The 72,089-nt window shown below is 38.9% G+C and overlaps 1 long non-coding RNA gene across 1 annotated transcript; it reads right to left on the bottom strand.

Annotated features, from left to right (window-relative positions):
* Nucleotides 1-13,518: 13,518 nt before the first annotated feature.
* LOC138920415 (uncharacterized) lies at nt 13,519-53,499 on the bottom strand. The gene is made up of 2 exons (XR_011431566.1): nt 53,362-53,499; nt 13,519-13,653 (listed from the first exon to the last, which is right to left on the bottom strand). It is a non-coding gene; the product is annotated as an uncharacterized lncRNA (long non-coding RNA).
* Nucleotides 53,500-72,089: the final 18,590 nt, after the last annotated feature.

Below are 72,089 nucleotides of genomic sequence, written 5' to 3'. Positions count from 1 at the left end.
CTTGGAGTCTCCTTTGACATCTCTCCTTACTCTTCTTTTCCTTTAAATGTTTCTGGAGCTCAGGAAGATACCCTCAGCCCTCTTCTTTTCTGATTGATCTCTTCTTTATACATTTTATTGAGTGATCTTGTCTAGTCTAATGGTTTCAACCACTAACTGTCTTTTGGTGACTCTCAAATCTGTAACTTCACCCCTGATCTTCCTCCTGAATTTCTATACAAATGAAAACTATCAATTAGACACTTTTGCCTGTTTTCCATAGTCACCTCAATATGTCCAAAGCCAAACTCAGTAATTTTCCTCATCAGACTTTCTACTCTTGCCACACTCCCAATCTTTACGAAGGACACCAATTATCCAATCATTTGTCCCGGTGGGAAAGGATCCTGAACTCCTCTCCCTCGCCCCACATTTAATCAGTCATTCAGTCCTGTTGAGTCTTTGTTTTAAGCATATAACCTATCTTCTCCTTCTCCGCTATCTTTGGCCATGGCAACATCTTCCTAACTACCCCCGCCAATTTCCAATCTATGTTTCACAATATTAACAAAGTGATCCTTCCAAAAATTATGTTCATGATGATGGACACATTTAAAATCCCTCACTGTCCCCCTATTAATTTTAGGACAAAATCTTAAGCCTTTAACATTATAGAAACTCTTGTCTACCTTTCCAAATCTGTCTCCCACTGTTCCCCAACACACCTTGCAAACTAAGCATACTTTATTTCCATAATTTATAGGGAAATAATAATTATATATAATCACTATATACTATATTATATAGTATAATTATGTAGTTATAATTATATTTGGCCTCACCTTTCTGTCTCTGTGCATGCTGATCCCGCTGCCTACAACTTTCTCCTTCAAATAGTAAAATTAAGAAAACCATTGTTTTACAACTCCTAATGAAATAACTGATCCAGGCAAGGTCATCAATGGATATTAAAACCACGAGGCATAAGGTTGACAGGGAGTAACACACTTTCACCGTCTCAATTTCCTGATATACAAAAGTGAGACAACCAGACATTTGATTACTGATGTGATGTAATTTGAGAGACTCAGGACTATCTATGAAAAATTTTAGACCTATTCCCCAAGAAACACTGAATCTAAAAAAACCTTTAGTTCTAACTTCCAGTCTATAGAAACAGACTAATAAATTAAATGACATCATGAGAACTATTTAACCGAATTTAGATAGTAGATGCCTTAGGTTGGGTTCCCCTAAAAGAAGACTTTGAGACAAGGTTTATGGTTTATTTGAGGGATACCATTGGCTGAGAAATAAAGAAACAAAATAAGCAAGGGGAAGGAAGGAAGCTGCTAACAGGAGTATTACTGAGCAGGTTGCTGCAGCAAGGAACTGGGATTCAATCCCACTAAGAAACTCTGAAAGGCAGAGTAGAACATATCTCAGAGTTATCCCAAAGGTTAGCAAGCTGAGTCATTTATCCACTCTCACCAGTCATTTATCCGCTCTCATGAGTCATTTATTCACTCTCACCAGTCATTTGTTTGAAGGCTGTGGTGGGTGGTGGAGAGGCATGGGGGTGTTATTAACTCATGCATGGCTGGTGGTGGGGAGAAGCAAGAAAGCCCAAAGGCAGAGTCACCGTTGCTTTCTTTGGGAAGCCATCGGGTCAGTGTGCATGAGAGCAGTGAGTGCCAATGGAACAGGAGCAGGGCACTAACAGCATCTTTTACAGTGAAACCCCTACAGGACAACTGACACTTCAACCAAACCGCGGAAAAGGGGGTGAACAAAAGGCACTATTCCAGATTAAAGAAGACTTTAAAAAGCCTTCAGTGAAATAACCAAATCAGCAAGTTGGCTTGTTTGGATCCTGATTTGAAAAATCCAAGATATTTGAAGACAATCAGGGAATTCACAGATGTTTTGCAGGACATATTCAGGAAATGTAAGTTCCACTTTGTGATGTGACAGTCGAGACTCACTACTTGAAGGGAATACAGCGCTATGGCAGAATTTTCTGCAAGGAGTTAAGTTTGATGATACAAGCAAGAACATTTCAGAATAAAATATCAACACAATGAGAGAAAGGAGGATGAACAATTCAGTTGTGGGAAGAGAGAGGAAAATTGTTACTTTCATCGTGACTATATTCCCCATGGCATGACCATACACCACGGTCAGGAGAAGCTTGGGTTTCATTAAGAATTGATGTTTCATAACAGTTATAATACTAGGAAGTGGAGTGAGCACATCTACTACAAGCGACTAAAGTTAGGGTCAGTGTGTTTGTTTTTAAAAATGGGCTAAGACAGACTCTGAAGCAATGTTCAACTCCTGTCTCAGGTTAATAACAAAGGAAATCATCTCTTTAGCAAAAATGCCAATGGGGACCATGTATAATTTTTGATACTCTATAGCCTCTCTGGCTACTACAGCACCTATGAGATCAAAGCTCTCAGACCAGTGCCCTTAGTAGGAGCACAGTCTAAGAAGTTTTGCCATTTCCTGACTGTAGGCATGGAGCTAAGCTGGGGACAACTGCTGCCTTTCAACTAAACATCACAAATGACCTCACCCTGTGGCCAGCTTTTCTGAACACAAATGATAGAGTCTCAAGGTTATTGGTTTATGTACACTGGCGACCAAGCCAGGCCCCAAATGACAAATTAGCATTACACATGGTAGGCAGCAGCATGGTTATTAAACACTATATCAAAACTTGTTACCTAGAAAAAGGTGCATCCTGCCATCTAGAAGGTTTCCTAATGAGAATCACTTGCTTGGCTACAAATAGATGAGAGCTGGTCAGATTATCACTCTACCTCACACTTCACAAAAGCCCTAATTAATGTGGAAAAACTACACATCTAGCCTCATCTCTCACCACACACACACCTCCTTCCCAACCTTACATTCTATCCATAGGTCATGCAGAATTTCCATCAGTTCTTTGCACATGGCTAACTCCCTGTCACATCACTTAAGTTGTTCCCCAGTCACCTCACCAAATGGGTAATGCTGATTAACCTTTAAGATCTCAACGTTAACGTCAGTTCCCCCATGAAAACTCCCATAAGCTCCCGACCCTAAGTTGGATGACTCCTGTCTTCTCTCGTCACTTCTCCTCTCATAGCACCCAGCATGCTTCTTGCTTATCTCTATAATTCTGAGGTCCACAAGGAGAGGAACCATATAACCCTTGTTCGACCCTGTATCTACAACAATTAGCACAGTGCCTAGAAAACAGTAGCCACTCAACTAACATTAATACGGGATGAGTAAGTAATTAATCTTAAATGTACGGAACAGAAGGCAAAATAGAATTTTGACCAAATAACAAAATATTATCTGGAAATCCTTGCCTTGATCATAGAAAGCCTAAGATTTCCCTATTTCTTGGAAATGTTACATCTTGGTGACAAGGATGTTGCGAAGACGTTGATGCCTCACCTCTCCAACACCACCTAAGCAGAGCATCGCGAGCATTAATTCCAGGCAATGCTCCAAGTGCTTTGTGCTTTGTGGACTCACTTACCTGATCCTCATAACAGCCTCGTAACATAGATACTATATCCTTTTACAGATGAGGAAAATGAGGCAAAGAGAGGTCAGTCAGCTTGCAAAAAGGCACACAGCAGTGAGTCAGCATTTCAACTCAAGACAGAGAGATTAGATGACAGTAGGAATCATTTCAGTTACATATAATTAAAAAGGTTTTCACATCAGGGAAATGAGAAACATGGGTAAATTTTATCACGGATTGGGTTCAGAATTGTGTGCCTTCCTCCGTCATGTTTAGAGTAGAAAATGGATCTACCTGGTCCACTGACGGTTGTCAAGAATTTGGGACAAGGAAATCTCCCTCAAAAGAGAAGAAGGTACAATTTCAAAGTACAATTTTCAACTATAATTTTATCTTTATTTACTACTAATTAAATAAAGTCAAAGAGTAGTTAAATTCTGAGTATTTTTTCTTGGTCCTCAGGTTAACTATTGACACTGGCTATTACAGGAAGTTAATATAAACACCTGCGAGAATAAGTGTAAGATATGTTCCATGATCCCAAGCTCCGCACAATATTATAGAAAGAAAAAGTCACAGAAATTTGACTCTCACAGAATGTGAGAGTCAAACAAGAGTGGGATCTTGTTTCCTGGGCTTCTCAGAGCCTTTAATATTATTCATTTTGAAACTCTACACATAACATGTAGTGTTCCCTAAGCTATTTAATAATCAAACTATTTTCGTAAGATGTTTTCTCAGGATTTGTGTGTCAGGGAACATATTGAGGGAATTACTGGTCTATCAGATAGCATCATTCTTATTTACAAACATCTACAAGGTTAGCCACTGGAGAATCATTATCTGGTTTTTACCAAGTAAGTATAGTACCATACAGAAATGGTATAAAAAAACCATCTATTAACTGCTATGAACACTGACATTTAGGAAAGCTAGTGGAACCTATTTGGCCCAACATCTCACCCAGAATGAATGATACAATGAAAAGTCGAGGTGTGGTTCAACTTTCCGTGTAATAATCATACTAATTATAAAGGGAAAAACCTAGGTTAACACTATAGTGAAACGTGAATTTCTATTATTGTATTTCTTTAATTGGACTAAATAAGCTTAACAGTAACCGTATCTTGTAAAGAACTTACTCCAGGAAAGTAACAGTAAGCCCGACACAATGGAGAGGGTGCATTTCAGGTCTCTAGGAGTCCAAAAGTAACGGACATCTAGTAAAAGTCCCTAATTGATCAACATCTAATAAAAGCCAAGAACACATGCTAGACAAAGACTGGAGAACCAGTCAATGACACCGAAAAGGAGAATTTGGAGCCAAAGTTATGAAAAATCAAAATAGAAATGGCCTTTCAAGTCGACACCCATTTCTGCCATTTTACAGACAAAAATAGTAAGGCCCAAGAATAGGCGACTTACAAGGTCAGAAGGCAAGTCAAAGACAGAGTCAGAACTATTAGGTTGAACCAATTGCAATTGCTGGTATTCACTGTTTTTGACCTCCAAAAATGTTAAAAGAAGGAGGAGGAGGAGAAGGAGGAAAGGGAAGGAGGGAGGGAGCGAAGGGGAGGGAGAGGAAGAAGAAGAAGAGGAGGAAGAAAAAGAAGAACTCCTCATTGCTAGTCTAGGCCTTTCTTTTCACAACAGACCAGACCTTTGGGGTCTGCAACCACAATGCACTAAAAAAAAAAAGAACTGGGAGGTTGAGGAGAAAGATCTGGGATGTTGAGTCTCAATTATCAAATAGAGCCTTCGCCTAAATATTGAAAATTGACTCAATATTGGGAAACTGGAAGACGCAAAGTATAAGACCTTTTCCATTTAAAAAATAATAAGATAACAAGTGTAGTAAAAAATTAATTGGAGAGTGAATGTAATTAAATAACTGACACAAATAATGCACCAGTTTTCAAATCTTAAAAAATAATAATCTTTTAAATTATTTAGAGCACAATCTGAGGGCTGGCAACAGTAGTGCATGCTTCTTTTGAGCTTCTCTGCAAGGCTCCTTGGCTCCACCTAGCGCCAACCAATCAAAAATTACACCCTAGACATGACTTGGAAGTCATCGCATCACACTGCTGGTTTCTTCTTTTCCTGAGAAAAGCAAGCCACCACCTGGGGAGTTATCAGCTCTTCTCCATCAATCGAAGCTATGAAGTGTTTTAGCTCATTGCAAACCTGAAGGTTTGACAACCATATATGGCTGGATATGTCTATGCACTCATATCCTGAGAGAAATTCAACCCAAGACACAATTCATTATTTTATTCCATAGACCTTATTGAGTGCTGCCTGTGTACCAGGCCCTGTATAATTGGCTAGGGATAGGAAACAAGACATAACAGTCTGGTGAGGTGAGGAGAGAAATAAGTAATCAAACATAAAAGAGTGAAAAAGGTGTTTATTGCCTGAGTTGGCTTTTAAGAGTAACAGGAGGTATCCAAGTGAAGAATCGAGGGGGAAAGCATGCCTTACAGAACTACCAGCTAGTGGTTGTGCTAGCGTGTAAGCACAGATGGGAGGGCCTTCAAAGAGGTGAGTATATGGGCTCTGAGAGGAACAATGGTTAAGACATAGGCTCTGAAGCCAGAATGGCCTGGTTTAATCTTGATTCTGCTCCTTCGTGCCTTTTTCGTGTTTGTCAAACTTGAGTAATAACAGTATCATTCACATAAGATAATTGTGAGGATGAAAGGATTTAATACGCAGAATGCACTAGAAGAGCATCTGGCACAGAGTGAGTGCTCAGCATGTACGGACTGTTAACCACTTTGCCTGGAGTGTAAGTGCTTATGGGCTGGCAAGGGAGGCAGTCACCAAATGATGCACAAATGGTTGCCTTGCGAATGACAGGAGCTGAGACTCCTCTCTCCCTCTGCACACGTGTTCTGCAGTGGAGCCAGCCCAAGGATGCTCCCAACCAGGTTGATTCCCTTTATCTAAGAGACAGTGGGAGCAGTCTAGAGAACCAGGTGCCTCAGAGGTGAGCACTTTCAACCATCGTATGAGGAGAAATACCACCAGAACCTCTCTTCAGCCCTTACAGTTACCAGGCGCTCCAAGGTTACATGAGGCTGAGGGTCTCAGAGTGGACAACTCTGTGGTCCCTGCAGCCTCTTCCATGTCAGGACAGAGGACAGGTGACAGGGTGGATGGAGAAGTATGAGAGAAAGACCGTGGCTCTTAGGAATTACCTCTTATATCTGTCTGCCTTGTTTTTCTGATGTGTTTGCATCTCCTGGTACGTTCTTGTCTTCTACCCACCAGAGGACTAAGGAGGCAAAGAAGGAAGAGGAGAAAAAGAAGGAGGAGAAAGAAGAGGAGGAGGAGGACAGAGACTAATAGTTATTGAGTGCTTATGTCTTAAGCATTTTATATGTATTAATCTCACTTTTTTAGCACAACAGTCCTATGAGTTGGTTCTTTTATTATGCATAGCTTACAAATGAGAAAACAAACTAAGGCCCAGGGAGATGAAACAATTCACCCAAAGTCACACAGCTGGTAAGTGGTGGAACTGGGATTCTATCACATCTTAACCACCATGCTTCCTTTCCATGGACTCTTAAGCTTTCCAAAGGCCCTCAGCGTGATGGGCCAGCCAGGTGTGCCTTCTTCATGAGGTGTTTCATTCTCAAAGTTCTCTCTAGCCAGGTCTCTGTCTAAATAGCCAGTCTTTCAAAATGGCTAGTGATAAAATATATATATGCACGCATGTAGATTTATTTGTGTTTGTGTTGGAGTAAACTGGTATTAAGATAAAGAAGAGTTATAATTCTCTCCCAGCAGTGTGAGTCACAACATGCTCGTACACGTTCGTGCACACACACCTCCGAACACCTAATCCTTCCAGGAATATTTGACTTTTGAAAGGATTGTTAATTTGACTTACTCCTGGACAAAACATAAAGAAATCTAATTTTTTCTTGAGAACCCCTCACCTTATTCATTTTTTATTTATTGGCTGTAACTATTTTGGCCGGAGTACACGTGTTTATCTTCACTATCCTCAAACAACTAATATCCTTAAGATCAGAGCCATTGCCACCATCAAATATACATATCAGTCATTTACAAAATCATGTGCAGTGATGTTCATGTGTTACTTCTGGGGATTGCTGCATAAGCCTCAACTTTACCACAGAATATAAAGTTGTGTGACCCCTGCCCATTAAAAGAATTCGAGACATCTCTAAGACATGCACAACTGTTGTCTCTATGAGGACCAAAAGTTCAGACTTATGTGAGACTAAAGACTCAAATTTGAAAGGAAAGAGAATGAGAATAGGTCAAAATTCAAGAGAGTGATCATTTTTACCCAAAGAATTTTGTGTTTGACCCTAAGAATCTCTGTATACTACTTCACATATACAACCTCTTGCACTCTGCTTTGACAGCCTGGGGTTCACAGATTCCAGTTCCAGGCACGGACCTAGCATCACCTGTCAAGCCACGCTGTGGCAGCGTCCCACATATAATAGAGGAAGATCGGCATAGATGTTACCTCAGGAACAACCTTCCTCAAGCAAAAAGAGGAAGATTGGGAACAGATGTTAGCTCAGGGCCAATCTTCCTCACACACACAAAAAAAAGGATTATGTGAAAACAATAAGCCTTACAAAAGTCATGGTAATGTAATCAGTTCAAAGCCTCCGTTTTGGAATATGCGAGGTCACTCTTTTAGGTCGATCAAACACACCTCAAGATATCTTTGTTTTGTGGGCACCACTACACACCGTGAGAGAAATTGCAGGCAGGAATGACTAGGCGGGCTTTCAAAATCAATTTCTCCTTCTAAATTTAATTTGACTCATCAAGTACATTATCTACATGTTTTCTCCTTTCTGGCTTCTGTTGAAACAGCCTGAGTCACTATTTTGATTTAAAATTTACAAAAGAAATGCTGTCTGCAGACATCTAGCAACTTGAGTCACGGGTGTTTTCATAGCTAGAGTGTCTTAAATAGACTTGCAATCTGTAGATGCACAACTTGAGTCAGAGATGTTTTTATAGCCTCATTTTCTTATGGAGACAAAAGGAGATTTTAGGGGTTTTCCCTTAGCCTTACACAAGTATTTTTAAAGCATGTACTATGAAAGACACTATGCTAGACTGTGAAATACAGGGTTGAATAAGATAATCTCTAACCTTGAGGAGTTTGATGTCTAGTTGAGGAAATAAACCTTTAATTTTGTTGAACATGTGTTGTGTTAAGGCAATAAATGCTAATGAAAAACAGGTTATGTTCCCTTGAGAAGCTCGGTGGGCAGGAGTGTGTGGAGGATAAATAACCTAATGTTACAGTACAGGGTAGTAAATGTTAAAATAGAGTCATACACAAGGTCACCCAGAAGTGTAATGAAGAAGGGAGTGTGGAGCAAGAGAGCTCATCTGGAGGGCTGCCTAAGCTAAATCTTAAACAAGGAGTGGGAGTTAGAAGTTCAGCGGGTAAAGTAACTAGGAATTAACCAGGTTAAAAAAAATGGATAAAGGCAATTCAGAAAGTGGAAACAGCACAGAAACGAGAGTTGAACAAAATTGCCAGATATCCAAAAGATAGATTCTGAAATATGCCGTTGAAAAGGTATCGCCAACAACTACTAGAGTTCAAAAGAGCAAAAAACTACTTCTGACTAGTAGGATCTGGGAAAGGTTTCCTTGAAATGTGATATTTGAGGATGGATAAGACCATGTAAGCATAAAGCAAGGGTGTGAGGGCCACACTAGGAAGAGAATTCCAGGAAGAGAGACTCCAGTTCATTTCAGTGTTAGGTTCTGCAAACTGCAACTCCATCTTAGGCAAAACTCCCAGGCTCATATGCTCACCTATTCCCACTTTCTAGTAACAACAATAATAATCAATAAAAATAACAACAATAAAATATTATTCTACATGCTAATTTGTGGGGTTGGTTATATATTTACTATATCAACAGAGGGGCGAATAGTTAGCAGCTGCCTTTGGTGCCCTGCAGCACAAGCCCTCAGACCACCTCTGATTTCAGCCAAGTAGCAGTGGACAGCTCCATACAAACTCAGATCCAACTCAGCAAAGCCCTGCGCATCTTCTTACTTTCTGCCCCAGAACCTTCACTGACTCTGTGCTGGGCAGCCCAGAACTGCCCTGAAGACCCAGGGGTCAACTCTCTAAAAAGACAGGGTCATATACAGGGTGCTCTAGGAATGCCAGGAGAGTAGGAAGGAATCCCTTGGAGGGTTGCCTAAGCTGAACCTTTAAGGTTTTCAAGAGGTTGTGGGGAAATCTAGGCCCCCACTGTCACAGCAGCACCGTCAATAACACGCCCTCATATTGGAATTCCCTCCTTCACTATTCCCTACTTCCCGTTCCCTCACTCTAACAGCACCTGCCAAATAAACTGCTTGAACAGGAGTCTTTGCTACAGGCTCTGCTTTCTGGGAAGCTAAACCAGGACAAAATGATTCATATTTTAATTATAATGTGTGCAAATTTTAAGGTCTAGTTCATTTTTGAAAAATTATAAGGTGAAAATGCTGGTGATCTAAATATATCTCTCTTAGTACTGTAGGGTTAAACAAACAATTTGCAAGTCAAATTGAAAATGATTAAGCTAAATGAACAGCAACTTCTAATTTTAAAAAAGTAATATTCATATGAAATGAAATGCAAAACCAGTTTCAAATTTCAAAACCAATTTCAAAACCATACTATCATAACTAGCAACACATTCTTTGGGAAATTTCAGTTACCTGGGAGCTTTGCAACTGCCAAGACAATGTGTCATCCAGATCTGTTGAAAGAAGGAGAAATTCAAATCCTTGATGAACTTCATTAATGCTCTGGTGCTTATGAATACCAAAGTCAAGAAATATCTTAATATCTCCCATAATAGTTCACTGGTAGGTAAGGCTTAGTCACAGGTGAAAAGTAAGGTCTATGGACTTGTGCCTTGTTCACTGACTAAGAAGAGGCTTGGATTTTTGGATTAATTCTCAAACCACAAACTGAGGGCATGAAAAATCTTTTCATTACACAAATCCATCTACTTTGATGGGAATTTGTTCCAATGAAATTTGAGCTATTTTAAGTTTTCACAAAAGATGTATAAGAAGTATTAATTGAATTGCTTGTTTTAAGGGGAAAAAGTATTTTCTGAACGGTGGCAAGATAAAGATTCTTCTTAAGAAATTTTCTTAAGAGCTAATTTCTGTTCATTTGAAACTAACAGCAACCAAAAATGATCTCTGAGGCAGAGGGGATTCCCCAGAAGGCTGCTGAAACGACGCAAAAAGCTTCGTCAACGGAAACGCAGGACATGTTCGTGTGGAAACGATCCATGGACTCTTCTCGTTAATAGGGTCAGTTTCATTCCTTCAATAATGAGCACCCTGCCTGAACCAGACATCTTGCTCCGGACAGGAAATACATAAACAAAGCAGGCGTGTCCTTGTTCCCACTGAGTATACATGTCAGTGGGGACACAGACCATAAACAAACAGATACAAACACAAACACATAGCTAGAAATTATGATAGGTGTTAGGAAGGAGAAGTACAAGGAGAGAGAATAAGGGAAGAGCCCAAATTTAGATTAGGGTCAGGAAAGAACTCTCTGGGGAAGAACATTTATGCTGAATTTTGAAGAATTAGCAGGAAGGAGTTAGCCAGATGAAGAGTGGGAGAAGGAGGGGTCCAAAAAAAAGAACACTCATGTGCTAATCTCACAGGGCAAAAAAACAGCTCAGTTGGTTCATGGAAGATTTTTAAAACTTAATGAGCAGGAACACAATAAGCAAGGCCAAGAGTAGCTCAAGATGAAGCTGGAGAGGTGGGTAGAGACTAGACGTGTGGCTCCTTGAAGGCCATCTTAAAATGTTTGGACATTATAGTGAACGCTTTGAGAATCACAGAAACCATCTTGTCTGAACTTAAGCCAAATGCCAAAAAACAGACATCAATAGCCTCTCTGGCAAAGAGCTGATCATGCCATCTCTTCGTGAACCACATCTGCCAGGGAATTTACCATTAAAAAAGCCAGCTTTGATGCTAAATGTCATAACTAACAGGAAACTCTGCCTATACAGATTTAACTTTGTGTAGTTTACCTTGATTCAATAGAACAGGGTTGTAAGATGGATCCAGGGCAAGCCAGTAGATCCGAATTGCAAGGGAGAACCACAACTGTGGGTGTGTTTAGCTCCCAGGACTCAGATGTGATGCCTCAGAGTGGCCTTGGCAGAGTTCTGTGCAGCGGTGAGCACTTCTGTCCAGACGACAGCTACAGCAAAGAACACATTCTAGGTATGGGGTAGGGGAAGGCAGTAGAGAGAGAAGTATCTTAACTGTTATTCGGTATCTACCAGATACCAGGCACCAAGCAGGTTGTCCTGGTTTTCATATAATCTTCACAATCACCTCCATTTTACAGAAGAGGAGAAGGAGAGTCAAAGAGATTAGGTCATTGGCTCTGAGGACACAGCTGTGAAGGAGACTTCATCACCAGAGGTAAAGGGAAAAAGATTCCCTTTCACTTAGAATCCATCTCATCTTTGTATCCCCTCAAAATGTCGGCCCACGGCACACTATCAATGTTTGTTTATTAATTGACGAATTGACCCGATTGTGGCCATTCTGTGGTCTTTAAAAGGTCGTCATTGGTGTCAAATAAACAATGAGCTCATTAAAAACCACTTGTGAAACATCTAGGCCACGGGAATTTTGTTTGATGACGGTGAAAGGCGGGAGTGGGAATTTGGCTCCAGAATCTGGCGCTGGCCCATCCACAGCAGTAGAGAAACAAAAGGAAGGAAAATCTACTCACTTCTTTTGTCTTCGGGCTAACGGCAAGTCCGGTTGTAAGCGTTTCTCCACAGTTACTACATCCTGAAGTTTCTTTCGGTTTGCCTTGAAGAACGCTGCCTATAAACTGCCACTAGGTGTCCTCAAAGTAAAAGTAACAGAGCAGAAAGGACTCTGGCAGCACGTTTAAGAAATTAACTTGACTTATTTGTCCAGGTTCTTTCACTCCTGGACGCTGAGGGATAGAGTGGTATTTAGTAGATAAATGGGAGCATCTGACCTCTGCAGAGAAAAGGCATTTAAGCTGCTCGTTTTCATTGTTAATTATGCAATGTAGTACTCTGCTTCCGGAAAGCAGGCCAAGGAGAGTTTTGAACGGGCAGTGGAAACACTGTTGTCACCCAAACTTACCGGTCATCTAAGAGCATTGTGGAGTAGAGAACACGTAGGGCCAGCTTCTCACGGGCTCTGAGCTACTGAGCCATTTCTAAAGTACAGAAACTGTGCTCTGGCAGATTTTTAACATCTAAACATCTTAAAATTTAAATTAGGTGAATGGCAGTGATTGCCTTTTCCTGAAGCAGCAGCTGCAATAGCCTTTGTTTTCCTTAGTCATGGCATGGCCAAATAGAAAAGCAAAATTTAGCCATGCCCCCAGTTAGTCTTTTAAATAAACACAGACTTTTTCCCCATCCATCTCTGCAGGCTCAGAGTCCCCCCTCCTGCTCCCCTCCCTCCAGGCCCCTTCTTCCCAGTTCTTTTTCCCATCTCCACCCCTTCTGTCTCTCTTCCATCTTCTCCCTCTTTTAATCATTTTTACACAAAACGTCAATTTTCTCATTATGATCTTTTAGACACTCAACTTAAATAAGCACCTGCCCTGGCTTTGGAGAGCCAGGAAAGGAAAAAAAATAGAGGAAAGGAGAAAAAGATTAGAAAACAGGTGTCTCTCTCTGCATGGGTCCCAAACTTAAGAAGGAAAATGAGGCCACCAGGGGTGGGGGGGGGGGGGCGGTGATAAAAGCCATGGAGGGCTGCTCCCCTTCATTTTCCCTGCCTCAAATGCTGGATTCCTATATCATGTTTTAGGAATTTCTAATCTTACCACAGCCGGATGACTCATACACACTGACTGACTCTATAGGCTTCTAGAAAACACCTGCAAAGATAAACTTAACCAGAAAAACAATCTCTCCCTCCATGGCAGCCTTTCAAGGTAGGCAGGGGAATTTTCAGCATTTATTTCCATTTTGTTCACCGAAGACTCACAGGCCTTAAACTTGATTTCAGTCATAATTGTGTCGGACAGTCCAAAACGATTTCCAAATCAAGTGGTAACTGGGCCTGGGGCTTGCTTCTGCCTGGGGAGGGAAACAGAAATGAGACAAAGATGACCTTATTTGGGGCCAGAAAGAACTGAGATTCCCGTGGGAAGCCCCGCTGTCTGCTTGCGGAAGCTGGCTCTCTGGCTCCTCAAACTGTCCCTTCCCTCATGCACCTCACTGGCCCTGGGTTGCCCTTTGGGGACACATCTTCTTCTTCATCTCCCTCAAGGCTGACTAAGATCTTTGTAACCAAAGACTCTCTGAATTCAAGTCATATAGGAGAAAGAAAGTGGGGCCCACAGAGTCTAATTTAAAACAAATGTTAACCAAGCCCACAGCAACAATCGCATACCAGCACAGCTCTTCTTCTTGTGTGAGAATCAGAAGGGCAAAGGAATCAAGAAAATACTGGAAAGTGCATACAGAAGTTCTGAATTCAGAAACCCTGGACATTGGAGTAAACCATACATACAAACGAATAACTACCTGTTTAATTCTTGTTTCTAAGATGACAGCTACTTAGTCAAGCACTTAAAATATTCCTGGCTCTGTGCTAGTGGATCTACAAACATTAATTAATTAAATACTCCAACAACCCTAAAAGGTGGATATCATTTTTTAATTGATATAATTGACATATAACATTGTGTAAGCTTAAGGGGTACAATGTGTTGATTTGATACGTTTATATATTGCAATATGATTACTACCATATATCATTATTATGTCCATTAACAGGTAGGAAGATTGTTGCTCAGAAAGGTTTGAAACTTTCCTTGGAGAGAACAGCAAATTCCTCTGACATAATTTGAGTGAAGGATACCTGAGAGCCTAAGGGATCTGGGAATTAGGAAAAACTGAATTAGAATTTAAGATGGGAAATTAGACCATTTGTTAATTTTTGGATCTTCAAAAGTGAAAACACCCAATATTTCTCAGCATACAAGGAGGGAAGCATACTCTCTGACCATCCCCTGTTTTTGTCTTTCTCTCTTTTGAAAGATGATCCATATTCTCTCCCAGTAGACTCCATTCCTCATTCAAAGCATCCGTGGGCACAATGGCCCAGGATTTGAACCCAGGATGTTCCACCCTGGATTCCTATCTGCTTTGCTGGGCTGACTTGCCACTGTTGGCACCCTTCACACCACTGCCATTGAGACCCAGTTTGCAGGGGAGAGGGACCGAAACTCTTAGAAATCTGAGTGTTCTTGTGTGAATGAAGGGGGACAACTGTGAAATGCCAATGAAATGGAGGAAAACTGACTGCCACAGCCAACTTCCTTTAGAAGCTAGCTTGTCTGAAATACTATATCCCATTCACAAGACAGTCCCTGAGGTGGTTTACGTCAGTGCTACTCAGTGTGGTCTAGGACCTCTGAACGAGATAAGAACAGAAATTGGGTGTATAGAAACCTTTGGTGGCACGACATCATCCAAGCAAAAGATTCCATATGTCCAAAAATATCTGTCTGCCACGGTTTGGAAATAAAGACAATTGGTCCTTCAAGACAAACAGTTTAAGGAGCACATTTATTTCATGAGGATCTTGATAGGTGTCTCCAGGGCTGTCTTATGAGGCTTAGGAATCATTCAGCAAAACTCAAGTTTATTGTCTGCCTCTCCAACTAGAACCTAAATTCCCCAAGAGGGGGATATCCTTAGTTCCTACTATCATGCCTGATGTTCAATTAATATTTGTTGAATGACTGAAATACACTCATTTCCCAGTGAGAAATGCCCAAAGTCTTGTCCATGAGTTGCTCTGGACCACTTTTGAAAGTGGGTCACAAGACCCAGGCATGGCTGGTCTTCTGCTCCTAGCCTGCCTCCTCACCAGCCTGCCATCTGTGCTCCCTCACCCAGCCCAGACTCCCACCTCCCTAGGAGGAGACATACGAGAAATTATTTCCATTTATTTTCCTAGATGAGCTTCAGAATCATTTGGGCACATTTTCCAAAAAGTTCCATTGAGACTTTGACTGACCTTAAATATATAAACTAATTTGAAAAGATACACATCTTTACAACACTGAGTCTTCTTCTCACTCACCAGTAGGATTTGTCTATTTTCCTGTCTTCTTTTCTAACTCGTAGTAAAATTTTGTAGTTTTCATGTTTCTACATATTTATTGGTAAACTAATTTTAGGAGGCTTTATTTTTATAGTTGCTGTCGTGTATAAGGGTCCTCCTATACCCTTTTCTTTTCTAATTGTTGGTATAGAAGAAGAAAGGAATCATGTTGTGAATGTTTATTTTGTATCCCTTCACTTTAAGGATTGGCACCTGGGCTAACAACTGTTGCCAATCTTTTATTTTTCACCCTGCTTTATCTCCCCAAACCCCCCCGCACACAGTTGTATATCTTAGTTGCAGGTCCTTCTAGTTGTGGCATGTGGGACGCCGCCTCAACGTGGCCTGATGAGCGGCACCATGTCCACTCCCAGGATCCCAACCCTGGGCCGCTGCAGCGGAGCGCGCGAACTTAACCACTCGGCCACAGAGCCAGGCCCTGTATCCCTTCACTTTAGCTAAACTTTGACTAATTCTAAGAATTTTTCATTTGAGTAGCTTGGGCATAACAGAATATTATCGACAACTGATCGTTTTATCTTCTTCCATTTCCTTCCTCCGGTTCTCCCTGTGTTTCTTCTCTTTTTCTTATTGCATTCAGCAGAGTGAATTTGTCTTAAAGAAACATTTGGTTGGGAAGAAATTTAAGATGCAACAGAATATTTGAGGAACAAAATCATGAGAGTCCACATCTCAATCTGGGATGCTGCCAATGCAGTACTTAGAGGAGGTTTATTGCTCTCCCTGCTTGTATTAGGGAGGAAAAAAAGAGAAACAATAAATTAAGTCAATACCTGATGAACTTTGTTCCCTTTAAGTTACAAACCAAAAGAAAGAGGAAAAAACAGTAATAAATTTAAACCAGAAGGAAGAATAAGAAAGAGAATTGCTAAAAAACAATTTATCTTTCCTCACAAACAGTTTAAGAAACACTAGTATCTTATCCTAGTCTCTCAGTAGGTGTCTGTGGGGCTACCCTGTAAAGCCTAAGAGGCATTAAGCAAAAGTCACTCTGCAAAGAGACATTTTCCTTCAGTCCACAAACTACTTTCTAAAGTTCTTGAAGCCTGTAGGCCTTGAAAATAAAACTAATGGATACAGTTAAAAGTAGTTTTTGAATTAGATTCCAAGGCTAAATTTGAAATAAAAGTGTGACTAGCCACTGTCTGCATTTTTATTTTAAAGAATGGTGGATTTCTTCTGCTCAGGCAGCTCAGCCATAGAGTGCTTGGTCGTTCTTGATAAGAGGCAGACCTGTATCCTGCCTGCCCTGTCAAAAGAAAGCCCAGTGGGCATTTCTTCAATAGAACCTGCAGAGACCAACTCTGGGAGTTGCCCGGATGAAGAAGGATCAACAGTCTTCTTGGGGGTACAGAGGCTGTGGGAACAACTCTACTCACTTCTCTCCATCAGCATACACCTAACGCTGATTAAAGGGTGAGCAAATGTAATTTATAAGTTGTTTATCTCAGGCCTTTGCTCAGTGAAGAAATCATCTCCCATAAGAATTTTGAAATTCTAAGCTTTACAAGAGGAAGGTGTCGGGTGGGAGGTTTAATTTATACCTCTGGGAAGTCCTGGAGCACACAAGCAAATACATTAAATTAAATATGCCTCTAAGTTGATAAAACCCCAGGATCTGGTCAAAAAGAAGCATAAATCCTTTCTGGAACATCAGGCATTGTCATTCAAGTCCCCTCAAAGATGAAAAAAAGTATTAGTTATAAAATAAAGGAAAAAAAGGAAGCAATCTGTTTTCACCTGAATAAAACCGCACACACAAAAATGCTCTTGTCTCAGAAAGTAAACCATGTGTCATAGCAAGTTAAACAGCATGAAATGTTATATTCAGTCAATCCTTACTCTACACCTAAGATAAATGAGGACCAGAGAGAAGAACTGTCTTTCTTTGGGTCTAATGGCTATTTAAAGGAAAGGACACATCTCCTGATCCCGCTAATTTCTAACTGTATCATGCCTACATAATGTGTCCTCCACATGATTCCTGCCTTCACACATCATACACTTTCCCCCATGTGACCCCTGTAGGACTTGACCTCAGAATGTAAATAATAATTACAGTCACTTACAGGAACTTCTTGTTATGTATGCCTAATTAAATTACAACAAGGTCATGTATGTTTCTAGGAAATTCCCAGCTAAAAACCACTATAACTTATATTTTATCAGAAAATGATACTGCCCCCGTGTACTTATTCTTCCTAATTTCTACCAATTTTATCTACTCCCAAGCAAACACTGGCACAAATATTTCTGAACTTCATACCTATGTGGTCAGAAGAGGAAATAGGATGCAAGGATGGGTAATGAGCATTTATTCTAACCGAAGACTTCTGAAGTCCTGGGCACTGGGTTGCCTAGAGTTTTTTCAGATTTTCTTTCCACAGATTTGTAGTTACACTGTGAGCTATTACATGCAACGTAGATTCATGCAGTGCTTCTCCCAAGCTCAGGTTCCAAACTGTCTGCCCTGGTCCCTGTTCACTTTAGGAGCAGTCCTAGATTCTGTCCTGCTCTGCGAACATGCAGTTGAAGTTCAGAAGGACTATTTAGGAGTCCATTTGTTTACGGAGAAGACATTTTCTGAGGAGCAGGAGAGGAGTTGCTGGGCATCTCGGCTCTCCATGTTAGATAAGTTCCTTGAGGACCAGGAAAATGATTTCATTTTCAAATTATTTTTGAAATATATCTTTTTGTCATGAGTTTTTAGAGTCTATTTACAGGCAAAAAATCTAAATTTTAGAACTTTAGGAACTTTTAGCTGTCACCAGTTAGCTACGTCTAAAATTCTTCATTTTTTGTTCTTTAAGAGATTCACATTTTCTCATTACAAACTGACAAGAAGTAACAGTTGGTACCAAAATTGACTTCATTACATAAGATCTTTAGGTGCCCCAAATAAAATCCTTTTTTTATCCACTTTAGTCCAAATATGGATGCAACATAGTGAGAACAAAAGAACTTTTAAGTACTTATCTTCATAAGAGAAGAAGCTTATATTATATGATTATTATAGCAAGATAGATCACAAGAAGTTGTTTTAACCTGTGAGTTTACTACAACCAATTAAGTTTAGACCAAAAAATCATGTTCCTAGGAGCCATAGCAATTTTCCAGTCTTAAGGGCTAACTGATTCATTTGTTCATTTATCCATTCCTGCATTCTTAAAAGTACTTATTAAGTGCTCACTGAGTGTGATGTAGGCATTCCTCTAGGTACTAGAGAAACAGTATGAAGTCCTTCCCACACCACCACCCCATCCCACGGCGTTTACATCCAACAGAGAAGAAAGACAATAAGTAGGTAAACAAATGAATGTGTGAATATTGCTCAGTTTTATGAAGAAAATAACAGCAGGGCTAGAGTAGGGGAAGTGGTATTGTACACAAGGTGGCAGGGTAAGTTGTCTCTACGGAGCTGACATATGAACAGAGATCTCAAAGAAGTGAAGCAACAAGCCACAGCAAAGAGAAAGGGGTTCCACATGGAGGGAGTGACATGTGCAAAGATCCTGAAGCAGGAATATGGAGAATGTGTTAGGTTTTTTTAAAAAGGACTTAATTTTTTATGTGTTTAGTCATGTTTTGTCTACATTATCTTACATTTTTAACACAGGATTGATGTACGCAACCAAAGACAGTCACAGAGCACCTGCCATGCCAACAGCAGGCTGATAACTCTAGAGATGCAGACCCCATTTGAAGGAACTTGGTGTCTCTGTGAATTGGAAGCGATCTCAGGATTTGAGTTCAGCCACTCAGCCAGAATCTCTGAAACTGGGTGGAAATGTGCTCTTCTTTGCATTGTGTAATCCAAGTTTAATATTTTTTAGGGAATATCACTTGCAAAATAGAAATGGAGGTTTATCTTTCGCAGTCTAAAGTATTCCAGTAAGTCATAAATCAACTGGTCAGTTCTCCATTTAATGATTTACCACCTTATCAAAGGCATCTCCTTGTTAGCTTTTTATGAGGCTTATCATCTAGAGCCAGCCTCCAAAATTAGAGGCTAATAAATGATTAGCTACATGTCTAGATGTGCAACAGCTGACTGAGGAGTCATACAAGATCCCTCTCCACTCACCATTCAGCTGGGTGATTAGTCCGTGTCCGCCGGCACAATCTTGTAAAGATCTGGAAATCATTCTGTTAATGTGTGCAGTACAGGCAGCTGGGGGAAAAACCTCCTCCAAGTGGCTGTGGAGAAGCTCAGTAATCTGAGTTGACTGCTTATACTGATCCCATTTCGAACTCTCAAATCTCTATCTCCCTCTGTCATCTGTTCTGTAGACAGAGGCAGATATTGATGTTTTGATTTTGACTTATAATTTTGAAAATCATGGGCTTTTCAAGTATGTTGTCAGATTTCACCTATCTTGATTCAGATTCCACTAAAGAAGTGTGAATAATGCTAACAATAGCAGCAAAAAGGTCACCCTTTTAAAGCAAATCCTTTCTTCCCTAGTAAATTTGCAGGCAAATTATGTAAAAATACTTATAAAGGGTGAAGATGTTTTATGTTCCATTAGGGAGTAAAAGTTTTTATGCACTTCAGAAGTATCCTTTCTAGCCTAATCCAGATATATAGATATGTCCTGCCTTAGAATATAGATAGATGGAGTGAAGGAGGGAGGGAGGGATGGTGGGGGGGAGGAAGGAAGGAAGGTAGGTTTAGAAACTTGATATGCTTGATTTTCTCAGGATTGAGCAGCTTCTTGAAAGCTCAGGATAACAATCTCACACAGGAATATTTACAAAAATTTTATATTCACGGTCATTTTAAAATTTCACTAAAAGATGTCTCCTTGACCAAGATCTAAGGCCAATTGTCTGCCTTCTTACGGAAAGGTGTATTCAGCAGTAAAGTTTGGTTGATGGAGAGAGAATTTGAATCAAAATAGTTGGTATTCTCTGGCAGAGGTCACAAACGATATTAAAGAAGAACAGAAAACAGAGCTGGTAAAGTAAGTGAGCTGATGGCTGTGGCGGGGGATCCAAACCACCCTATATTCCTGGAGTCACCATGTTCAAGATTCAGTACAGAGATCTAGAAGTACAGAAACTCAATGCTGATGGTGCAACCACAAACGATCAACCAAAGAAGGAATAAGTCTTGTTAATGTAATTCACAACAGGTGAGTGTATATGCTGATTACTAGCACTCTCCACAAAATATTCCCAGCTCTCACTTTCCTGGTTCATGGTAGGACTGCATTTCCCCATCCCATTGATATGAGACATGATCATTGCTTTAGCCTAACAAATATGAATAGAAGAGAAATGGGTCACTTCTAGGCTGAAGCTCTAAGAGACAGGGTGTGATTTGCCACATTCCCTGATATTATTATTATGGACGCCCACGTTGTGGTGACTACAATGAGCTGAGCCCCATGTCAACATTTGTTGGACATGTGTGTGAAAAAGAAATAAATGATTATTGGGTTAAGAAACTGAGATATTGTGTTGTTTATTACTGAAACATAACCCAACCTATCCTCCCTGTTGTGATACACTGCCCATAATTAAAAATTATTTTAACTTAAGGCACCACCTTCTTGGAATCAAGGTACATTGACAACCTAATTAATATTTAGAAATTGACTTGGTGTTTATATAATCAGAACAAACAGGACTGGAGAATGTTGTGAGATTCCTGGAAAAGGATAATGAACCATTACTGCACTCTAATAGAGCATACTCTCTGGTGATTCATTCAACACCAGAGCTCATTCACTCATTCATTCATTCACTCAACAAACAGGTATAGAGTGTGTACTATATGTCAGACACTGTGCTGGATGCTGAGGATACAACCATGAAAAGATTGGGACAGTCCAGCCCTTACAAATGTACTTACTCCCATTCTTCTAGATTCCCTGAAGATCATGTACTTTTCACCAACACATTCCTTTATCTTAACTGCTTGGGCTGCCATTTTCCTTAGTTATGTTCTTGTTCTAAACATATGCTCTACATCAGTGCTTCTCAAACTCTCAGGTTTTTTTCTACTCCATTCCAGACTAATAGTCTTGTAACATTAAATAAAAATAAGTTACTAGAAAAATGTTTCACGTGATTAAATGTCAACGCAATACCAATAAACTATAAATGTTTCCAAATGATACTTGCAATTTCTGTACCTCTCTCCTTCCGGATGGGCAAAGCTTGCAGACCACCGCTACTCTGTGGATGGCTCTCTGAGGAGGAGGACTGCTCTGGACAGCAGGTAGGGCTCAAGCAAACCGTGTTTTCTATTTTCATTTAGGAAACCATTTGCCTCTTAATCACCAAAATTATAAAGTCTTATGTGCTGGGTAACCTCTTCAGGTCGATCCTCCATTGCCCATTCAGCTCACCATTTGTGTTATTATTTAGTTAATATTTTTTAAATCAGCTCACTTTTTTATATGGATACATTTTTTAATGTCTATTCCATGTATACAGAAAACCAATTTCACTTGCCATAAAGAAAATGTAGCCGTACAAAGAAGCGCTATGAATACGTAGTTATTCAACTCTAGGGAGATGCGATTGCCTACTCTGAGAAGAGTTTAAAATCTCACTAATGCCAGACTGAAACTTCCTACTTGACGTAACCAGAAAATTGAGAGGGAATTTAAATAGAGAGCATTTACTCATTATGTATTTCAATGCTATGTAATACCGTATTCATGTTCCATCTAGAACCATTTTAAGGACCAAACAGTAGTCTCTCTACACTTCCAAAAACAGAGCATTATTTTAACTCTCCCAACATGAGGACCATCTCCTAGTTGTCTTCTATGGTTATCTCTGTCTTCAGTCACTAATAAGGTGTTCATAACCAAATGGATAACCGATTGAACTTGGGTATCAAATGTCACCAGTTCCTATCCTTGTACCCTTGTCTTATGGACCACTGATGCTATAGATTATAGGCTCACTTCAACTTCTGAAAGTAATACTCTCCCCAGATCTAAACAGTCTTATGAGACTTTTTAGAGTACTATTGCAGCATCCGGCACACCATAAGTAACCAAATAACTTGTATTTCTTCCTTCTTCTGTTATTAATAGGTTTCTTTTCCTGATGAGACAGGAAAAAATATATATATTTAATCACCGGAATTCCCCTTAGGCTCCCTTGGAGCTACAAGGAGAAAAACGAATTCTTACCCACTTGTTTTTTACTGTTGTAATGATTTAATCATAATCCACAATTATAATATTGGTGATATTATCCAACAGACCTGGGAGGTTTGGCTTGGTCTCTCTGTTTTCATATACCTACAACCCTACCCAACTTAGAGCATTACTTTGACTTAAGGGGAAGACACTCCAAAGACAGAAGAAGAGTCATTCACCTAGTTGTTTATTCTCTGCGAATTACCCCAACTGAACTCCAGAGCAGGACTTCCGTGTGCGCTAGGTTAAGCTGTTAACATGCACAGGCTAAAGAATTAAATTTGTGCGATATTCCCACAGATGTGAATGAGAGGCGAATCGTTATAACAATGGAAAGATCCTTCCGCAGGCATTTCTTACCTAATGTTGAACTTTTATCAAAGATTTTTTTTTCCAGCTAGCTGTTTCAAATAAATGCTAACCATACAGTGTCTCTTCTCTCCCTTCAGGATATACAAACCACAGAATTCCGATGACTCACCCCAAAATAGCTTATGAATATGCCAGGGGCGGAAGGGCATGCTGTTTGGTTCTTTAAAACTTCCTGCCAAACTGAAGCAACTGAGAAACTGAACATACACAGATATTTGGGGACTAACTGTGAGTAATAATGAGAACTTAATCCCTTTTAGTCTTCTGGGTTAGCAACAGCTTGCCTGACATGTCCGGTTACATCCTGTTTGCTACGCATGTGACTCCTCAAAAAAATAATAATATAATATTAATAGCACAATGTTCCATTGTTAAGACTGCTATTATCTATGTCAGTGGTTCCCAAACATTTGTAGACTACGGTCAGATGCAGCCATTTGTAGATGAAGGTCATTTCTTGAAAGAATTATAAATTAACGGCTTATGAAACAGACGTATTATTATTATGACTTTGAAATAAAAAGCCAGGATTCAACATATGGAATTTTAAGGCTGCATAAGCCCTTAAAAATGAAAGGCAGTAAAGTATATTGATTAAAATCTCGGGTTTGAATCCTAGACCGTACACCATCTATGTTACCTTGACCTCTCTAAGTATTAATTCCCCCATATGGAAAATGAGGACAGTAATAATACTATCCATGACTAGGGTTGGGACCCTGTGTCTATAGGGTGAGGATGAAATAAAGGCATGTATCTAAATAAGAGGTATTACTAAGTAAATAGCTTATCTACTGCAATCTCTTTTCAGCAATAATGAATCTGAAGACCAAAGCCATTAAGTGACCTAAGAATGGTCCCCCACTGGTCAGTGCAGTGCCAAGACAGAGCATTACAAGGCTTTGGTTAAAAACAGGCTCTGCAGTCAGTCCGCTCAAGTCCACATCCCACGTTCCTATTTGCCAGCTGTGTGACCTCAGGCAAGTCACTTAACTTTTCTGTTCCTCAATCTTCTTGTTCATAATATTAAGATAATAATAGTATTTTTCTCACAGGGATTCTGTGACAGCTGAAAAAGAATGCATGTAACAGTGCCTGGCATATGATAACTAATCAATACGCACTACTACACCCAAATTGAGAAGTCCTGGTTCTCCCAAATACAAATTTTATAGTAAAATAAATGTCAACAATGCTGGACTCTTTAAAACTATATCCATAAAAGCAACCTAATGGTTAAAAAACCCCAAAAATTTATTTGATGTCGTTTACAAGGCGATCAGAATATTTGCAGATGTCTTTCCAGATCAAGGTACATGTTTTCTTCAACCGTGTTTGTGTGTCATATTTCCCTTTCCTTATAGAGGAAGGATACAAAACAACAACTTAAAAATATTTCAAAGCACCTCAATTGCTGAAGAGTCACTTTGACTGGAGTTTGACAGGAATGCCAATATCCAGCTGCCCTTGACATTATGGAAAAAGTGAAATGCAATGGAAACAGCCCCAGAGTCTCCTTTCCAGTCCAGGCTCTGCCACTTGACAAGCCATAGTCAAGTTACTCAAGCTCTGGGTCACCATCTGTAAAATGGGGGTAATTAACAGTGCCTGCCTTATTGTAAATACTATCTGGAAACAAGTATGTGACATGCTTCATAAAATGTTATACGTTCTATTCATATTTATGTTTTAAACACTGTTATGGCACTTTAGTTTATTCAAAACCGTTCTGAAACAGTTAAGAATCAGAAATATACTTTTCTTTGCTTATTACATACTCAAAGGACATAAAGTCTCTCATTTTAAGAAGAAGTAGGGAAAAGAAACAGGAGAAACCCTTCAAATCCCAGAGAAGAATTTAAAACTTGCCAATCTTGACATGATAAAAAGGTGTGTAAGACTATGTATTTTTATATCTCTTAACAAGAATTAGCACAGACCCCCACAAATATTGGGTGCTTAAGACATATTTTTAAAAGAATAGATAAGACACAAAATTAAAGATTTTAGAGCTTATTGTGTCCAGCCCCTAATTGACACCACTGTGTCCCTACTCACATCCAATTAGTACCTAATTTGAAAATCACTGATCTAGGCCCAGTCATTGATGGCCTCCAAGAGTGACATGCCTACAACTGCTAGCACCTTAATAAAAAAAGTTAAAAAGGTGACAGTGGCATAAAGAACTTCTCCCCCAGCCTGTTGCTTGTTTTCAAGCAATAGACTACACTTTACCTTTGCATTGGAATTCTGCAAGTGATTTCAATCCCACATTGAAACCAAATGGTCAAAGGACCTTAGAAACCATACTTCCTATCCTCAATAGACATCATTTCCAAAAATAAGAGAAAAATCTTCAGACGGCTTTTGTGACTCCATGTGTCTCTTGAAGCACCCTAAGAAATGAATGGGAATGTGTTGCGATTTGCGAATGAAATGAGGCCCTCGCGATCATATCAGAGCCAAAGATCAGAAGGAGCCTATTCTTCAGGGTTGCACGTGTTTGCTGGCACAGTCCTCTAGATGCGTCAGAGCCTCACGTGACACAGACTCATTACTGGATGAAAAGCCAAGGCCTAATGGTGTGGGCCATATGTGACTTGCCACTTCCAGCCAAGCTTTCCAAGCCCTTTCAGAAATAGTCCAGCAACTTGCTTCCCCACTATACTCTGAAATATTTCTGAGAACATAGCCACCACAGACTCCTAAATTTTCTTGCCACTATGAGTTTGCTCCTGGCTCTTCTGATGACTCTCCTCCCCGTTTACAAGCCCAAAGCGGAAGCTGGGATGCTCTTCTCTGTGGGCGCTCAATAAATATTTATTCAACTCTGTTCAGTCATACCCAGAGATAACAAGCAGCAGGGATTACCAGATTTCCTAAATGCATCTGAAAACCCATTCCTGGGGTCAGGATGATAGGGGGTTGTTCCCTTACAGAAAAATCCATTTTCTCAAATGCACTGCATTAAGCTTCAATACAGATGCTGTGTCTTACTCGAGCTTTATAAAAAATTCAACATACCTGTCACAGCAGCTTAAGGCTCCAAGGCAGATAATCTGAATCAGTAACAAAATTCTCCCAAAGTAATGGGTGGTTCACAGACATCAAAAGAAGAGTCAAACCCATCATGAAATATGTATTGGAGAAAAATAGCATAGAACCAGCTCTTGTTTCTTGACATTTCAAACAGTATGTCCTCCTGTCTTCCGTGACAGATTCTATGTCATCTTAGTTTGTGTACACCCTGTGCCTGGGAAGTGCTAGGAACATAAATACATATTTTGGGGGATTTTTTATTACAGAAATAAATAATGAATGAATATGGGATTGCAAGAGAGAAATAAAGGAAATGTAAAAGGAAAGGAAAGAAAAAAGACCTAACCTCTGGTTAATCAACATTTATTCTATGAATATAAGCACTTTATTATTATTTTTGTGTGTATTTACATCTTAAATCTAAAAACAAGCCTATGAAGTACAATTCTGTATACAATGGCAAAAAGACATAAATAACATCTAATCCTTGAGCTCAAAAGGATAAATTGGTGAAAGAAAGTTTCACACATCGTGGAAAAAAATGACCAAAGTTGTTCAAGATAGAACACCGGATATATAGTAGGAGAAACATGGCGAATTTACCAAAGACTGGCATTTTCAATACTTCTATAATTTGAGAGGCAAAGGAGACTATGGTGGACAAGAGTAGAAAAGAATGCCTACATAAATAAACAAGCAAATAAACAAAAGTAGGTGGGCCTCAAAGAATTTGGGGAATTTGAATAAATGAAATAGAAGAGGGAATTTCAGGGACAAAACTGGGAAAGGGGTTTCCCAGGCACATGTGTGTTGAATGACTGAATGTAAGTCGTCACCAGGGACTGAGGAGGAGATAGCACCAGAGCTGTCCCTCTCTCTTTGTGGAGAAATAAATGACTCTTAATTGTAAATGATAGTTATTAATATTAAATTATAAATATTAATAATACTTATTAATAATTAATAGCTACAAATCCAAACTGGGTGGAAAAGGGTGGAGAAAGAGAAAAATGCTGAAAAAGATTGAGTCTGGCAAGGCCATTTGGGGATAATCGGGGAAGGTCAGGTCAGCGTCAGCTGAAAGGCAAGCGCCTGGAGCCATCCTTGCCCACACCCAAGGGAGCAGCTCTTTGCCGGGTGCTCACATAGCTCTTTGCACATATATCAGCCATAGCAAGTATGCTTATATATTGCTGATTTCCTCCTGCCAGTTTTATCACCTCCGGTCAGGGTGTTAGCTCATAAACAGCTGTTGATTGAAAAAAATCAACCAATGGTATGGACTCTGACAATGACAGAATTCTCGAGCAGCTTAGGTGGGAGTAAGTTCAGCGCTGGTACATGCTTTTTAAAAAACCCTAACCCTGACTCTAAAGTTGAGCCCAGCCTGGAATAGCGCAAACAAGGAAACTCAGTAAGAACGGTCTCCCAACCTGGACAAAGCTAAACTCTTATCTATTCTCTGCACCTGTAACCGCCTGACTTATAAATAGTTTGCCCTTTTACTTTGCTTCACGGTCAGCTGCACAGCAGAGGCAATGCCTGAGATCACGTTGCTGTTGTGACTAATCTCTACAAAGAATAGTGCAGGAGATGAAAGGGACACCACCTCCAAGGCCCCCAACAGCAAGAGCAGGGAGCCCACCAGCCCAGTGTGGAGAGTCGCAATGCAGGGATCACGAAATGTGACTAGCTGGAAAAGAAAGACAGAAAGAAAACAAAAAATAAAAACACCAAAAAGGATTTGGGCAAGATGGGACAGAGACAGTACAAGAGAAGGAAATTATTGACCAGTGCCTGAGAATTTGTGCACTTAGAAGGCAGATGTTACAATATCTTAGTGCATAAGTTAAAAATACACTGCCCCAGTTAATCAGCTCAGTGGTATGTTCCACAGCCTCAAAAGTGATCATTATGAAGATTATATGGTAGCACAAAAACTCATTTATCTATTGATCTGATGAATATTTATTGAGCTTCTCCTATGTGCCGGCTCTGCTTTAGATGCTGGGTGTACATGAGAGGGTAAAACAGACAAAAATGCCCCCACGATGAACTTAACATTCTAGCACAGTGCACATGATACAATGCTATGACAAGGCACAGAACAAATTCAAGGCAGCAGAAAGGAAAGAGCCTGAGCTTTGAAGGCCTGGTAGATACAGTTTAGCTCTCAATTCTGCCACTGACTTGCTGTATAACGTTGAGCTGATTGGCTGCTCTTGCTGATTCTGTTGCCTACGTTTATAATAAAAGAGGACATAAAAATATCTCACAGTATTATTGCAAAGACTAAACAAGATAAAAAGTCAGTCAGAACCAAATCTGACAATACAATGTCCTAGCTGTCCAAAGAAATCCTTCCAATAGAGAATACCACACACACACACAAAAGGTTTATAAAGCTTTTTTTTTTAGGGGAAGATTCTCCTTAAGCTGACACTTCTTGCCAGTCTTCCTCCTTTTTTCTTCCTTTTGGCCACCGCCCCCCCAAAGTCCCAGTACATAGTTGTGTATAGTTGCAAGGCCTTCTGGTTCTTCTAAGTTAGCCGCTGCCACAAGATGGCTACTGACAGACAGACAGACATGGCTACTGACAGAGTGTTGTATGTCCATGCCCGGGACTGAACTTGAGCAGCTGAAGCAGAGCGTGAGGAATTTTAACCACTACACCATCAGGGCTGGCTCTATAAAGTAATTTTTAAAAACTAATGCACGGCTGAGTATGCAAGAAAGTCAGAGAAATCCTCAGAGGCCAGAAACAATGAGAAAACACATATGCAGCAAAGTAAGCAAGCATGTGAGACAGCATTTGTCTTGTGGGCATCTGCCAACCCACAGTGGACCCAGGATCAGGGAACTAATAAAGCTGCCAAAAAAAACACCCTAAAGCCAGGATTCCCAAAAGAGCCCACCTTCAAAGGGGCATTGATATGCGTTCCTGTCTCCTCCTTAGATTTGGGTAGAGGAAAAAATATCTACCCAGAAAGTTACTAGCCATAATCCTATACTCACACAGATTAGCACCTTCTGGTCACAATACCTATGTGGACCCTAAAAACAAAGAAAGCTGAAAACTTAATTTAAAACTTTCCTGAGTTGTTGATGCTGCCCCCTGCCTCTGCCCCGGCACCTGACAGAAGTAAATATAAATTCTTTCTAGAGGAAAGCACTTTAAACTCAGACCTCAGAGTTCCTGCAAGATTAGGTGGCAAGGCACATGATATTTACACACAGTAAAACCAGCTACTATGAATGAAAGTCAGCAGAAATAATAAATTTTAACAAGTAGTCAAAATATTAAATGTGTAATAAATATTTTAAAGAAATAAATAAGTACAAAAATATATAAAAGGAATGAGACATAAAAATTACCAGGCAGGTCTTTTTAAATAGAATTCCTGGAAATGAAAGATATAAAATTATTGGAATTAGAAATGCCCTGGGAGAATATACAGCATAGGGAATATAGTCAACACCATTGCAATGATTTTGTATGATGACAGATGGTAACTAGTCTCATAAGGGGGATCATTTTGTAATGGAAGTAAATATCGAATCACTGTGTTGTACACTTGAAACTAATACAATATTGTGTATAAACCGTACTTCAATAAAAAAATACATATGAAACATGTACTGTGGGAGGTGCCAGCCAACGCATGGAGGCGTATTTATTTTTGTAGGCTTGTGTCATTGATTCATACTTTTTTAAATTATTTTTAATGGCTTTACTAAGGTATAATTAATACACAAAGAACCGCACATATTTAATGTTGTACAACTTGATGAGTTTGGACATGTGAAAACAGCCGTGATACCTTTGCCACAATCAAGGAAATAGACATATGTAAGACCTTCCAAAGTTTCCTTGTGTCCTTTCGGGTTTTTTTCTTTCCTCTTTTTGTTTGTTTTTGGTGGTAAAAACACTTAACATGAGATCTATCCTTTTACGAAATTTTGAAGTGCCGGATACTGTATTGTTAACTGTAGGTACTATGTTGTACATCAGATCTCTAGAACTTATACATCTTACATAATTGAAATTTTATACCCATTGAACAATAACTCCCCACTTTCCCTTCCCCTAAGCCCCTGGAGACTATCGTATTCTCTGCTTCTATGAGTTTGACTATTTTAGATTCTTCATATAAGTGGAATCATGCAGTGTTTGTCCTTCTGTGACTAGCTTGTTTCACTTAGCATAATGTCCACCAGGTGCACCCAGGTTGTTGCAGATGACAAGATTTCCTTCTTTTTAAGACTGAATAATATTCCGTTGTATGTATAGACCACATGTTCTTATCCGTTCATTTGTCGATAGACACATTGGTTGTTTCCACAGCTTGCCTATTCTGAATAATGCTGCAGTGAACATGGGAGTGTGACCCATACTTTTTCTATTAAGATATCATAATATATGATGATTCCTTAGAGCAAGGGTTCTGAAGTCGAGTCCATAACCCCTAGAATTCAGGGAGTTTGTGAACTTGAATAGGAAAAATTTAGATATTTATTTTCACTAATTGGAATCTAGCATTTCTTTCAATTTTGAGTGTAAAAAAAAACTCATGGAAGTGATAACAATAACTTTGACTTTTTCATCAATATAAATCTCAGATATTTTCATATCATATAATTGCTACAAATATCACAAAATATTATTTATACTTATCTCATCAGAATCATATTACTCATTATAATAGACCTATAGTTACTTCCCTGTTATTTAATGTGTTAAAGAGTGTATGTATTACTATATCACATTTTTATATTTTTTATACTTTGATAACTATATTTCAACATAACTGGCTTCTTTTGTAGTCTTGTTTATTTTATTTTGTCCATTTAAAAATCATTATTTAGAGAAATCCCTAGGCTTCGTCTGACAGCCAAAGGTGTCCATGGCACAAGAAAAGTTAAGAACAATACTGCAAAAGCAAACTCAGAAAAAAATGTTATGAATTACCTGACAATGTAAATTAAAATTAATTCTCTCTTTATTTTTTAACTTAAATATAGCCCTTTGACACATTTCACTAAGTTTATTTTTGTTTTGGCTTTCAAGTTTTAATATAGATGTTTGTCACAATTTAATTGTGAAAGAGGAAAGGAGCAAAGAGAGAAAGAAGAAGTGGAAGAAATGTTTTGCAATTTATCAAGCTATAAGCTCTTACCTCCTGTCTTACCGAAAAAGAGAAAAAATTATTTGAATGCCTCTACTTTCTCTCTGTTATTTCCAAATCACTCATCTAAGAATTTGTATTGGAAACAAGGCATATTTTCAACCTCTTGAGGAAGTAATTTACTTTTGCACTTACTACCTGACACTTAAAATATAATTTAGATTTCAGACATTTCTACACAAGAGTCAGAGTTTGGGTATTCTCTGATTTGTTTAACAACGTTGTTGTCACATTCTGTCTTAGATCTCTTTGCAAAATGTAGAAATAAATTTCAAATATTTTCCCTGCACCCTGATATTTTACTCACTTTAACTCCCGCTCTGGACCTTTTCGATGGCATTCTATCTTAGCCCTTGGATTCCTGCGTGTTTGTGTCTCAGGTTCATTAAACTCAGCTGACCCACCACACCCCAACCAGAACTTCAAAAGCAGCTATGAACAGCAGCACTTGTTCTGGCTAGAAAATCATCCTGCGCCCCTCCCTGTTTACTCTCGAAATGTTTGGGCCTCCTTTCATCTCCAGTTCTCGGATTCGGGCACAATAACCCAGCTCTGACGTCAGCATCTAACCCTCTGAATCCCAGGCTGTCACTGACATTTGTATGCCATGCTGATTCTGTGGCTCTGCTCACACAGCTATTTTTGCCATCTCCACTGCCGTGACTGAGAAATTTCCCTGTCTGGGATGAGCCTTCAAATCTCCAGAGGACAGGGATTTGGCCATCTACTGCCTGTTTTCATACAGCCCACCCAGATCTGGAAAGATCTATACCATTAGCCACAGTTGCAACAGGACTTTTAAATGACTCACTGTATGCTATCATTGATCCTCTCCTGTACCTTAAATGAAATCAACCTTCTTGTTACACTTTCAAACCTACTTCAGCAAAGTGACATATCCAATACAGCAGAAAAGTGGCCTTTTCTGAAAGTTTTCTTAGGGGATTGGGAAATACAGTAAATTGCGCCTCACAACCCAGAGAAAAATTCCAAAAAATATTTTTTACTCATCTTTCTCCTCCTCACACATCAGTAGCCCTTCTCTGTCTCTGTCTCTCTTTCTCTTTCTCCCTCTCCCTCTTTTTCTCTCTCTGAATCTCTAGCTCATTGCTGCTAAGTTCCATGCAGCTATAAAAAAGAGTGAAGAAGATCTCTATGAATTCACGGGAAGCAATTTCCCAAAGATACTGTGAGGTGCCTAACAGTACAACGCATAAGAGCATATTTCATAGGCTACCTTGTATGTAACAAAAGATGGGGAAGTAAGAAATCATACATACACCTGCACACCTTTACAAAAAAGAAACAAGAGGGGACGGCCCAATGATGTAGTGGTTAAGTTCGTGAACTCCACTTCGGTGGACCAGGCTTCACAAGTTCAGATCCTGGGCATGGACCTACACAGCACTCATCAAGCCACACTGTGGTGGTGTCCCACATACAAAGTACAGGAATATTGGCACAGATGTTAGCTCAGGGCCAATCTTCCTCACAGGAAAAAAAAGAGAAGAAGAAGCAAGAAAGGAGAAACCTGAAAACAATGAAGTTGGTTACCTACAAGAGGTGAAGGGAACAGAATGGAAGGGATATGTAAGACAGTGACATTCCCCTGAGAATTCCTATTTTATAGTTTTGACTTGAAATCATGTTAAAATTCTACATACTGAAAGAATAAACATACAACAAAAAAAGGGTGAGAAAGGGGGAAAGACTAAAACTGAGAGCAAACTGAAACAAATGAACCCAGTGTTATTTCAAAAGAAAGACAGAACATTAGAGGGATGGGATGGCAATGAAAGAACTCTATGTAACTTCTGATCACAGTATTTCAGTCTCAGCCTTGGGTCAGGCATAAAGCAGGGGATGGAGATAAAAACCTATCTTTTTAATAGGTTTGTTTTTAGTGGTATGCGCAAAGACATTCTGAAATTATTTTATATCTTTAATAGGATTCAACAAATGAGGAAATGTATTGAGGTTACTGGAGCCACAGTTTTCTCACTGTGCCAGAAAAGATATTCTAATATGGAAGAGGGAAGGCAAAAACCCTGTGAGGATGGATGGGAATTGGTAGTATCAGCATGGACTCAAGATTTCTAATATATAAATTTGTATATGCATGTATATGTGTACATGCATATGTATTTATGGGTGTGTGTATACATGTAGCACAGATATAAATATAGGTACACAGGTGTACGAATACATGCACACCTACGTATATATGTATGTATACATATATGTCTATGTACCTGCATGTATGTCTAAGTCCCGTTCACAGAAAGGCTTAAAGGCAAAGCCATCATACTAGTAGTGAATACCCCTAATGCCCAGATCTTAGTCTCTAATACTGTTGCCCACTAAAGAGAACCAGGAATCTGAGGTTCCTTGACACTAGACTTCAACTGCTGAAACTAAAACTTTTTAATTAACTTTAAAAAAGAAATACAGTCATGCACCACATAACAATGTTTTGGTCAATGACAAGTTGCATGTACAACAGTAGACCCATAAGATTAGTACCATATAGCCTAGATGCGTAGTAGGCTATACCATCTAGGTTTGTGTAAGTCATTCTATGATCTTTGCACAATGATGAAATCGCCTAACAATGCATTTCTCAGAATGTATCCCCATTTTTAAGCAACGCATAGCTGTAGTTATTAATAATGATTAAAGATCTCTAAATTCTTTCCATGTTCTTTTGAAAGGTATATAAGGACCTTCAACATTTAATACTTTTAAATCAAATCAAATTCCTAGAGCACTTTGGTAAATAACTAGTTAAAGTCTTTGAAGAATCCTATTTTATAATTCAAAACAGAAGTAAGCTGTTGATATGAGTTTACTGAGTTTTGGGATAAAAAAATTCAATATGCTGAGAGACATACTACTCTGTCTATACCTATGTCACCAAAGAAACTATTTAGGAAATTAACTTGTAAATAGAGTAGTCTTAATGTGGAAAACAAATCTTTCTTTTGCTTCAACAGACTTTTTCTAGATTAGGTAGAAGTTATTCAGGAAGATCTCTGATGTATGAGTCAAATCAAAGGTTTACCATTAATGCTTTTTCTAACATCCTTGAAAATAACTAAGTGAACCTTTTTTTTTTGAATCCAAGAGAGTTGACCATATAAGGAGATTCCAGTTGTATACCATTTCACCCCAGGTGACCTCTTATTTTGCATCCTATCTCACTTGATTCAACTTTTTGGCACCAAACTTACAGTTTCTTTGCCAACAATAGTTAGCAGCCTTAGTAGACTAGTAGATTTTGGGGTGGGGGGGTGGTGAGGAAGATTGTCACTGAGCTAACATCTGTGCCAATCTTCCTCTGTTTTATGTGGGATGCCACCACAGTGTGGCTTGATGAGTGGTGTTAGGTTCAGGCTCAGGACTGAACCTGCAAACCCTGCACCGCCAAAGCGGAGCACGTGAACTCAACCACTATGCCATCAGGCTGGCCCCTGGACCAGTAGATTTTGAAGAGTGGCCTGCCCCAAAGGAAAAAAAGTATATGGTCTTAGCATGCTCTTCTTGTAATGAGTGTGGCTGTGGGTTCCTTCCTGGAATCCAGGTTCAGATGGTGTCAGGAAGGAGCCCTGAGAACCCCCACAACCCCTCACAAAATGACTCACTCTCCTTCCTATTGCTAAGGTCAATGAAGGAAGGACTGACCTAGGCCCCAAGGGGGAGAAACCTCTCACTGAGCGCCAAGGCACCATCCCAGGCAGTTCCACCTAAACTCAACTGAGGGTCTGACTATAGTCAGCTGGCCAACGGATCAGCAAGCGTGGGTGTCCTAAAAACGCAAAACAGGAAGGAGAGCTGGATTTCCTTCAGGCCTAGTAGATCATTCTTCAGAGATCAAAAGTGAGGTTAAATGAATTGCTCGAGCCGAAACAGTGGCACTCCTAGGGCTAAAACGCTAATCTTTGGTCTGGATCCTAGAATTTTCTCTGGAACAGAATTTGTGTGGTGCTGATTTTTATGTAAGCTGCTTTAATCAGCTAATGGATATAATGTAAACAAGTTACTAAACGTATATAAAGAAACTGTTGAAGTAAAATTCCTAATCTGTGAAAATCATTACAGATGAAAACAGATGCCAGCGATATAAAGAAAATGAAAAAACTTTTAAAGCATAGCGTGTCAGCATTGAAAGAACTCTTGAGAGTTATCTGCTGCAGTGATGTCACATGGGGTCTTTTGTCGTTTGGTTTTTTTATGGTTTTGCGTTTTTGGGGGGGTGGAGGGAGGGAGAGTTTTGCTATTTTGTTTTGGTTCTGTTTGTTTAGCTTGTTTTAAAGAGCTCCCCCTGAGGCTTCTCTTCATTCCTAGAGACTCAATCACCCTTTGAAAACCTCCCTTCTAGTTCAGCCCCTTTGTTTTATTTCAGGGGAACTGCAGGCCAGACCCCACCGTCCTTCAGTAAGAAGCAAAGATGTTACTTAATGAAGTAATGAAATGAAAATACTTTCTCAATCTATTCTTACTGTGCTGCAAAGCGAGGCAGAGGGAAAGGAGAGAAAGGGGAGGAAGTCGGGGAGGGGGCTCCATTCGCCGCGCCCCTTGCCCAGAGCTCTGTCTGGGCTCAGCTCCGGACAGAAGCCGGCGAGCCAAGCGCTACCCGCCGGCCGCTCCCCGCTCCCCCCCGGGGCCGAGCTTGGCGGAAACAGGCAGCCACAGAACGCTAAAGACCGGCCACCCCGCGGGACTCCGTGGCCTCCAGGAGACGGGGACGTGGCCCGAAGGCCGAGATCCGCTTCCTGGCTGGGGGCGGGGGAAGAAGCACTGCAAGGTGCAGGCTCATTCCTGGAGCGAGGATCAGTAGAGTGAACGGAATACTGCAGGGGATTGCAAAAGCAATGGAAAAGCTGGTCCCTTCGGGAATGGAGTTCACAGTCCAGTTAGGATATGTGTGTGTGTGTCTGTGTATGTCTGTGTGTGTGTCTGTGTGTGTATCTTGATACTAGAAAAGAATCCCCAGAAGCAAATTCTTAGGAGAATGTTGTTGAGATGTTCCAGAACTGCTTAGTATATATGGAAATCCTGCTGGATTGACAAGGCAGTGCAATCTTCAAAGGTTTTTTGCAAAAGGTGTCTGTACATTACCAGGGTTTGAGAAATACCAGCCCAGTTGCATTGCAATTGTTTTGGAAGAGTGATGAGTTAAAATGCCTAAGATCCCATTGTTAATCCTGAACCTGGGGACCAAGAGAAGCTAACCTGATGCTCTGACTAAGGAAGCGACTGTCTGAATAATTAAGTTACATGAAAGAATCGTAAACAGAAAGGGTCATTATAAAACCTGTCAGGCCCAAGGCCCTTTCTTTTCCAAAAGTTAAATATTTAAGCCAGTCAAAACGGACATTTATTTATCTTGAAGTTAATATCTTCGAGGTATATTAATGACTCATTTATTGTGTATTTCATTCAGCAAATTTTTATTGACTAACATGTTCAAAGTGATATAGGAAATACGAATGAAGACTACGAAGAGGGTCCTGTAACAGTCGACAGGGAAAGAGAATGCACAGACAGCCCTTTACTGGAAAGTCAATGTGTCGTTATGTGCCAAAGAGGACAGAGAAGTTCAGTATGTGATAAAGTTACCATTAAAAAATAAGTAAAGAATAGAAAGGTTATTCCCTATATGGTGTGGAAATGAAATGATTGCCAAAGTCATGTCAGACTTCCCATCACACCATACTCCTGAAATTAATTCAGAAGGAATAAAGAAGTATTTTTAAAAATCATAAATCAACATAAAGCAAATTTAAGTATATATTTATTACCTTAGAGTGGGAAGAACTTTCTAAGTAAAATCTTTGAAAGAAATAACGATAAAAAACACTGATAGGCTTGACTGTAAAAAATGTAGAACTTCTTTAGGAAAAAACAAATGAAATCAGAAAGAAAAGCTAGGAAAATATTTAACAACATAAGATACACAAAAAGTTTATATCTTTATTATAGACCAAGATTTACAAATCAGTAAGTGAGCCCTGAAATAAAGACTTGTTTAAACACCATGAAAGGCGAAGAATGACAATTATAGATATAAATATTTGAAAAAGAATTTTCAAAAAAATTGAAAAATAATTCATTCTCACAAAAAGTTAAAGAACTCAGATGCACTATTTCCTACATCAATTTATCAAAAAGTTACATGTTAATATTTTATGCTTATGAAGTTGAATTAAAATAAGTACTCATTTTCTGGAAATTGAATTGGAAAACAATTCCTGTGGGATAATTAAGAGATAGACACTAAAAATCTTCCAAGTATTCAAACTCTTGAACGCAGTGAGTGCCCTTTAGGGAATTATGCCATGGAATAGTCATAGATTCACGCAAAGATTTGTGCAAGTGACAATTACTGTCCAATGATTTTGGAGACGCATAAAAGAAAATGTAAATTGTAAAAGAAATGGGTTACAAAGAAATCCTAAGTTTGTGTACACATTATACACACTTGTATGTGTCATTCACACATATCCACCCAGAAGGCTGTAGGAAATATTACTGTATGCTGACATCACTGGGTCCTGGAATTATGATTGATTTTCCAAGATTTTTATAAAGAACATGAATCAGTTTCATAACCAGAAAAATAAAATATTATCAGACGGAAAATAATACAAAAGAACAAAAATAACAAATTATCCAACATTCTCAGGAAACAAAACAAAACTTTATAAAAATAAACTTTTAAATTGACTTTCTAAAATACTACACAATTTAAAACGAAGGACTTTTGCAACTTAATCCCAGAGACAATGATTATTCTTACTATAATAGATCAAAAGTCTATCATCATCATCATCATAATGATCATTATCATCATATTATGATTAGTATAAATGTTTCTTCAAATAGGTATCTTTTATGATTTCCGGTGACTTCTCACATCATTTTTGCTTTCCCACCCCTCCCCCAGCCACTCCAACCACAACCCTATAGAACTCAACATGGATGTCTGATGCTCCCAGGGCCTCAGAGTTATGGTGTCTCATCTTCCAATTCTAAACACGTGATCCTTGCAACAATGTCATCTGGACAAAGGCTTTTAAAATCTTGAAAATATGTATTTTCTGGGGTGTTTTTGCCATCACCTCAGCCAGAAGGAAAAGGATGTGGGCTTCATTTGCAGTTATGGGGACAATGAAACACCTTTAGAATTTGGTGCATTTCAAAAGCATGACTTTCACCCCACCAGCTGAGGTGTAGATAATATTTCTTGGTAACGAGGAAAATGAGTAAAACTTAAACTCGAAGCATAAACCAAGTTTCATTTGAGTCAATAATTTTTAACTTTACCGTAACCAAATTTCACACCGGAAAAGATGACCAGATTAAAAGAGCCTTTCATCTAGTTTTCACTTCTTTTATCCTCGTTTGCATTCAAACATTGTTCAAACATTTTTTTTTTTCAGCTACTCAGCTACTCCATGAAATGTGTTCTCCTTGTGACCTAACCACTCTGTGCATGTCAACACACATTTGCCAGGCATTGATTATGTTCAAAATACTGGAAATATAAATGTGTCCTAATATTCACAACTAATAGTTGTTGAGTGCTTACTCCATTCTCGGCACAATTGTAGTATTTTATTTAATCCTCAGAGCAACAGTCAGACGTAGAGGGCCTATTATTTTCAACTGCTAATCTGAAAATTCCATCTAAATTTACAAAACTTTAGAGATAAAAGTTTAAATGTATTCTGAAGTGAGTTACACTTTCTAAAAAATGTAAAACATAGGTTTCATTTTTCAAACTGACGAATGACATGTGAAACACAAATAGGCAAATGTGTAATCTTAGAGGCAAGTGTGCAGAAAGACCACCTTCCGCTTACTCACTGTTTGAATTCAAGAATGATGCTTGCCGTTGATGTCCTACTACAGGTGTTTCATTGTTAGCATTTTTCCAGGAGTTGGAAAAGTGTGAAGATGGAGGAGAAAGGAGAGAACAACAGAATTCAAAGTCTTTCAGCTGCCAGACGCTCTAGTGAGAAGTTTGTTAAGGTGTAATTGGAAATAACTGGTTCAACCAAGACTTTGAATTCACCATAATCTCCAAGATCCAGCCTCCCATATCAAATTTGGAAATAGAAGTAGAAAGCACTTACATTTTTTAATCACCTATAAAAGCTAGGAGGTTTCTGTACATTATCCCATTCAGTAATCAAAATTTTGTGATGTAAAGAACTCATACATCTCAACAACAAGAAAACCAACAACTCAATTAAAAAAATGGGGAAAGGTTTGAACAGAGATTTCTCCAAAGAAGATATACAGGTGGCCAACAGGTATATGAAAAAATACTCAACATCATTAGCTAGCAGGGAAATGCAAATCAAAACTACAATGAGGTATCAACTCACTCCAGTCAGAATGGCTATAATTAACAAGACAGGAAACAACAAGTGTTGCAGAGGATGTGGAGAGAAGGGAACCCTCGTACACTGCTGGTGGGAGTGCAAACTTGTGTAGCCACTATGGAAAGTAGTATGAAGTATCCTCAGAAAATTACGAATACATCTACCATATGATCCAGCTATCCCACTGCTAGGTATTTATCCAAAGAACTTGAAAACACAAAGGCATAAAGATATATGCACTCCCATGTTCAGTGCAGCATTATGCACAATAGCCAAGACTTGGAAGCAACCTAGGTGCCCATCAAGGGACTAATGGATAAAGATGTGGTATATATGCACAATGGAATACTACTATTCAGCCATAAGAAATGATGAAATCTGGCCATTTGTGACAACACCGATGGTCCTTGAGGGTATTATGCTTATGAAATAAGTCATAGGGAGAAAGTCAAATACCGTATCATCTCACTCATAAGTAGAAGATAAAAACAACGACAGGGGGCTGGCCCCATGGCTGAGTGGTTAAGTTCACACGCTCTGCTGCAGGTGGCCCAGTGTTTCGTTGGTTCAAATCCTGGGCACGAACATGGCACTGCTCATCAAGCCACGCTGAGGCAGCGTCCCACATGCCACAACTAGAAGGACCCACAACGAAGAATATAATACAACTATGTACCCGGGCGCTTTGTGGAGAAAAAGGAAAAAATAAAATCTTTAAAAACAATGACAAACAAACACATAGCATTGGAGATTGGATTGCTGGTTACCATAGGGGAAGTGGGGGGGAGGGCAAAAAGGGTGATTAGGCTCACATGTGAGGGGATGGACTATAATTAGTTTTTGGGTGGTGAACATGATGTAATCTACACAGAATTGGAAATATATTACAATGTACATCTGAAAGCTATATATGGTTATAATCCAATGTTACTGCAATTAAAAAATAATAATAAATGATAATAAGTAAATAAAAATTGGCACTGAAAAAAAACTTTGTGATGTAGTAGGTGTTCATAGTCATATTTTATGGATAGGGAAGCCAAGATCACAGAGATAAAGTAGTGTATTCAAGATATCAAAGTTGTGATGTCCTGAGGGAGGGTGGCAGAGAAGGCTCAAGGAAAAATTCAGTTTTGAGGAGAGGTAGACAGGGGTTCAAATTAGAGTTCTGATATATTCCTGCTGTGTAACTTTGGACTAGTTCCTTAACCAGTCTAAACTTCTGTTTCCTTAACTATAGAATGGAGATAATAATACCTATTACATAGACTTGCTGTAATAAGTAAATAAGGTAACTTATGTAGAGTAGATTCTCCATAAACCACAGTTGTAATTCCTACCCTCTGTTCATATTGAATGACGCCATCTCAGGAATTCTTTGGTTTTAAACAACATACACCACATTTTTTAAGGAATGCATTGGAAAGATATGGCATGAAGTAGCTCACAACTTCGAAGGAAACTTAAATAACTAGGCTTCTTGCAGGGCAGGAAAGAAGCACCTGTCATCAAGGCAGGTTGGATAACCTCTTCAGGACACGGCCATGGCAATGAAGCCTCCAATCCTTTTCCTTCCTTAAGACATTTCTAAGATTCAAGATCTGAGAGAGAGTGCCACTTAGCCTATCTTGGATCACATACTTGCCCCTGGTGAAAGGAGTCCAGTCACCTGAAATGACAGTCTGGTACACCTCAAAAGACAGGTCATAATTGGGAAGGCGTGATTCAACAGGGAAAATTGGACATGTCAGAGAAGGAGTAAGGAAGGCTGAGCTGGCAAAAACAGCAGGATCCACAACAAAGTATATGTGGGTGGTGTGAGAAAAGATACAGGAAAAAACAATTCTGTGCAAACCTCTTTTATACCATTGATCAAAATGTTTTACAAGTGTTCCTTGATCTGGCTCCCCCATGACATGGTGAACTCCTTGAGCGCCGGAACTGCTTTGTATATTTATCCTCAGTAGATGTCACAGAGTGGGCTCTCAGCAAATCTTAGACTCACAGAAAGTTTCCATTTCACCGCACAAGAGTGTTGCAATGGAACCATTATTGGTTAGGTCCCGTAAACAAAGGAAGAATATTCATTTACACGAATCCTGTATATAGATGAGTCAAATTCAGGGTTAGATGATGAATTGCATTAGGTAAAAGTTCAGTTTTCAGCCTCTAGAATTTTGTGAGTAATGTAGATGAGGGAGAAAAATATCTTAAAAATCTAGTAAACAACAGTGACAACCTTTATTGTGTACTTTGATATGTACAACAATAAATTTACTCCTAGCTAGTTACTTTTCAAAGTCAAAATCTCATTTAAAAAACAAATAAGATGCAGACAGAAAGATGTTGGCCCTTTATATTCATCTATGGTGGGGTAATGACCTAATTTATCCACCACCCCAACCCAACAGCTTGCAGCTCCAAAGTGTTTTCTCACAGGAGCATGTGTGAATATTGATTTACCCATACCTCTTGTCAAGTCCCTTTAGTGAGTAAGGATATATTTCAGAGGATTAGAGATACAGCCTAAAACCTTGGGATGGAGTCTAAAAACCTGGGCGTTAAAACCAAATGGCTCATGTGGGAGTCAAACACATGTTTATTAACATTGGACACTAGCAATTGATAATAACTGACTGCCCGTGGTAATAACTGTTTTTATAAAACTTAATCTAAATGAGTTTTAGAGTTAGAATTTAAATGAAAATTTATGGAAGATTTTATTTCAAATAATTCATTACAAAATGACCTTTAAATTTCATGTAATTAAATAACAAGTAAATTTTTCTAAGAAACTAGAATTTTTTCCTTGTCCTCATTTCCTGAAATGATACCTAACTAGCTTGGGATTGTATATATGTTTTTCTGTTGTTTGATGTATTTATCATCATAGCTCCAAAAGGTACAGGGAAAAACTTTTAAAACTAGAAAGGAAATTCTCCCTTTTCTATTATCGAACAAAATTGTTAACAACCTTTCAGAACACATCGCAATATCCTTTTTCACCATCTTTAAATATGGTCATTGGGAATTTGTAAATATTGCCTCCTAAGAAGAAAAGGTTGTTAATTAGAAATGAAAGCATTCATTTTTTTTAAGGTGGAAAATTTCAATTAACAAAACATCAAATAGTAGATTTCTACATGTCAATGCTAAAGAACATTAGTCCTTATCATCAAGTTGTCAATAAAAAGATTGTATGAGACTAGGACAAAAAGGGAAGTGTTCAAATAATGGTACTTATCACCTTGGATTTCCAGGGGGCTATAAAATGCTCTTGCTGCCTTACCGCCTCTGCTTCCAAGTGTGAAGCAGATAAGGAGAGTGGCCCTCTTTCTTACTGATTGCAGGCCTAAAGCAAAAAAGGTCCATTGACTTTCCTGGGCTAACAAAGTCACCTCTAAACTAAGGGAACATCATAAATTCTTTACTATTTCCAGTGATTAATTTTATATGTCAGCTTGGCTAGACTATGGTACCCAATTGTTTGGCCAAACACCAGTCTAGATGTTGCTGTGAAGTTATTTTTTAGATGTGATTAACATGTGATCAGCAGACTTTGAGTGAAGTGGATGACCCTCCATAATGGGGGTGAGCTTCATCCAATCAGAGAACTCTGACTAATTCACAATCTTAGAGTGTTTCCAAAGTTTTTGTGAATGGAGAGCAAGTGACTGTCTTTTTTAAATTTAAAATATTTCAAGTAGGTGATTTTTCCTGATTGATATTTTATAAATCTATAAATAGCACACATTTTCTCTCACTTCCTTGTTGAAAACCCACAAATGGCTTCCCAACCCCCCAAATCCTTAGCACAGCCAACAAGGCACTGTGTGATTTGCCCCAGACAGAAGATTCGTCTAGCAAGATTACTGGCATCAGGCATTTGCACAAATCACTTCCTACTGCTGGGTATGAACAATCAATGGAACAAAGGATGCCTCAGACTGTGCCCTAGAGAACACAGAATTAAAACAGCTGGGTGTAGATGCTCTTCATAGTTTCATAGAGTATCTGAGTAGTTACCTTGCTAGATATTTCTGTCCAGACAATGGGGTCCTGCCCCAGAATCTGATTACCTTTTACTCTGAGAACTGCTGGCTACCTAATGAGAAGGCTTTTCTCATTGGTGCTCATTTCTCCAAACTCCATTTCCACAACTCAATCTGTTTTGACAAGACAACATTCCCGTTAGGTGTGTTGCAATACTCCTGTCTCGTTTTCCTAGGGGGTTCACACTCTGATCACTTTGAGGGAATTTGAGAAACACCCTGCTGCCTAACAATAAATAGAAGCAACATCTTGGTCTCATTAGCAGCACACTGAAAAAATTCTCTTAAGTCACTACCACAGAGGGTACCTTACATATACTTTGGATCTATTTTTATTTTCTTCAGTTTGGGTGAGAAATGTTTTCTGACACAGCCCGTGTAGTCTGAGAGCAATGTTCCTATTTAGGATCTAGTGCTCCCGGTACACTGATCAGGTTGTCCCATTCCTGAATCATATGGCCATGTGGTTTGTCCCTATCTCTGAGTCATTCAGCATTCTCTCCAAAGCCTTTCTAAAGATCCTCTGTTGTCAACATAGTTGGAAAAACTTAGCTTGTCCCATTCCCACTCCTCAGCAAGCAGAGGGTAATGTTTACCTTTTGAGAGATAGACTAATAAAATGTCCTACAACAGAAGCAAAAATTTGTAGAAATTTCCCAACAAAAGACTAGTCATAAGGGGGCCGGCCTGGTGGCGTAGTGATTAAGTTTGTGTGCTCTGCTTTGGCAGCCTGAGGTTCACTGGTTCGGATCCTGGGCACAAACCTGTGCACCACTCATCAAGCCATGCTGAGGTGGCATCCCACATAGAAGAAATGGAAAACTACAACTATGTACTGGTGCTTTGGGGAGAAAATTTTTTAAAAAGAGGAAGATTGGCAACAGATGTTAGCTAGGGCAAGTCTTCCTCACCAAAAAAAAAAAAAAGTCACAAAGTGGAGTCTGCACTTAAAACAAAAAGAGAAGTCACAAAATGGATGTGTGGAAAGTTGCAGCCACACCCAAGTCCATCAGGGTTGCTATACCACCATATCTAAGGGCCGTAACACACACACACACACACACACACGCACAATGACAACCGCCACCACCACCATCATAACAACAATAAAGAAAAGGGACAAACTTCACATAATCCTAATCAATTATAATCACAGGAGGAAACCTTGACCTAATTCAGCAAAATACAGATTGTGTGGCTGTGAGTATTAAATGCATCGCCGGAAGGAAGAAGGTCTGTATAGGACCTAGAAAAAGAGAAGTAAAAAGCAGGAAGTGGTCAGCGTATCTCACGCATTATCCGAGGGGGAAGAGCCTTGAACCTTGAGCTTGGAAATTCGATTCCTCTGGGCAGAAAATAAAGATAATAGCTTTCACTCATAGAGTTCCTACTCTGTGCCAGGAGAATCCTAAGCACTCTTCACTTACTAACTCACTCAATATGCATAGCAGCCTATAATTAATTACCTTATTATCCCCATTTTCAGATAAGGAAGCTGAGGCACCAAAAGTTTAATTATATCATTTGCCCAAAGCTAGGAGTGGAGCTGGACCGGCATCTAGATAGCCTGACCCCAGGATCTAATCTCTCATAAGAGAATATACTAAAATTGGAAAAGATTGCTTCCCTTTCTCTTTGGGAAGTGAGAAGAGAAAACTAGCATCTATTGAGCACCTGCTAATTGCTGAGTGATGCCAGGGGTTTTCCATGTATTGTGCTGGAACACCCTTCTGAGTCAAACCACCCCATCCTCATTTTACAGAGGTAGAAACTAGGCCTCAGGGAGGTCCTTGGAGAATCAAGCACTTTCTTGGGGATCACTGGGATCTTGTCAAAAACAAAGCCAGTGTGTTGGTTCCCTTTCAATCATCTTGAAACTAAGCAAAAAACAAATTTAGTGTGTTAAACAGACCCTGCGCAAGAAGACAGAGTCTTGAGATTGTGGTCCATCTGTTATCTGATATGGACCAATGGACCAGTCGATAAAACACACACACACACACAAAAGAAACAAAAACAGGAAATTCAGTTTGGCTATCTTCTGAACTGGTCAAATTGATTTGAGCATGACCGAATTTAAGAGAGGCCATTCTACTGATTATGTGAGTCACCAGAGAGTAAATGAAAAAGACATCTCAGAGTCTACAGAAGTAAGCACGTTTTAAATCTCTCCAATTGCTCGGTTAGCACCACAAAGACTCATTTAGATGTAGGCGAGAAGGTCCAAGGTTACAATAGAAGTCAAAGCTGGAGTCAGCATCCATGAGTCTCTCCTACTATAGTGACTTACCCAGAGATTTCTCTTTTAAGCAAATTTACGTATTCTTTCAAGGATAAAAGTAATGTATTTTATAAAAGGGTCTATGGAAAACAAAGACAAAAATTACAGGACCCTAAAATTCACTATCTTATGGCAATCATGTTAATATCTGAGGCTGAGACAGTATTTTACGATGCATGCATTTTAGACAATATTTGGGTCACACTATGTACACATTTCTGTGTCTTTTTCACTTAATATTTTATCCAGAATATTTTTCTATGCTATTAAACATTCTTTAAAATTTAACGCATGCACAATATTTATATCATAGATAAACCACAGGATATCTTCTACTGTTGCGAATTTGTGTTGTTACCAGCTTGCACCGTTACAAACCAATGAGACAGAAGTAGTAAGAGCATTTACACATTGATCTAAAATTGGTTAATAAGGGAAAGAATCAAGGATGTATCATGCCTTTTCAGCATGGACAGTTTTAGAGTAACCCAGTTGTCGGAGAGGGAAAGTTTTTTCTTTATAGAAAATCTCCAATTAATTCATGCAAAAGGATTGGTAGAACTAGAAAAATAGCATTTTGTAAATCCTAATGAAATAAGGGATCTAGGCAATGATCATTCATGGATGTTACAGGCAACAGTTATGTAAAAAGTCAGCAGGAAACAATGAAAGAGAGCTCACCAGAACATAAACATCAATCTTAGCATCACTAAAAGTGGGCAACCAGAAATTACGTGCATCTTGGTGTGAACAGGAAGTGCAAAGCACCGCGAGTAGTACTCTTGCCAAAGAATAAAGACAAAAATGAGCCTGACTCGAGTCAAGTCTCACTCTAAATACTAGTTTACAGGAAAGAAGAGGATAGAGAAAAAAATTGAATGATACCATGAAGCTGACATTAGCTAAATCTGGAAGGTAGGACATCTACAGGGCAAGTGATTTTGTTTATTTATCAGATAAATAACAGAAGAAAAAGGAAGGAGGGACTGCTATACAGTAGAAGAAACTTAAGAGACACAACACCAACAGATGCATTGTCCAGACCTCTTTTGGATTCTAATGTGAAGAAAACAGTTATAAAAAGACATTCTTGAGACAATGAAGGAATTTGAACATAAACAGTAGAAGAAACTTAAGAGACACAACACCAACAGATGCATTGTCCAGACCTCTTTTGGATTCTAATGTGAAGAAAACAGTTATAAAAAGACATTCTTGAGACAATGAAGGAATTTGAACATAAACCCATTCAATTCTCTTAGACTTAATAATGGTCTCTGGATACTTTCTAGAGCTTTTATCATACAGAAGCATTTATGAATAAAATATTAAGAGGCCTTGAATTTCCTTTAAAATACTCCTGCATAGAGAGAGAGATAGAAAGAGAAGAAAGAAATGAAACAAGACTGGGAAAATATTAATAATTGTTAAAGCTGGGTAGTGGGTACATAAAGATTTATTGTACTATTCTCTCTACTTTTATATTGGTGTAAAATTTTCCATAATAAAACACTGAAATAAAAATCTGTGTGTGTGTGTGTATATATATATGCAGATATCTTTGCTTGAAATTTTTACTAAAACCACAGAGTATATTCCTAGAAAAGGAATTATGAAGACAAAAGGCATGGACCTCTTTGAAGTTCTAAAAAAAATCTTTAAGTCCTTTCCAGGAAGTTTGCACCATTTTATAACCCGACCAGTATGCATTTGTCCATCTCACCAGGTCATCACCAAAATTAAGTATATAATTTGAAACATTCATTCTATTTTGATAGAGAAAGGGAATCTTGTTTTGATGAATGGTTTCCTTAAAAATTGGATTAAAATCTTTTAATTAAAATTAGTCACATATTTCTTCTTCACTGAATTATCTGGTTATATCTTTTATCCATTTTCTATTGCAGTCTTAGCGATTTTTGTCTTTGATTTGTAAGGACATTTCATATATTAAAAATAACAGCCTTCTTAGTCTGATGCCAAATATTTTCCCATTTATTGTTTGATTTTTATTTTGTTTATTTTATAAATATTCAAAAGTAAATTTTTATGTAATTGAATCTATAGACACTTGTCTGTGCTTTCTTTTATTGCCTTTATGCTTAAAAAATTCCTGTCATCTCCTAAAATGAGGTAAATATTTGTATTCTTGTCATTTTTTTAATGATTTTGTTACTTTTACATTTTTAATCCGTCTGGACTTCATCTTGGTGTGTGGCTTATAATGTCAATTTGGATCTTATTTTATCATTTTCCAAATAGTTAAGCCAATCATTTTTTTCTTTTTCTTTCTTCTTTCTCAGTTTTAAGATACCTCCTGACACATAACAAATCTCTCCACGTACTCTTGTATGTTTCTGACCTTCTCGATAACAGCTCCCTCTTACTGTTGAATTTTGTGCCTGTACCACATTATTATGGTTTCATACTTGGTGAATAGAGATGGAGTTTTTAAACAAACTAGGGTAGGAAATGATAAAAACAAGGAGAGAGCAAGAGATTATTACAGCATGGACCAGAGATTCATTTCAGTGTATATCATCTATATCACCCAATATTTTGTCAGCATCCGTACAAAAGTTGTGTGCTCTAGAAGAGAGAGCAAAGACTCTGGGGTCGTTGTATAAAGAATCGGAATCTGGTTTTATTTATTAACTGGCTGTGTGTTCTTGGACAAGGCACTTAACTTCTCTGATCCTGTCTCCTCCACTGCAAAATGAAGAGAATAACATCTATACCACGAGGTTCTTGTAAGATTCAAATGTAGCTGAGAGGTAGCTGAGAAATTCTTGTAAGATATAAAACAGAGTATTTTTTAGACAGAAATATTGATAATGCCTAGGATACCGTGAAAAGCAGTAACAAATTCATTAGAAAGATGCTGGAGATGTTTGCCATGACTTTTTCAGTAATTTCTATGATAAAGATGTCCACTTTTAGGACAAATGGGCATTATTAACCTGCCAGCTATGCTGAAGGGAATTAAAAAACACGCAAAAGATCTTGTTCAGCTTTGGGGAGCTCTGCATCATTAATGGAATTAAAAATTTTGCAATTAACTTTACTCTATGTGGTCAATTGACGGATACATGGGACAGACTAAAATCTGACTTCATTACTTCGTGCCTCTGGGCAACTCCCAACTTGGCTTCACCTGTGTAATGAGGCATTGTGAGTAGAAGAGAAAAAATCCCCGCTACAGTTGTAAACAAATGGATAGATGTTGGGCTTAGAGTCATCCTTAAAAATACTTCCAACAAGTAAGCTTCATATAAACTCTCTTCTCTTCTCTGGTATCAGAAGCTGTGATCCGTGCCTTTAAAAAGATGGAAGGGGCACACACCCAGCCAGCAAGGAAGGATGACACACAGCTGGGTCTTGGGGAAGCAGCCAAGCTTCTGGCAGAGTTTGGAGTGTTTGCCCTCCTCCTCCTGCTTTGACAACTTTGCGGCTACCTACAGCTGAGCGCCCTGCTCTCATAACCATCAATCCTCAGTTTTACTCCCGCCGGCTTCTCTTCTCTTCTGCCCAACCAGGCGCTGACTCCTAGCTGGCTTCCCCAACTTGTGCTGTCCTCACTTGGTGTGCCTGGCTTCCTCACTTATGTCAACAAGTCCCAGCGTGTGGGACACGAGTCGGAGCAAACTTTCAATAAATATACTTAATGCACCGCACTGAATTTCAAGCGAAAAGCAGAAAAAGTGCTGCTAAAAAGTTGAAAGATGCCTGTCTCAAAATGGAATGAAGCAGCCTAACGCAGCCACAGCCAGTAAATTACTTGAAGGCTGAATCCTAGTGGAACGTAGATTTCCTGACGGCTCACAGTTGCATTTCTCTCAGATCAGAAAGAAGAGCTTTAAGTTAAAAAAAAAAATGTGTGAAACAAAGCAGATGCAAAAAACTTCTCAGCCCAGCTATGCTTGTTTCACTTTTAGTAATGTAGTCTCCAGAGGGATTTCTTAGTCTTAAGATGAGACTAATTGAAAGGAGAGAAGAATGGTATAAAGGCTGTATGTATTTAGATGTGAACCATCATAGGAATCCATACTTCAATTTAATCCTGTGCTTCAATTTAATTCATTCAATGTATTCCCTGTTGATCTAACTAGATTTATACTTATATGCATAAGATTGAGTTGAATATAAACAAAATAGTCATGTGTATCCTACTTTGAAACCATCAACCCAAACCAGAGCCCCATATTGACTACCCAAGGAAATAAAGCCATGTCCTTTCTTCTTATACTTGTCTTGAAATTAAAAAGCCTTCTTAATTATATTTTCTTCTAATCTCTCAAACTCCTCTTAAATGCCCACTATATGATAAGCATAACTAGGCATTTGCCCACACGTTTTCTCATTTAAACCATATAATAGCCCTGGGCAGTTGATGTTATCATTTTGAATTCACCAAAGAACACAAAGCTGAGAGAGCAGAACTGAAGTTTTAACATAGGTCCTCTGATTCTAAGACCTTTCCATAGCTTAGCTTTCCTTTCCTAAACTTTTTGCCCAGTTCAGTTAGTAAATGTGGGTGTAAAGTGTTACCACTATTAGTAATAATAACAGCAAACACATCAGGAGAATGTGTCATTATAGAATATATCTTAAAATATAAGATCTTGTTTTCCCTCATATTTAAAATTGGATCACTGATGTTCAAGCAGAAAGAAGACTCCAAATCCAGTGTTTCTCATCACCATGTGAAAGCAGAGTAAAGGCAAAAGGCCAGCAAAGGCAACTGAAGATAATCAGACATTCCTGAGAAGAAATTCAGCTCTGCCTTCGTTAACCATCTCTCTTTTCTGGGTAAGTCACTTCACCTCTCAGAACCTCAGTTTCCTGACCTATAAAATGGAAAAAATAATTTCTCCCACAGGATATTGACTCAAGGGTTAAATCAAATAGCCTCTAAATTACCCTAGTACATGCCTCAAAAATCTCAACTGGTATGGTAAACTTTCTTTCTTTCTTTTCTTTTCTTTTCTTTTCTTTTCTTTTTTTTTTTTTGGTGAGGAAGATTGGCCCTGAGCTAACATCTGTTGCCAGACTTCCTCTTTTTTTGCTTGAGGAAGATTGTCACTGTGCTAACATCTGTGCCAATCTTCCTCTATTTTGTTTGTAGGATGCTGCCACAGCATGGGTGGATGAGCAGTGCTAGGTCCACGTCCAGGACCTGAACCCATGGACCCCAGGCCGCTGAAGTGGAGGGCATGAACTTAACCACTATGCCATTGGGCCAGCACCAACTTCCAACTTTTTAAGAGCAAGTTAACTGATTTGCAGAATAAAGATGGATCAAGTTAAAAACATACATTTACACACATAACACTGTGTGTGTGTGTGTGCCCATGTAAATTAGGAGAATATACATGATAATTTAAAAAATATCATGACAATTGTTGCCTCTGGGATCAAACACACAGCGCTCTGACCTCAACTCCAACTCCACCAGGGGCATCTCTGTCTCCTTGGCCTCCCCCAGCACCTTCCCATCCTTCAATCTTACTATCGCCGCCCATCACCCTATTTCCCAATCCTGGTCAAGATTTGGTCTCATTTCCCTCTTCTCTAATAGCTGCTGCCTAACCTCCCCACTTATGCAGTTCAGCCAGGGAGATGATTTGGGTCATGTCCCTCCCGTCCCCTACAACAGTTAACTTGCACCCACATGATGCAAAGCTTTTACAGATTATTGGGGATTATTTGTGACCTTCCGACACTTTGCCCACTCCAAGTCCCCCCACCCCTGCCAAACACCACATACCACCACTATCAACACTTTTCTCTGAGTTAATTTATATTTCACTCTTTGATTTTTCCACACCTTGCTTTCCAAGTGGCCCGTGAGCTTATGTCTCTACACCTTTATGACAAGGAAATAATTTCCTCTTGAAGATGCATCCTATTTGATATCTTGATAACTCTGAAAAATTGCTTTCTTCTGCTTGGCCAAACTCTTCTTTTGGATAATATTAGTCTGAGTTTTCTCTTCCCTTTAATGATCCTTTAAAAAAACAACCTTTATCTAATCCCTTTTCCATGAAGTCAGGTCTTCAGATAAGATCTATATAAATCAGGTTGTACCACAAAGGCATCGTGCTAAGTGAAAGATGCCCATCTCAAAAGATTACATCCAGTAAGGGCACACTTATATGACGTTCTGAAAATGCAAAACTATAGGGACAGAAAACACATCAGTGGTAGCCAGGAGCTCAGATCAGGGTGGGGAGGAGCACTAGTGTCTGACGACAAAGAGGCAGCATAAGGGAATTCTTTGGGGTATAGAAATTATTCCGTATCTTATGTTGGTGTGTTGGTGGTTACGATAATCTAAATGTATTAAATGCATGTAATAAAACTCATAGAACTATACACCAAAAAGAGGTGAATATTACTATATATAAATTTCAAAAAGAGTTACATTTATTGATCTCTTACTATGTACCAGACACTTATCATGATTCTTTCATTTTCATTACAACCCAATGAGATAGGTAATGTTATGTCATCTTCATTTTCCAGATAAAGAAACTGAGGCACAGAGAGGTTAACTAACTAGCCCAAGGTCACAAAATTTGATAGAGGCAGAGCTTGGATCTTAACCAGAGCAGTCTGACCTCAGAACTGAGTATCTTTACCACTGTCCTCTGCTGTGTCTGAAGAATGAGAAGGAGCTTCATTTACCCTCCGTCAATGAAACTACGTGACCTATTTAAGGAGTACAGCATCAGACAGAACCACATCAACACAATGAGCTTGCAAATGAGCTTGCAAATGGAGCAGAGTATACACCACCAAGACAGGCATATTTCTGGGCCACAGAAAGTCTTAAATGCTGTTTTATATAACAATATTTAAACTTTCCAATTTCTGATTTTCTTTGCAATAAAATGTCTCGTTAACATACTGAATAAGTTTCACAATAACTTTCTAATGCTTAGGGACTCCGGTATGAAAATCTTTCCTTACCGTGCCTTAAGAAATCCTGATTCTGATGTAAAGAAAACACCATATATCCATTGGAAGCTCAAATAAATTGTTTAAAATTTCAAAAATCTTATTCCACTCCTTCTCCCTCCCCACTTCCCCGAAACTAAATCCTTCCGGATATTTTTTGGAACTAAAACCTCTTAGTAATGAGAGAAACGGATAAATACACCCACGTCTGGTGCCTTGTGGTCATTCTTACACATTCATTTAGGTCTTTCAGTGCGTGCTGTCTGCATCCCCCCAGATTCTGATCCATGCACTGTGCAGAAATAAGGCCAGCCACTGCAGGAGAGATATGCAGAAGAGCAGGCTGCATAATTCAGCAGCAGCAGCAGCAGCTGGAAAGAGAGAACAGAGGGAAAGAATTGTGACAGTTTTTAAAACCCAGAGTTACAAAGAATGCCTAAATTTGGTGAGCACAATCTCGAGATAATAAAAGTTGCCTAGTTTTGATGCAAAGTTGGTTGGAGAAAATCTATGTCTGGATTTTCGATGTTCAATGCTTGTTCATGATGGATTTAGTCACTTCAGTGCTATGCCCAAGACAGATCACACACACAGTCGTGCACACATTCTTCACCTCCAAGTAAGAATGAGCTGAGATCGATGTGACATTTCTGCCTCGGATCTACCTTCTCTGAAATGTTCAAGAGTTTAATGAAGCGATTCTCAGCCCACCATCATCCTCCTCCAAACATCTTTAGCCTGAATCCCCTTAATATTTAGAGACAGTTGTAATAAATTCTATTATACTTTATGTAATCTGCAATTAAATTCCATGCAAAATCACGTCAAAAAAGGAACCAAAGAGAGATCTGTGGAAAGAATCTAGTTGGTCTTTGGAACCAAACAGTCCTGGCCCCATTCGTCACTCTATCATTTACCGTCAGGGCAACACAAGACACATTACTTGAATTCTCTAGTCTTCTTTCTTCTATGAAAGTGCTTTAGCCGTATTGATCTTTCAGGGCTCCAGTAGTATCAGATGATGCTGACCTAACAATGTTCTTGCCACATCCTAGGTTCTCTGTAAGTGGTGGTTATAATTACAGTCAAGGAAAGAAATCCTACAGAGGGAACAATGTGCATCCATGGCTATTTGCAGCTTTATTTCACAATATTTCCTTAGGCAAATTTCTCTACTCTCTGTTTCAATATCAGGTTTGATCTTGTCATAGAGTCATGGGCTTTTCGGTGTTAATTATTAGTTACCAGCACACCTCCCATGCAATACAATGGTTTGGGGTTTATGAAATCAGGCTTGCTGGAGAAATATTTAAGAGACGTGAAATGAGTTTGCAACCTGATGCAGCTAGCAGGGAGATTGCACAATCTTAATTCACAGGCGCAAGCACACACACCCACACACCCAGGAAGTGCGGGGGGTCTTGTGGAAATCAGTAGCTTATCTATTATGTGCACTCCGGAGCTGTAAACAAGACCATGTGAGGGCTCAGCTAGAATGCTTCCTCTGAGTCAGTATTAAACAAACTTCCGAACTATTAGGGAAGGAAATAGAGCCACTGTACCCTAAAGACACCCAGGACAGAGAGCCAAGGATTGTGGGAGCTGTGTTCAACATTCTGTCAGAGACTGAGGAAACAATTAAAGTAGGTTTCGTACTAAAAACGAAATGCTGCTTAATAATCAACAGCTAGTGTGAATTAGATTAGGTTATAATCTTCATGTGAAGGGTCCTATCGGAAATTTACATGACTCATTATGTGGAATGGCAGAATTTTTAAAAAGCTCTGGTGTTTTACTCTGTGAGAATACTAGCACAGTTTTGTGTTTGGTGACAATAACGTTAGTGTCATGGTCTCTAACATGATTTTGGGTCAGAATGATTCAGAGACAAAGATCTCTTCAATGGTTAAAAAATAAAACACTAGGAAATCACAGATTTTTCGCAGCCAGCATAGCGTGATGCAGTGGAAAAACAGGCTTTGAAATCAGAAGTGTTGCAACTCTGCTTTTTCTAGTTTTGTGATCTTGGGTGAGATACACCTCCTTACTGACATTCCATTTTCTCATCTATAAGATCATGACATTCATGAGGTTCTTATTAAGATCAAGTTAGATATTAGATGAGTAAACATTTTGACAAATATGAAGAGCTATATGAATATGAGATTCTGTGATTCATAAAAATGTCCTCAGGTCAACTATAACAGTAAGAAATTAAGTTTAGAACACCCTGGAATTGTTTTTGTGTAAGGTAGATAATAAATTCCAAAGCTTATATCCCTTTCAACCTGCAGTACACTTTGGTTTTTAGGAAAGAAAAAGATGGGTATCACCTATAACTGAAAATCTGCAGTTATAGCTGAATATGGAGACCATAGCTCTTACTTACATATAATTTTTTTCTGAGTTTTAGAAGACTGAATATAGAAATCACAAATCACAAAATAAGAGGAAATACTTAAAGCACTTTAATCCTTACCAATGTCCATAGAGTAGGATGTTTCATTAAGAGTCGTCTGGGTGCTCAGACAGTAAAGGACATTACCATTTCCGGCAACCCAAAGCTTGACCTCACACTTGGACTTCTGAAGGTAAACTTCCTGAGAGGAAATTAAATACAGAGAAGCTCTTCCAGTTTGGGAGACCAATTCTGCCAAAAACACTGTAAGAAACATTGAGACTAAATTAATTTTTTAAATTTTACCTAAAAATAGTAAAGCCAACCCAAAGGGCTGCGTTGGGATTTTTTAAAATTTAGACTAGGAAGCGAAGTCAAAATCATAGATGTCCAAAATATCCTTTTCTCCTTGTCTATGTCCCTATAAAAATATGTTCTGAAGTGAGATAAGAGTTCCTTCTTCTCTCCCTATAGTGTTTTTACTTAAACTCTAATCTCCAGGCCTTAAAAATGAAAACATTCAACCAAAAAGAAAAGAAAGAAGAGCTATAGCAGTCATAACTTACAAATGTGACATACACAAATCCAATTAAATATGAAATTGGGTCACCCTATTTTTAGGACTCAATCTAGCCAGGACCATGCAAGCTTGCTTTCTTCTCTAAAGTGTGGTGTACCTTCAGGGTTCAATGGACACTTTGAAAGGTCAAACAGAGTCCATCCTTCAGGCAGATGAGATGCTGTTCTATTTTTGAAAGATCTCTAGAGAAGGAAATTCCACAAGCTTCCCCAGTTACGCATTCCAGTGTCTATCAAATCTCACTGTCTGAAAATTTTTCCTTTTCTCTTATCTAAATCCCCCCTGCTGTAACTTAAGCCCGTTCCCTCCTGTCTGGTCCCTAACGGAGATGGCCATCATCCTCCTCAGATCACCCTCCTCACATGAGGCTCTTTCAAATTCTGCAAGCCAGAAACCGCTTGATTTCTAACTCTATCACAGCTCTTTAATCATTGTTGTTACTCACTTATCATTTTCTTCTAAATTTTCTTCCTCCAATCCTGTATTCATTTCACATATCCTTTTAAAATAGTATGTTTTTAAAGAGCAAAGGAAATGAAAATTATCCAGTAACTTTACTACACTAAAACAACCTATTTTCAATTTTCTTTGTTTTCATCCCTCCTCAGTACGCATACATACATTGAACTATAATGTGTCATTTTATTGAATTTATTTCAAGTTTTTAAATTCCTTCTTCAGTTTGACAACCCAGAATATGCCTAGAATGAGCTAGTTTATTGTTATAACTTTGACAATATTAGTATAATCATGATTCGAAGAATTTTCTTCTTTATTCAAGAGAATGAAACGCTTGATTACTAAGTATCGAAGCACTCTGTTAGGTCCTAAGAATTCAAAGCATTTAACACACAGTCCTTGCCCACAAACAGGTCATAATGAGACACACAGCCAATTAATTAGAATGAAAGAGGTCCTGTATAGATGATTCTTGCATCTACCTATCCTGTGCAAACTTATAGGTTGATTGAGAGAGCTGGACCTCAGGGGAGGACTGACACTTCAGAAGCCAGGAGCAGAGAGCCACCTGGCAGGTGATCACGAGGGGCAGGAGTTGTAGATAAATTGCCACAGATCTCTCCCACTAGGAGGTCAGACCACCTCAGGGACACAATGCTCAGCACTATCCAGAATTTGACTGGGCCCCTGTGGGAGGATGTTTGGTGAGAGACTGAGCTCAGTGGCAGCTGCTTCTCAAATCTTTTCTGAGATGAGAAACAAGCTTTGATTACCAGAATGGCATGGCAAATTTGTGCAACTGAAAACAAAGGATGATTAATAGGGTAAGGTGATCTGTGTAAGTCTTACTTGAGGATTCACTTAGTAATTGATGAAACAATCTAATATCATCAAGAGAGCACAAATCCCAAAGGAAAAACTGGCTCTAGTGCCATCACTCTTCGGGTCTGACCTGCACTTACTTCACCTTAAAAGTTGATGTTGTTTTTGTATGTATCTGTGATTTAGATTCTAGGAAACAGCAAATATTGAAAATAATACATTGTATTTCCAAAAACTGAATACACAATCCTTTCTTTCGTTTTTTTTTTTTTTTTTTTTTTGAGGAAGATTAGCCCTTAGCTAAAATCTGCTGCCAATCCTCCTCTTTTTTGCTGAGGAACACTGGCTCTGAGCTAACATCCATGCCCATATTCCTCTGCTTTATGTGTGGAATGCCTGCCACAGCATGGCTTGACAAGCCGTGCATAGGTCCACACCCGGGATCCGAACCAGCGAACCTCAGGCCACAGAACTGGAACAGGAGAACTTAACCACTGCACCACTGGGCTGGCCCCACAATCTTTTCTTTAAAGAAAGACTTAGATTGAAAAATGGAATACACAGACTATGCTCTCAAGACGTTTAGTTTTAAAAATGGAATTCTGGTATTAAAATATTAAGGGAACTTGCAGCCTAATGGGTTCTGAGCTAAAGAGCTCAATCATTCCTCCATTCATTCAACAAATAACTATTGAACATTACCCATCCTAGGCTCTGTGCTAGGTGCTAGCAATACTTTAGAGAACAAAATTCAAGGTCCTGGAAAGAAAGAGATGGCAGACTTGAAACAGATAATTAAAGAGAGTTTAATAAGAGTCTATTTGTAAAGGATGTGGAGAGCGTTATGGGGGACTGAAGTACCCTGAGACTAGCAACAGCTAGGAAGAGAAGGAAGAGAAGCCAAGTAGCTGAATTTTATCAGCTGTTAGGCCTAAATCATTAGGGAGAGGAAATAGTCATGGATCCAAGAGCTGTAGGAGAGGACTGCCTGAAGGGAGCTATGGCCTTCAGCAGAAAAACACGACTACCACCAAACCTTTCTTCCCAACCTCTGATCTCTTAAATGAACTCAAGTGGAAAGCAGAGGGCAGGGGAGCCCAGCTACTGAAGCTCTTAGAAGTCATCCTCCCAGAACACTTAGCCGGATGAAGAATAGACAGCACATCCCTGCTTATAAACAGAATATGGTTCTGGTGGCAGAGAGACACTAAACAAGTAAATATATATAGGTAACTTCAGACAATCACCAGTGTTCTGAAGAATTTAGAGATGTGACTGAGGAGGTGAAGGTCCCTCTGAGGAGATGATATTTTTGCTAAGAACTTAAAAAGGAGCCAACTATAAAGATTAGGAAAAGACCATTCTAGGCAGGGAGAATAGCATATGTAAAGGCCCTGAGGTAGATAGGCTCCTGGAGTACTGGAGAACTGGGGAAAAGGCCAAGTACTTCTGAAGCATGTTAAGGCAAAGAAAAGTGTAAAAAATGAGGTCAGAGCATAGGCAATGCCTATACGTTGTGGTATGGCAAGGAAATCATTGCAAGAAGTTTAGGCTCTACTTTAGTACAATGGGAAGCTACTGAATGATTGCATACAAGAGAGTAATGTTACCTTGTTTACATGTTCCAAAGATCACTCAGCTGCTGTGTGAAGACTGAAGTTTAAGTGCACCAGAATAGAAGCAGGCAGACCAGTTACAAGGGTGTTTCAGAAGTACAAAAAGAGTTGATGGTGGTTTGGACTAAGATGGCGACATGGGAATTAAAGAGAAGATAATGTACTTTCAGAAGGATTAGAGATAGACGATGAAAAAAAAGAGTGAAGAAAAAAAGGACGACTCCCACATTTTTTCCACTCATACATAATGTACTTCTTGCAAGTTATATAAACAATTTGCATTTCCCTAAACATACAATATTCATTCATACTTCTCTGCCTTCAGATTTGTAGTTTTCTCTTTCAAGCATGTTCTTCCTCTCCTGGTCTATGCATTTTATCCAGATATTTCATTGTTCAAGACTCAGGTAAAGAAGTACTTGACTCAAGAAGCTGTCCCTAAAACCCTAGACTGAGTTGGCCTTTCCTCTTCAGAGCTTCCCACAACAACTTCTGCATGTGGCACTTATCACCTTTCTTTTGACTTGGCTTTCTCTACCACTATAGGAGCAGAGATTTCTCATGAATGAGGGCTATTTCTTATCCATCGTATTCCTCGTGCTCATTATGGCTTCTGACACCCGAGTGGCTTATTAAATGAGTGAAATAATGAAATGCAAAGAGGTAGCTTACGAGAAAATTAAGGTTACTTCAAACTGGGGAGACAAGGATAGTTTTCATGGAGGAGTTGACATTTGAGTTACATCTTGAAGGATAGTCAGGATCTGGACATGCAAATGTAGGAGAAATGCTAGTCTAAAGAATTACATGAGTGAAAGAGCATAATAAAACACATTGTTTGGAGAACAGTTCAGCCTGGCTGGAATACAAGACCTGTTGTGGGGGAAATAAAAATAAAATAGAGTGCATCCAGTCTAAGGAAACTACTTTTATTCTATAGACAAGGAAGAGCGACTGAAGTTTTTTAAAGAGATACTTGACAGGATAAGAGCGATATAATAGTACAGCTTGGTTCTAGAAATGGCCGAATACCTGTGTTAGACTAACCCTCCCACAGACGACAATTGTAAACTCTGAACCAGTACAAAAAACAATTATCCGAAGGTACTTGAGAACAACAGAAAACGGTCCAAGATGGAGGTGACTCAACCCTTGAAAAATGGCAACTGCATTGGGTGAGATTTGCTTTTACAGCTTTTCTTCTCAAATTCGGAAAGAAAGCCACTGTCTTTCTGACTTGAGAAGGCAGAGAATGAATTCAGGGATGCCAAAATATCTGGAAATTGAACAGAGGAAGCCCTGGAAGGAGGGAATCACAGAGGAGAAAGCCCCCAAATCACCATAGAAACTCCCTTAAAATCCTGGGCTGGTCACAGAATTATGCACACGTGGAGGAGACTCCAAATAGCCCAGCAGAGAGCAACCGATGAAAGGCTGAAAACCTGAGCAATTGCAGTTGATGCCCCGCCCCCAGCCACAACTAAATCAACAGTCTTCAGACAAAGGTCACAGACTCCAAAATACCTACAGCAAATTATCTGCGATGCCTTGTATATAATTTAAAAAATCACTAGAAATTAGAAGAAAAAGGAAAATGTGATCCATAGTCAAGAGAAAAAGGGGTCAAGCACAATTTGAAAAACAATCTGACAAAGCACAATCTGAAATGACCCAGGTGTCATAATTAGCAGCTAAGGACTGTGAAGCAGCTAGCACAAATATCTTCAAAGACTTAAGAGAAATTATGGTCACAAAGAATTGCCAGACGTGGACTAGGAACAGAAAAAGGAAAACTATAAAAAAGGAACAAAGCGGCAATTTTAGAACTAAAGCATATAATATCTGAAGTGAAAAATTCCTAAATAAACTTAAAAACAGATTGGAGATTTTGGGGGGGGGAGAGGGGGAGGGCAGTAAACTTTAAGTGCTTTGCTAAGAGAATAAGTACTGAAAATAAAGGGACAGAGCCTTTATCACTATGGAGGACCATCAAGAGGGCTATATGCATGTAACGGGAGACCTACGTGCAGAGGAGAGAGAAGGAGAGAGAAAATATTTGAAGAAATAATGGCCTGAAATTTACAAATTTGTTTAAAACATTAATCTACATTTCCAAGAATCTCAGTGAAGCTTAAACAAGATAAATATACAGAAAACTACACATAAGCACATCATCTTCAAACTACGGAACGCCAAAGATAAAGGGCAAAGCGGAAAGAACATATTACATACAGAGGAACAGTGATACACACAAGGCCTGACTTCTCATCAGACACGATGGAGACAAAGCACAACAGAACACATGTAAGAGCATGGAATTAAAAAAAAAAAATGAAAAACTATCAAACCAGCATTATACATCCAGTGAAAATATCCTTTGAAAATGAAGGTAAATTGGACTTTTTGAGATGAGTGGAAATTGAGAAAATTTATTACCAGCAAGTCTGCACTGAAAGAAGTTATTCAGGTTGAAGAAAATGACATCAGATGAAAACTCAGAGTTGCAGGAAAGAATGAAGAACAGTAGAAATGGTAAATACAAGTAAGTACGAAGAGCATCTTTTTTTCTTCTTTTGATTTATTTAAAAGACAACTAAAATATGTAAAACCTTCCAAGGATTACCAAACATCTATGGAAATTCTTGACGAAGAGATTAGACCCAAATGACAGACCTTCATCAAGGCATGTCATTTGAAACTTCAGGATACTGGGGACTAAAAATTCTTGAGGCTTCCAGAGAGGGAGAAACAATCACATATAAAAGATTATAGACCCAGTTGCTTTAGGATTTTTCAATAATAACAGTGAAAATATGAAGACATTGCCTTCAAATACTTGAAGGAAATCATTTCTAACTGTAATTGCATATCTACTTAATCATGTAGAAAAAAAAATATGATCTTCTTCAGCTATTCAAGGACTCAAAAAAAAAAAAATTACCTCCTATGAATCCTCTCTAAGGCTATTGCAGAAGTGCTCCAAGAAAGAAAGCATGGAGTATGAGAAATCGAAGTTTTGCAACAAGAGGATAACAGAGAGAAATCTCAGGAGGACAGCTGTACACCAGATGTAGGGATAAAAACAGAGTATTCATGGAGAAAAACTTTGAAAGAATCTATTTTTAAGCATTTTCTGGGCGACTTAATGAACACTTTCAATTTGGGCAGCTTAAGTCCTTGTGAATTGAAATTCTATTCAATTATTTGTTGATGGTCTCTCCCTTCTATTTCTCCATTTATTTCCTTGGCATAGATCAGGGAAGCAGTAAGGAGAAGAAGCATAAAATGGGGTAGAAAATAAAAGATAGAGACATATTGGGATTTAAGGACTTTTTTTTTACCTTGAGTTTTCCCAAAAGTAGTGCCTGAGGCAAAACCCTGCAAACAGGGAGCAGCAGTGAGGGACTGGGAAGAGGAGGGAAAGTGGAAAAGCAAACACACAGATGCATTATTAAAATCAGTATTGTGGGCCACTGGCACTCAGTCCTGCCTGGAATCTTCTACAGAGGATGTGGAATACCTTTTGGAATTGTTTCCCTAAGGATTGCTGATTTTTATCTACAGCTCATATCCCACATTAGTTGAGATTTACTTTGGGGTGTGTAAATTCCTATATATTTCCAGACTGAGCATGCCTGCTTGAACAGATGGCTTCCTAAAGGCAGCTGGGGCATTGGAAAAACCCAAGGGCAAAAGTGCAAAGCAACGTAAGGCAAACTGCCCACTGCATGTGCCCTGTAATCAGAGACAAGGCTAAGAGGAAGTGAGTCAGGAATCCAGAAGCAACTCAGTCTATCCTTGTACCACTCAGATACACCTATGCCCTACAATAAGTCCCATCTGCCTCCAAGTCTTTAAGGTAGTGGCCAGCCACGATCTCTACACACGACTTCATAGACGAAGATTAATACAATAAGCTTCAGTCTTCAGCACTGCAATGGGTCCTGCAATTATAATTTATACTTGTCATCTCTTTCCTCCACCATCTGTATTAAATTTCCCTCTCCGTCAGCCAGCACTCCTTCTTGTCTAGGTTTCTAGCTTAGCAAGGTGATGCACACCTTCACCTCTGAGAAGGCTGAGCCCGTGGCTACCTTGTTATTGTCAGACCATGGCTACTGCCATTGTCATTCCTTATTATCAGCGGGCACGTGAATGTCAAGAAATGCTCATGGTTGATCCACACCTTGCCAGTGCATGAGCCATCTCAAACTGCCCAAAGCTTCAGTTTCCAATGTTTCCTCATCCTAAATCTCCCCCAGTGAGAGTCTAGGACTGTGTGTCTTAGCTTGGGTTCTACCAAAAAGCAAAGCCTTGGCCAAGGAGATAGTCCCAGAGTACAAGTGAGGGACCAGAGAGAATGAAAGAAGGGGAAAAAGTCCATATAAAGGTTCATTTTTGATATCACAGCTTTGGGACTAGGGCTTAATCCCAGTGTCTAAGGCTCATACAGAACTATCTTAGAGCTCTCTGCTAGAAGAACAACTGGGGAAAGAACTATCCATGGGTCTCCATCCCCATCAATTGAGGATTGTTCTCTGAGTTAACTTTCACGTATTTGGGGGCTCCATATGCGAGTTTACAAGGAGAATCCCATTCCCAGCTGTGGCACTGGACAAGTCCTGGAGCAAAAAGGGAAAAATGCATGGGGTTCATTTGAGATAAGATTCTGCTGTTGTAACATGAGTTGCATCCACGATGCCCATTGCATCCAGACTGGAATCAGAGATGAGGCTGAGAAGGTGTGAGTTAGAGTCTGAGGCCTCATACAGCCTTGTATGAGCTTCTCAAGGAATTGGGAATTAATTTGGTCAAACATAAGCAAATATCAAAGACTTTCAAGCAGATAAGTGACATAATTAGGTTTGTATTGTAGGAAGATTACAGAAGATTACAGTTGAGCCATGGAGGAGGATGAATTAGGCAGAGAATGGGATGGTCAAGTTCAAGAGACAATTTTGGAGACTTCATCTATAGTTTATTGTGTACTAGGGCAGTGTCAGTGGAGATGGGGGAAGGAATGGATTAATGAGCTATTTGAGACATTAAATCAATGGGGAAACTTGAGAAAAGCCTCACATTGACAATTTGCTCAAAGATATTATTATAACAAAGTATCAGCAACTAGCCATTTCCTGTCTGGGGAGTAGAGAGTTTGCTGATGGAATCAACGCGGTTTCAAACTTAGCCTGATGAATGGATCATGAAGCCAGTCAGCGTATATGCATAGAAAAAAAGGAATCAGTTCATGTGTTAACTGCGGTTATCCAAGAAGGTGATTAGAGGAGAAACTGATGCAATTTTTCACTTCCATTTTCTAAATTATTATCTTTGTGGCATTTTTATCTTTCAAAATGAAACAATAGTCAAACTTAGGTTCTAAAGTCAGAGGTAGGGGGAATGAAGACAACAAAATTAAAAAAGAAATAGAACTCTCTACTTATACACATGTATGCAAAAAAGAGAAACTCTTACTTCTTATGTCCAGAAAATATGGTGTTATACACTTGAAAAAGGGCTTTTTTAAAAAAAATAACATAAAAGGAAGTAAAAAATATTGTATGAAAAGACCTTCTACAGGAACAAACCAAATGCCACCAAATGCTGAAAGCACCAAAGTCTATCACTTTAGATGATAGCTATATAAGGAGGAAATAAGTCTATAAAACCCTTTGGTTTCAGGGGCTATCAGTTCTGATGTGGCTTTGTACTATCCTCTGCATCTCTTTAGCTGTTATTTGGACACTTATCAAGTAATATGCATATCTTTTTTTCCTTTGAGGAATTTGTGTTCCTCCAAATAACTAGCACCATCCTTTTCCTATTCTTTTTTGTTGTTGTTGTTCAATGATATTTAATCAGCAGTTACTATGCCCCACTGTGCTAGGACTGTTGACACTATCATCAGTAACGTAGACATGGTACTTGCCCTTCTGATGATTAGCATCTAGATTTGTGTCTCACTTTAACACTTAACATCGTAACTTCAAGTAATTCACTTAATCTCTCTGATCCTCAACTTTCTCATTATTAATGGAGGGGGGAGTATTCTGTATACAGGATTGGGTTTAGGTAGATATTATTCATTCATGCATACATTCATTAATTCAATAAACAATAAGCTCTCTCCATGTCTAATCCGTATGTGCTTTGTGAACCAAAAATAATGTCAATAGTGTGAGTTGCTATTATGTGTATGCAATGAACTGAACGGGCATTTTTTTGCTTATCATTTTGTTTTGTTTAAAAAGCTTTTTCAGTCATTATATCCTATAAATTCAAGCACCCAAATGTCATTTTCTAGTTCAGGTACAGTAACCATTTTAATGTCTAAATTCAACAAGTCATTTGTAAATCTGATGAAGGGGATAGCATTTTACTTCCAAATAGTCAAACAGACATTTGACTATTTGACCAAATAGTCAAAGAGCCAACAAAAATAGAAAGAAAATTGAGGCAAGAAGAAAAATAATGAGTAAAGAGAACATAAGGACAAGCAGGAAATGGGAGGGATGATTTTGAAACGTGCGATCTCAGAATCAAACGTGTTCACTTTCTCCTATCAACATTTTCAATGTGAGGACTTCCTTAAGAAAGCCAAACACTTCCCTGAGAGTCAAACTATGATGACTGGAGTTCTGGGGAGCATTTCATAAGGTGGCTTAGCACGAGATGTCTATGATACTTATGTTTTGATACTTGCATTACCTGATTTTTGAGACTAAATCTCACATGTATCTTTACATTGTAATACATCATATAAGCAATAGCCATGGCAGAAAGTTAATCATATGGAAGTAGCACTTATTTTGCTGAGAACAGCAAATTTAAAGGGAGAGAAGTATTTCATTATAAAGCCCACAACTTCCATCCAAACTTACATCGTTACATATACTGGTGGGATTCATTATACACAAACATTTTCATACCATTAGCGATCTGCAATCTAATATCAGCTTTTCTGCTTGATCAAGGCTTTATTATAAATATTTGCACATATATATATTTTTTATGACCTCAAGGAATTTGAAACTCTCTCACGTTTACCGCCTGTTCTCTTTATCACCATGTCAGCATCAAGACTGACAACCAGGAACAGGAAGTAAACCTGGATAGAAAACGCAGTAGAATAAGAGCTAAAAATCAGTGGACAGGAGCTGGCCACATGGTGTAGTGGTTAAGTTTGGCATGCTCTGCTTCGCCAACTCAGGTTCAGGGGTTTGGATCCCCGGTGCAGATTTACACTGCTCGTCAGCCATGCTGTGACAGTGACTCACATATAAACTGGAGGAAGTTTGGCACAGAGGTTAGCTCAGGCCTAATCTTCCTCAGCAAAAAATAGAAAAAAGAAAAAGTCAGTGGACAGACCAAATAACTTTGGGAATGAGTGAAGTCTCTAATACTAAAAGTAAACGTTACTGTAACTAGCACTGTAGTTGATAAGTTGTTTTCCAGAGGGATACAGGTTAACAATTCTGATACTACTATACATGTATGCTGGAACTGGTGGACGGTAGGAGGAGGTTTCTCACTGTTGGAGTGGGAGTTTACAGAGAAGCAGGGAGATGCTAAAATGATATGAGTGGTAATAGGTTAGAATTGGAAACATCAGAATGAACTCATGTTCAGGTCACATTGGATACTGGTGGTTACATTTAGAAATGTTTACGTGTATATATATATACAGCTTAGCAGACACACATATATTACCTTGCTCTGTCAGCTGAGAGTTCCTAGAAGCAACTATACCTAGTAGCAATAGGCATACCTAGTACCTAGATCTTGGTTTCTAATAAAAGGAAAGATTAAAGGAGTCAAGGCTCCTTGAAGAAATGGCTGATTCCAGGACTGAGGCAGGAAATATGAAAGGTAAGACTGGTGCGTCTTGTAGTGCTGGAAATTAAGAAAGTTCTTTAAAAACAAACAAACAAACTCATCTTGACAAGGGTATGTTGAAGAAATACAGGAGCAAGTGAAAGAGCTCCCAGTGCCCCAATCTGGAAAAATTTGAACGACAAAATAAATGGAAGTATTATAACCCATTGTATAAAATAAATATCCATGAATACATACTGATATAAATAAGTGATTGAATAAATAAATAAATGGGGAAGTAGAGAAAAATCTCCCATGCAGAGGAATTTCAAATAACGTATGCTAGTACTCCATCCGCAAGGAGGGGCAGTATAACTCTCCGTTCCTTTTTATTTTTTCCTTTAATCTGTTCAGATGCTTTTTTAAAATTTCAGCTTTATTGAGGTATAATTGACATATAAAATTGTAAGATTTTTAAAGTGTACATCATGGTGATCTGATATATGTAGCCCTTGTGAAAGGATTTCCCCCGTCTGGTTAGTTAACACACCCATCACCTCACATATTTCTCTTTTTCTGTTTTTGGTGAGAACGGAAGTTCTACTCTCTTAGCAAATTTCAATTATGCGATACAATATTACCAAATATAGTCACCATCTTAAACACTAGAGCCTCAGACCTTACTCATTTTATAACTGAAGATTTTTACCCTTTTGCTAGCCTTTCTCTATTTCCCCCACACCTCAGCCCTTGGCAACCACTTTTCTACTCTCTGTTTCTGTGGGTTTGCCATTTTTTTCCCCATTTCTTAAAAATGGACTGTGAATAGCAACTTCTTTGGAAAGAGTACAATATAGAAAAGGGAAAAAAGATAACTTTACAGTGGAGAAACTTGACAAACACTGCCAGGTGGTCAAGGTCAACATTAACAGTGATAGATCATGTTGATAGTCTGTTAGCATGTACCCTTGATATGATGTGATGAAAATGGCCCTTTATCTCTGGGGTCTTCCTCCAAGATACCCATGACCCCAGTCTAACCGTGAAAACTTGTCAAAGTCATTAAAATCAAGGAAATTCTGAGAAACTGTCAAAGCCAAGAAGAGCCAAAGAGACGTGACAACTAAATATAATGTGTCATTCTGGATGAGATCCCTGGACAGAAAAAGGATATTAGGTACAAACTAAAGAAATTGAATAAAATGTGGACTTTAGTTAATGATAATGTATCAATATTGGTACGTTAATTGTAACAAATGTACAATACTAATGTAACATGTTAATAATAAGGGGAACTTGGTGTGGGAATTATAGGAACTCTGTACTATCTTCTCAATTTTTTGTAAGTCCAGAACTGTTGTTAATAAAATCTATTTAAAAAAATGAGTAGACCCTGAAGAAGCATTTGATAAAATATCAATCCCTATAAATTTTTTAAAAATTAAAAATAACAAGATACAACCTAAACATGATATATTGGAGAAATTTCTAAACTTACAAGCTTTGGAAGACATCATAGAGGAAATTTTATATAGATTCAGTAACTTACAAGTTTCAAAAAAGACGTCTCAAATCAGAGGGAAAAAAATACCCTGAGAAAATATATTCAAAGTAAAAACAATAAGCAAGTGTTGATATTCTGAATTGACATAGAGTCTTTACAAATTTTCTTTTGCAAGAATACCTCTGTTTCAAAATGGGCAAAGAGCACAAGAAGGCAATTGAGAAAAGAGGAAATAAAAGTGCTTAAAAAACAATGGGAAATTATTTTGTTTAACTGCTATTCAAAGAAATAAAAGAAAAATTAAAGCAGAAAAGACATACAATACTATTCTATGTCTATTAAATTCCAAAATTATATATAATGATATATAGTATATATGGCTGGTTTATTTACCTATATAGATACATATATGAAACATGCATCTGGTTGCAGACAAATAGGCAGTGTCATCAGACAAATGCTGGTGAGAGTGCCAATGGATACATAAACTTTTAGCATATGTTTAAAAGAGCCTTAAAAATGTTGTTCACATGTGACTCTAATAATCCATCCTAGGAGTTGGCAAACTCTTTCTGTAAAGGGCCAGAGAGCAAATATTTTAGCCTTTGCCGGCCACATAGGCTCTGTTGCAACTACTCAATTCTGCCTTTGTAGTGTGCCGACAGCCATAGGCAATTATGTAAATGATGAGCTCGGCTGTCTATGTTCCACTAGAGCAGCAGGTGCACCAGATTTGGCCCATAGTTAGCCAACCCCTGATCTCTCCTAAAGAGTAGCAAAAGTGAAAGAAAATGCATGAAACAAAATTACATAGATTATTTGGTCTCAACTATGTAAAAAAGTATTTGTAGAGAAAAATGTTAACAGAAGCAGCGTTAAAATGTTAACCAGATTTTTCTCCGGATAGTGGAATAAAGACTTTTGGGCCTCCTTATTCATACAATTTCACTTTTTTATGCATTAAAAATTTAAAAAAATGGAATCTTAAATCGAATTTCTTTGAATTTGTGCTTCTATCAGTAAGCCACAGATTCCTGGGCCAATTTAAGGTTTGAAAGTGTTCTTATTTGCTATATTTATGAACATTCAAGAAAATATTTTGGTTAATCTTCATCCAATTCTCCATGATAATGGACTTTGTTTGACATTCAGAAATTATATTTTGAGATATTACTTGCTTCTAATCAACTCAGGTTATAATTCTGAGTTTGTCGTCAGTTTATTCATGAAATGCTTCGCTTCTTCTGGAGCTTCTGATGCTTTCCGGGGATCACCTAAAGCCACAATATTGGAAGATGTTGCCTGCTTTCCTAAAGTTCTTTTTAATGACTCATGTTCTTAATAGCCTCTGTTTAAATGACAAAAGAACCACTGTTGTTCGGAGGGGTGTCCAGGGCCTTACACAAGTTTACCCTGGCAAGCCACAGGCCCTGATCTGCAATTCTGTGTCAGCACTTTTCAGTCCCACTAATATGGATACAGATGGGCGTGCGAGCTGCTCCAGGCTTCTCACAGGGCCAATCAAAACATGGAAAACAAAGGCCTCTGTGAGCTCAGTGCTGACCACAGCTCCCTACAGGATTGCTAAGTCACATTTTTCTCTTGACTTTCTAGATACAGAATCCCTCTCACCTGAGAGAATTCAGATGTCATTCACAGCCTAGGACTTAAGTTTGTTGTTCTAGTAAGAGTATATAATTGCTCCCTTTGGAAAAAAAAATGAAGGCTTTTTCAGCCTTTCTCTAAGAATCTACAGAGCAACCCAATAGCTCTCTGAACACACAGGACGCAAACCAAGGTCAATGACCTGGTCTAGAGCAAAGACGCACAATTGGGCTGATGCTATATAAATAAAGGAAAATGAAAAAAAAAATGAAACCATTATCTGAGACCATTTGAGGGAGAGAAAGATGTGCTTGGTCAGCTTCACTAGCACCTTCAAGAGCCCTACTCTGGCCACCATAAAGGTCATTATCGCCTGTCCTTCATCTCACCCATTATCCTTTCTCAGAAGGGCATTGGTGCTATTATAGGAATTTGTCACTACACTATGCTTTAAATTTACTTCTTTTTGTCTATTCCCTCACTATGCTCTCTGTGAGGGCAGACACCACAGTCTGCCTGGTTTTTCTGTGCTCTGTTTTCCATAGGAAATATATGATAAATATGTATTGAATGTGCAGATGAATAGCAGAATAATTTAGTAGAAAGATTCTGGATTACTAGTCAGACAATGGGTGTTCTAGTTCTGGCTCTACCATCAACTAGTTAGGTGTTTTAATGAGGTTCCTACTGTGATAATGCTGTGTAACAGCCACCCCAAATCTCTGTAACCTACATCAGAAAGCATTTAGCGAAAGCATTTACCGAAAGAGTGGTGGGAATAGCCAGAGGGTTTTTTTTTTTGACGTTTTTTTTTTTTACCCCCAAGCCATTCCACTCAGCTGGGACTCTGCAGGGATTGGCTACAGTCGGCCTTCGGGTTGGGGTCAGGTTGGCTTCATATGTCTCTTCATATGAGACCAGCAACTTCATATAAGGACCAGCAACTCCTTGGAGCGTATTTTCATAGTGACTAGCAGAAGCACAAAGGGGAAGACAGAAACACTGAAACCTCTTAAAGCCTCATCTCAGAACTGACACATTGTCACTTCTGCCTGCGTTCCGTTGATCAAAATAAAACACATGGCCAAACCCAACCTAAGGGGGACAGGGAACTATACTCCACCAACAGAAGACTATGGCAAGGATGAGGAGAGAAGGAAGAATTGTGGGCAAATGATATAATCTACCACATTAGCCAAGTGAAATTCATAAAGTTTCAATATCTGGAAGAAAAATATGACAATTCCAGTCCTGATGGTGCATGGGGCTCTTGTAAGGGTCAAATGCTTTTGCGTGGACATTATGTAATTAAAATTGTTTAACTAAGAGCTAGACATTGTGTAGGCACCAGATAATGATTGAAAATGACCAGTCATTTTCTTTTCTTATAGAGAGAGACACTACAATCAAAATACAGTATGATCATTGTTTAACATAAGCTGTGTATAAAATATTGTGGGAACAGGAGATGGAGTTATGAATTTGGCCTGGGTGATGTTCATGATGCTACTTTGAAAATAAAAAAGAATGACCGCCGTGGAGGAGACCAGAGAAGTGGGAGAGTGTAGGGGGAGGGGAGGGTTTAGCTTTATCAGTTATATTTCTTTTTAGGGTAAATGAGAAAGATTTGAAGCAAATATGGTGAAAAAAAATTGTCATCTGATAAATCTAGATGTTGGGAGACTGGATATGTTATATTATTTTCTGTGTGTGCTTGAAATATTTCATAATCGAAAATAATTTTTTTAATTATTTTAAAATAGGTAGCTGGGTAAGAAAGAAGGGAAGGCGGGTACGCTGGGCAGAAAGAGCACAAGTAGTAGGAAAAGCAATTTGGTCTTAATGGATGATAGTGTGTGAGGGAGGACGGTGGGAGAGAAGAAGACAGAGGAATGGGAAGGGATGGTGTTAGTTTCCTACAGCTGCTGTACAAGTACCACAAGCTGAATGGCTTAAAACAATAGAAAGGTATTGTCTCACAGCTCTGGAGGCTGAAAGTCTGAGATCAAGGTATCGGCAGCATGGCTTCCTTCCAGGGCACTGAGGAGGAATCTATTCCATGCGTCTCTCAGCTTCCAGGGATGGCTGGCAATCCTTGGCGGTCCTTGGTTTATAGACACCTCGCTACAATCTCT

The sequence above is a fragment of the Equus caballus genome, chromosome 23 (assembly GCF_041296265.1).
Source record: "Equus caballus isolate H_3958 breed thoroughbred chromosome 23, TB-T2T, whole genome shotgun sequence".
NCBI lineage: Eukaryota > Metazoa > Chordata > Mammalia > Perissodactyla > Equidae > Equus > Equus caballus.
This window is presented reverse-complemented; position numbering and strand designations above follow the sequence as displayed.